The sequence below is a fragment of the Myotis yumanensis genome, unplaced genomic scaffold, assembly GCF_028538775.1.
Source record: "Myotis yumanensis isolate MYYU_CA2020_CCGP unplaced genomic scaffold, mMyoYum1.0.hap1 SCAF_5, whole genome shotgun sequence".
Taxonomy (NCBI): Eukaryota; Metazoa; Chordata; class Mammalia; order Chiroptera; family Vespertilionidae; genus Myotis; species Myotis yumanensis.
In genome coordinates, this window is record NW_027223756.1 from 84,078,242 (window position 1) to 84,150,040 (window position 71,799).

A 71,799-nucleotide genomic window follows, 5' to 3' on the forward strand; every position below is an offset into this window, starting at 1 on the left:
AGACCCCCTACTGGGGATCGAGCCCACAAGCCAGGCACATGCCCTTGACATGAATCAAATCTGGGACCCCTCAGTCTGCAGGCCGACATCCTATCCACTGAGCCAAACCAGTTTGGGCTCAGGTCTTACATTTAAGTCTTTAATCCATTTTTAAAATATTTTATTTAAAAAATGTATTTGTATTGATTTCAGAGAGGAAGGAAGAGGGAGAAATAGAAACATCAGTGATGAGAAACATTGATTGGTTGCCTCTGGTATGCCCCCAACTGGGAATTGAAGCATGACCTCCTGGTTCATAGGTTGATGCTGAACCATTGAGCAACACTGGCTGGGCTAACCTATTTTTTTTAAAAGAATATGAGAAAGTTTTTTTTTTAAATGTGTTTTTATTGATTTATAGAGAGAGAGGTAGGGAAAGGGATGGAGAGATAGAAACATCAATGAGAGAAACATCATTGATCACTGCCTCCTGCATGCCCCTACTGGGCATAGAGCCTGCAACCTTGGGCATGTACCCTGACTGGGACTGGGGATTGAGCCTGCAACCCAGGTACATGCCCTTGACTGGGAACCCAACTGGTGACCCTTTGGTGCATGGCCTGACACTCTAACTACTGCACACTCCAGCCAGGGCAGGAAGGGTTTCTGAAATCAGGAAACTTCGCTCTTCTTTCTCAGGATTGATTTGGCTACTCAGGGTCTTTGTGATTCCATATAAATTTTAGGATTACTTTTACTTCTGTAAAAAAAATGTCATTTTTGGAATTTTAATAGGGATCGCACTGAATCTTTAGATGGTTTTGGGTTGTATGAATATCTTAATATTCTTCCAGTACATGAACATGGGATACTCTTTCATTTACTTGTGTCTTTCAGTTTCTTTCATGAATGTCTTGTGGTTTTCAATATACATCTCTTTCTCCTCCTTGGTTAAATTTGTTCCTAAGTATTTTGTTATATTTTTTAAAGTTTAATGTATTTTAAAAATATATTTCTTTATTGATTTCAGAGAGGAAGGGAGAAGGAGAGATAGAAACATCAATGATGAGAGAGAATCATTGATCGGCTGTCTCCTGCACACCCCCTATTCGGGATGGAGCCCGCAACCGAGGCATATGCCCTTGGCCGGAATCGAACCTGGGACCCCTCAGTCCACAGGCTGACACTCTATCCACTGAGCCAAGCCAGCTAGGGCAGTTTAATGTATTTTAATAGCAAACTTAGGAACAGCACAGAAGATAACATTAAAAACATGTTCTGGCCTGGCTGGTGTGGCTCAATGGTTGAGTGTAGTCTCCTGCACCAAATAGTCACCAGTTCTATTTCTGGGCAGGGCACATGCCTGGGTTGCAGGCTTAATCCTCAGTAGGAGGCAGCTGATAGATCGATGATGTTTTTATCTCTCTATCCCTCTCCCTTCCTCTCTAAAAAAAGTCAATAAAAACATGTTTAAAAAAGAACAGAACAGTTGGAGGTGGCTAACGGCCCTTTCCCCAGGTCAGATAAGGCTTTGGCAAATTAATTTTCTTTGAGGGAGGACATAGGGTACAGAGAACAGAATGTTTCAAGATGTTTTTCTCCTTTGACTATATAAAGCATGAGGCTTTGGGTCACTGAGTTAAACTTTGAGTTATTGGGGGTACCCTGTGACTGGGCCCCAGAATATTCTCAAGCTAGTCCATACTGTGCCTCCAGCAGTTCATCTATTCCTGTTACCACAGTTTTACCGGCTCCAGTAGCTTTTGCTCCCAGTCAGTGGCCATTCTCTATATTCTCTTGTCCCTCCAGTTTTCAGGGCAGTGGTTTAGCCTATAAATTCAAATCTCTGATGAATTTTTAGTTCATTCAGCTTTTTTCTTGTAAGAGCAGAAGTGGCTCATTTACTTCCGTTGCTGTGTTTCTCCCAGCTGCCCTAATAGCTCACATTATTTTTTAAAATATATATTTTTTATTGATTTCAGAGAGGGAGGGAGAGATAGAAACATCAATGATGAGAATCATTGATCAGCTGCCTCCTGCACACCCTACACTGGGGATCGAGCCCACAACCTGGGCATGTTCCCTGACTGGGAATCAAACCGTAACCTCCTGGTTCATAGGTCGATGTTCAACCACTAAGCCTTGCCAGCCGGGCTCACATTATTTTTTATATCCTACCCAAGCCCTTATTTTCATCTTCTAAACCAAAATGTTACCATTTGTTAACCATCTCCCTTCTCTCACAAAGATATGAGCACCAGGACTGCAAGACATTTGTTTCCTGCCTCTATATCCAAGACCCACAGTGCCTTGATGATCAGTGCTAAACTAGGTATGTTTTGAACTTAGATGAGGCATGTTAAAAAGTTAGCATCAAGAGTAAGATCTCTAAGTAGCAAAGGCTTGATTGGAACAGTGGTCATGTCTTTCTCCCTTGCTAGGTTTGTGTTCTTTCACTAGTTATCTTAACATATAGGACTCATTTGAGTTATAAAGGAGACAAAAACGTTTATGTACTTCACTAAGGGAATTTATATATTTTCACTGATGTACTTTAAAATAAACAGTGTCTGTCCAATACACTGTAGGAAATATGTCAGTATTTAGATCATGAGTAGGGAAGGTGTTCCAGTGGACTGGGAGCTGACCTTGCAGTCTCTTATTGTGTTGAGATTAAAATGTCAATCACTTCCATCATCAGACAAAGCTATTCAGTGACCATGATGAATCAAAACAAAAATAAGGGTCTTTTGTAACCATCTCTCTAAAATTGGTAAGAGAACAATTTCAAATCATATTGATCCCATGTCGTCACTTGACTCCTCCGATTCCTCCTTCTCCTCAGCTGCAGCTTACATGGAACCATAAACGACACAGATTCTAGAAATTGTCACATTACCCAGTGCCAAACACAATTTAGGAGAGTCATATCCAATTCTATATTTTATTGTCCAACAACAGATCTGTCTTAATGCAAAGCCTATTATTTAAGTCCTGGCCTGAAGTAATGACAAACAGCAATGTACAGTTGACCTTTGAACAACATGGGTTTGAACTCTGTAGATCCACTTATTCATGGATTTTTTTTCAATTGACCTACACAGTCCAAACATCAGCTCCGAGGCTGTAGAGGGCTGACTGTAGTTACACTCAGATTTTCAACTATGTGGGAGGTCAGCACCTGTAACACCTGCATTGTTCAAGGATCAACTGTCACTCACATGAGACTATACTCTATGATAAACTTTGCAATATTTATAAATTTATGCCACCTTTTATTAGCAAGGAAAATGGAATAAGGGTCTTCTGGCCAAAACAAAGAGAGGAGTTTTCTCACAAGAAAGATGGAATATGTAAGGGGCAAGGAATATCCAGTACTTGGCACAGGAGGCCAGTAGGTAAATCCCAACAAATACCAAAATTTCATTTAATTGTTCATTTACAAAACAGTGGAAACATAAAAATTAAGCTTACCTGCATATTAAAAATACACTTCAATTTACCCATAGATCAAATAGTCTTCAAAATGATAAGAGAAAAATGTTAACTGATTTAAGGAGGAAATACCTAGGTAGTATTGCTTGAAGAGTATTGCCGCCTCAACGTTCATTTTTGGAAGCAGTAAATATCCACACTTCAGAGGTCCACTTTAAAAACGAGGCCCTGATAAAGACAATACATTTATAACTTTTATAATAATTCTTTCATATTACAGTGTTCCGGAACATTATGTATGGATTAATTTATATCAGGCTTTCTCACATTACTAATATTTACAGGGTTTCATTCCAGTGGGAGTTTTCACATGTAAGGATGAAGGCCAACTGATGTCTTTGTCCACATTGCTACATCCAAGAAGTTTCTATTTAGTATGAGATCTTTCATGCCTTCGAAAGGAACTGGGACGACTAAAGGCTTTCCCACAAGTTTTACATTGGTATGGTTTCTCACCAGTGTGCATTCTCACGTGTCCTCGAAAGGTAGTGCGGTAAATGAAGGCTTTTCCACATTCTTTACATTCATAGGGTTTTTCTCCAGTATGAGTATTTTCATGTGTTCGAAATGATGTGTAACAACTGAAGGCTCTACCACATTCTTTACATTCATAGGGCTTCTCTCCAGTGTGAGTTCTTTCATGTACCCTAAATGAACTAGGAAAATTGAAGGCTTTCCCACATACCTTACATTTGTAAGGCCCATCTCCAGTGTGCATTATCATGTGTGTTCGAACACTTGAGGAAGAAATGAAGGCTTTCCCACATTCTTTACATTTGTAGGGTTTCTCTCCCGTATGCTTTCTCATGTGTCCTTGAAAGGTTGTGCGGTAAATGAAGGTTTTTCCACATTCTGTACATTCATAGGGTTTCTCTCCAGTGTGTGTTCTTTCATGTATTCGGAAGGAACTGGGCCAACTGAAGGTTTTACCACACTGTTTACATTCATATGGTTTTGCTCCAGTGTGAGTCCTTTCATGTGATCGAAAAGAACTGGGACAAACAAATGCCTTCCCACATTCTTTACATTTATAAGGTTCTTCTCCTGTGTGTGTTATCATGTGTGTTCGAATGCTTGAGAGAGAAATGAAAGCTTTACCACATTCTTTACATTCATAGGGCTTCTTTCCAGCGTGAATTCTTTCATGTATTCGTAAGCCTAGAGGAGTACTGAAGGCATTGTCACAATGTTCACATTCATATTTTTTCTCTGCAGTGTGAGTCCTTTCATGTCTTCGAAAAGAACTGGGGCAACTGAGGGCTTTACCACATTGCTTACATTCATAGGGTTTTTCTCCAGTGTGATTTCGCTCATGTATTCGCAAACCTAGAAGAGATCTCAGGGATTTACCACACAGTGTACATTCATAGGGTTTCTCTCCAGTGTGCATTCTTTCATGTGCTCGAAATGAAGCGGAAGAACTAAAGGCTTTCCCACAAGCCTTACATTTAAAAGGAGCATCTCCAGTGTGTGTTATCATGTGTGTTTGAAAGGTTGGGAGCCACATGAAGGCTTTCCCGCATTCCTTACATTCATAGGGTTTCTCTCCAGTGTGAGTCCTTTCATGTCTGTGAACAGATTTGTGGTAACTGAAGGCTTTCCCACATTCCTTACATTTATATGGCTTATCTTCATATTTGTGATACTCATAAGGTTTATGTCCAGTGTGAGATCTGATGTGTATATTCAGGGATGAATGGCGCACAAAGTCTTTTCCACACACCCTACATTTAAGTGATTGTCCTCCAGAAGTAGTTCTCTTGCTCAGATCAGGATTTGGAATTTGGCTGATGGTTTCTCCACACTGACTACCTCCTTTGCTTTCATGGAGTTTTTCTACCATATCACTTCTGTAAAAAATGAGAAGCATTATTAGTGATTTCTTTGTTAATTTCCTATTTATTAGTAGGGTATTGGATTACATTTTTATAATTTATAACAAAAGTGAAGGTTTTTTTGTCTTTTCTGAATTGTATAGTGAATGCTCTGTAAAAGGACTTGGTTATTATGAAAACAGTGATATTAATATATGAGGTTAAGGGTAAATAAATTGAAGTAGAAATTGTTTTATTTGCTTGTTTTTAAAAATCCATGACAGCCCTAGTTGGTTTGGCTCAGTGGATAGAGTGTCGGCCTGTGGACTGAAGGGTCCCAGGTTCGATTTCAGTCAAGGGCACATGCCTGGGTTATGGGCTCAATCCCCAGTAGGGGGCATGCAGGAGGCAGCCGATGCAAGATTCTCTCTCATCATTGATGTTTCTACCTCTCTCTCCCTCTCCCTTCCTCTCTGAAATCAATACAAATGTATAATAAAAAATAAACAAAAAAATTAAAATAAATAAATATAAATCCATGACATAGTAGAATTCTTTTTAAAAAAATATATTTTATTGATTTTTTACAGAGAGGAAGGGAGAAAGAGAGGGATAGGGAGGTAGAAACATCGATGAGAGAAACATCGATCAGCTGCCTCCTGCACACTCCCTACTGGGGATGTGCTCGCAACCAAGGTACATGCCCTTGATGGGAACTGAACCCGGGACCCTTCAGTCTGCAGGCTGACGCTCTATCCACTGAGCCAAACCGATCAGGGCCATATTGGAATTCTTATGTGGAACAATGCTGTTTATTGAGTGACTCACCGTAGTTTTCTCCCCTGGGTTTTGTACTGATATTCAATGTTATGATCTTCCCATTTTTTCTCTAAATGCATACCTAGAAAAAACAATTCCAAATTATTAGAAGTTAGAGAAAAATGATTAGATTCTAAGTCCATGATGAGTTGTTACCATGCTTAGTTTATTTACTAATATACTCATTTTTCCACATCTTGAAACAACACTGATATGCAAGAAATACTTGTTCTTGGTCAGAAGAATGGCAGCGTGAGAGGTCCCCTTGGTTTCTCCCCTTAAAGTTTCCACAATTTGAACAGCTATCATTCAACAAAGGACTCCCTGCTCAATGCATAAACATGTCTGAGAGATCAAACAATGAAACATATGAAGGTGGGAAGTGGGAGCAAACTGGAAAGGTGGGAAGAAACAAGAGCTGAGATGGTGCCAGAGACAGAGCCTGGAGCTCACAGCCTGAAGCCCACTGCAGGTCTCAGCCCAGAGAGGGGAGGAATCAAGTGGCCACAGACATTCCCTTCAGCAGAGAGGAGCAGAGAGATACAATGAGCATTCCTGCAGGAGTGGTCAGTACGTGCTGTGACTGAAGCTAGTGACCTGTGCAAGGACATAGCACAGAGGTATGGCCACAGTTGTCTGGTAATCAGCAATTTCTCAAAAGAGAGAAATTACCAGCCAAGAATAATATATCCAGCAAAGTTATCCTTTAGATATGAAGGAGAAATAAAGACTTTTCCAGACACATACAGAAGCTGAGGGAATAAACCACAAGAAGACCCGTGTTATAGGAAATACTCAAGGGGTTATAATACCTGAAACAAAGAACAAAAGGTCACAAAACTATGAGTAAGATCACCAACAGGCACACAGAAGCAGGATATTACAACCCTTTTTTAGAATAGGGTATTATACACTTAAATGTCACATAAAGGTTAAAGGAAGTAATAACATTAAAATAGAGAAAGAAGGCAATATCTACTGCAATTCAGAAATGAACTCACAGAGAAAATAGGGATAATTTGTGACAAAGGGGTATAGTAAGGTCTGAATTTGCTAAGAGGGTGGGGATTAGATGCATTCAGAAGAGAAAGGGCTACTATATATATTAAACTTTCTTTTACATAAACCTAATTGTGACCACACCAGAAAGCAAAAAACAAAACTGAGACACATAACTTAAAAAAAGAGGAAACAGAGAAAAAAAATATAAAATACCACCGAACAAAAACAATGGAGAGAAACACAAAGGAAAAGAACCAATGGAAAAAGAGGACACATGAAATACTTTCAACAATAAAGATTAAAAAAAGTAAAAAGAACCCATGGAGGCACACAGCTACCAGAAAACAAAGGATAAAATGGCTATAGGAAAACCACAGACAATAAATAATTACCCTACATGTCAATGGACTGGACTCACCAATAAAGAGGCACAGAGTAGCAGAGGATCAAAAAACAAATCCCAACCTTATGCTACCTTTAGGAGACACATCTAAGCTACAAGGCAAACACAGACTCATAGTAAAAGGGTGTAAAATGATTCTCCAAGCAAACGGCATCCGCAGAAAAGCAGATGTAGCCATACTTATATCTGACGAAATAGATTTCAAGATAAAAAAGGCAATGAGTGACAAAGATGGACATTTTATAATGATACTAGCGGCCCCGTGCATAGAATCGTGCACATTGAAAGGAAATTAATTAGAAGAACCGCAGCTCGGCAGTAAACCAGATTCAGTAATCCATGGCCGAAGGTGGAATCATGCGGCCCCGTGAGGAATCAGGCTCCCTTCTCTCTGGTTCCAGGGTGCGTCACCTGAGAACCGCCACTGCCAAGTCACCACAGGTTGGCAGCTCCTGCGTTGAGCGTCTGCCCCCTGGTGGTCAGTACACATCATATGTACTGGCCAGTAGCTCAGTCACTTAGCCTTTTATATATACAGAAAGGGGAAACTACCTCAAGAATATATAACACTTCTTGCTCTGGCTGGTTTTGCTAAGTGTTTAGAGCACCAGCCTGTGGGCCCAAGGGTTGTGGGTTCAATTCCTGGTCAAGGGCACCTACCTTGGATGCATGTTCCCCAACCCCAGTAAGGGTGCATGCAGGAGGCAACCAACTGATGTCTCTCTCTCATGTCGATGTTTTTCTCCCCATCTCCTCCTTCCCTTCCACTCTCTCTAGAAATCAATGAAAAAAATATCCTTGGGTGAGGATTAAAAAAAATAAAAATAAGTAAATAAATGAAATTTTAAAAGAGAAGATACAATACTTTTCAATATATATGCACCCAATTAGGGAAGCATCAAAATATAAAGGAACTACTAAGAGAACTAAAAGGAGAAACTGTAAGAAACACAATTATAGCCTGACCAGTGTGGCTCAGTGGTTGAGTGTTGACTTATGAACCAGAAAGCCAGGGCACATGCCTGGGTTGTGGGCTCAATCCCCAGTAGGGGGCGTGCAGGAGGCACTCAATCAACGATTCTCTCTCATCATTGATGTTTCTCCTTGAAATCAATAAAAATTATAGGTAGATCATCCAAACAGAAAATCAATAAAGAAATATCAGCCTTAAATGACACATTAGATGAAATGGACATTTTTGACATTTCCAGAGCCTTTCATCCGAGGACATCAGCTTATACATTCTTCTCCAGTGCACATGGAAGAATCTCAAGGATAGACCATATGTTGGGTCACAAAACTAGCCTCAACAAATTTAAGATTAAACTCGCCCTAGCCAATGTGGCTCAATTGGTTGGGCGTTGTCCCATGCACGGAAAGGATGCTGGCTCAGTTGCTGGCTCAATTCCTGGTTGGGGGAAATGCCCAGGTTTTGGCTCGATCCCCAGTCGGGGGTGGGGGGGTGGGGTGTGTGTGTGTGTGTGTGTGTGTGTGCAGGAGGCAGCCAATTGATATTTCGCTTTCACATCAATGTTTGTCTCTTTCTCCCTTTCTTCTCTCTAAAAATCAATACAAAATCTTAAAAAAAAAAATAAAAGAGACTGAACTCATATCAACATATTCCTCAACCACAATGCTTTAAAATTAGTGATCAACTGCAAAAAGAAAGCAAAAAACCTACCCCACAAATATGTGGAGATTAAACAACATGCTGCTAAAAAATTGACAAGGTCAAAGAATAAAAGGTGAGATCAAAAGATAGAGACAAATGAGAATGACAATATGACATGTCAAAACTTCTGGTATGCAGTAAAAGCAATAAAAAAAAAAACTTGATCTCTAACTGACAAATTAAGTAACAAAGTCATCATTCTTACCTATGGAGGCCAAGTTCCTGAAGGTTTCCCTCATCACATCTCTGTAGAGTTTCTTCTGTGAAGGATCCAGTAAAGACCACTCCTCCAGGGTGAAGTTCACAGCCACATCCTCAAAGGTCACTGAGTCCTAAAACATTGCAAATATCTATATAGTAGGATGCATCAATCTGACAGCACTGGGCATTTACACTCAATTTATAGAAGGGTTACATAGGATTCTGTGGTTTCTCAACATTTATTTTATGTCTTGGTCATCAGAAACACTCTGTCCATGCTTATTTCCTCATAAATTTAACAGCATTATGCAGTACTTGCATCCTCACACAAAATTACAACTGAACTACAGAACAACCATCATTTAGAACCACCTGATATCTAGCTGTACAGAAGTCCTACAACTAAGGATATTCAGAAGCCACATCAAGATTGGTAGGAGGAGTGGAGATGTGGAATGGGCTAGTCCCACTTGCACATTGTGGTTAAAAATCAGGAGGAATATCTCGGCTGCAGAGTTCCCCCCCTGATGAGCGAAGGGTTCTAGTGCCACACGAGACCCCCCAGCCCAGGATTCCAGTGCCGGAAAGAGGAGTCCCTAAAATTTCTGGCCATGAAAACCAGCTGGTACTGTGGCTGAGATGGAGTGTGGCTGCAGTCCCAGGTATTCCTCTTAAAGACCTTGTGCATGGACTTACACAGACTTACTCTCTCTGAGCTCCAGCACTGGGGCAACAGCTCGAAAGATGACAGGGACATACTGGCATGAAATGAATTGTCTGGCATCAGGGTGAGGGCTGGGGAAGGGCAGCTTTCTCCCAGACAGAAGTACTGGCAGAGATTATTTGTTCCTTTGATGAGACTTCCCCACCACAGCGCTACAGGCAGGGGCCATATCTGAGTCTCCATCAACCTGGCCTACACTTTTTGCCCAGCCCCGGTGATTCCCTGAGACCCCACCCATCCAATTTGCAGCCCCACCCAAGCTGTTTGCAGTGGCTTTTCTATATGAATGGCCTGTCCTGGCTCAGGCTTCCAAATATCTCTCAAACAAGCAGCAGCTGGCCTCAGCATGGCCCATACCTCTCGATAAGTGGCCCCAGGCCCGGCTCTAGCAGCAGCCCACCTTGGTTCACAGCTTGGCCTTCCTGAATACCTCCAAGATCAACACAAGTAGCAGCCATCTGCAAATCGCTCTGTAGCTCCTGCTGGGTGGCCCCAGACAGAGCACAGGCAGTGGCTGACTTTGCACCTCTCAGGAGGCTCCAGAGCCAATGCACCTGGTGGTCAGCTTCAGACCATGCAGATTACAACCTTACTACATCCACGAGTGATGTACTCAAGGGGCAGACTCAGCGAGCACCAAAGCACCAAAGCCCCACTGAAGCAAGTCTGGGGCTGACGCTCTAACCTCTGAGCCACTGGAAAGGAGAGCCTTTTATTAATTTATTTTTAATAATTCTTTATTGTTGAAAGTATTACATATGTCTCCCTTTCCCCCCCATTGACCCCTCCAGGCTTCCCCTGCCCCCAACCCCAGGCCCTCACTGTCCCATTGTCTGTGTCCATGGGCCATGCATATATGCATACAAGGTCCTTGGCTGATTACCTCCCACCCACCCACCTTCCCTCTGAGATTCCGCACTCTGTTCCATGCTTCCATGCTTCTGGATCCACTCCGTTCATCAGTTTATTTTGCTACTTAGATTGCACATTTGAGTAAGATCATGGGATATTTGTCTTCCTCTGACTGACTTATTTTACTTAGCATGATACAAGTAATTGAAGCACAAGTAACTGAAAAGGTTCCCTCACCTACGCAGCACCCTCCCCCTCTGCCCTGTACCTGCTTTCTTAAAAATTGTTTGTCAAGGACAAATGCAAGTATTAAAGTTCTTCTCTAAAAATAGTAAGAGCCTTAGCCACCTGAACAAATAAACTTAACTTATTCCAATTGTAACAAATTCGTGAGCTTTTTGCCTTATTGTACCTGTCTCATGGCTGAAATTTTAAAAATGAAACTACCAGGTCTCTGGTTACATCTGATTATATATGTGGATATGTGTCTGCCTTCAGAGCATATTAACAAAATTGGTTTTTAAAAAGCTCTGTTTAATTAACTTAAAAATTAGGCACTTATATAAATGAAGAAATAAAACAGAAACTAACCAAAATGTTTTTCAGGCTCTGGAATAATACTTGGTGTTAAAGTTAATTAAAATAGGCAAGTCTAGAGTTATCAGAATTAAATGTAATACTTTTACCTACCTAGGATTACAAATGTATCAACAAAAATAACTTAGAATGATGGATGACTTGGCTTAACATCTCATAAAATTTTTGTGGGTAATCCAAATATATTATTGAGAACAAGTAAAATACATAGGTATGGACAAATAGTTGTTGTTTTTTAAAATATTTTTTATTGATTTTTTTACTGAGAGGAAGGGAGAGAGATAGTTAGAAACATCGATGAGAGAGAAACATCGCTCAGCTGCCTCCTGCACACCCCCTACTGGGGATGTGCCCGCAACCAAGGTACATGCCCTTGACCAGAATCGAACCTGAGACCCTTCAGTCCACAGGCTGACGCTCTATCCACTGAACCAAACCGGTTAGGGCTGGACAAATAGTTTTTAGGTGAAACTTTTTAGCAGCAATTATATGTACTTAAAAATAGTTTCTAAAATCTTTTGCTAACTTGAAAGTTTAAAGTTTTGCTAGCTAAATTAACTAATGGAAGTAATTGAATATTCAGATCATTTTCAAATAAGATAAAATATTGGAAATTAATTGTTAAATAAGTATCTATTTTTGGCTTATTACAGAGAAACTAAAAGATATATTTGGGTTTGTTAGTAAACGTATCACACTGATTGTACTATTATAAGTACATGTATTTCTTGAAATTATGAAATATATTAATAAATTTGCCAATCTAAAAATAAAAACTGATGTATCAGTTCACAATAGCTTACTTAGTATTCATTAGAAATTGAGGTGAGGTTTTGAAGGGTAGAAATTCCAATATATGTAATTAAAACTACTAGGAATAATAAGGGAAACAACTTTGAATGCAAGAAAAAAATATGTTTTTAGTAAAAGAAGGTATAAGGTATGAAAATGGATTTTTGAGGGAATGACAAAGGAAAGTTGTATAAGAAAAGAAATCCTAAGGGGAAAAATTTTGTGTATGATCAAGCTGGATAGGACTGAATAAATTTATTATACTGAATAAATTTATTATAAGCTTTAGAATCAACAGTATACTTATGTAAAAATAAAACATGTTCTTTATCTGCTAAAAGGATAAAGTTTTCCTTTACAACTGGTAAGTTCTTTTTTAAAAAATACTTCTTTATTGATTTTAGAGAGGAAAAGGAAGAGATAGGAACATCGATGATGATGAGAGAAAATCATTTATCTGCTGCCTTCTGCACGCCTCACATTGGGGACTGATCCCACAACCTGGTAATGTGCCCTTACGGGGAATCGAACCATGACCTCCTGGTTCATAGGCCAATGCTCAACCACTGAACCATGCTGGCCAGGCGCAACTGGCATGCTATTAATAAGAGATGATAGCCAAAACCGGTTTGGCTCAGTGGATAGAGCGTCGGCCTGCGGACTGAAGGGTCCCGGGTTCGATTCCGGTCAAGGGCATGTACCTGGGTTGCGGGCACATCCCCAGTGGGGGATGTGCAGGAGGCAGCTGATCGATGTTTCTCTCTCATCGATGTTTCTGACTCTCTGTCTCTCTCCCTTCCTCTCTGTAAAGAATCAATAAAATATATTTTTTTAAAAAAATAAGAGATGATAAAGAGAAAGCAAAGATTTTGTGTTTTATTAAAATGATTGCCTGTGCTCTGTATCATCAGGTATTTGATTGCTTAGGTAAACCAATATTAAAAGAGCTAAATTCTGCTTACAAACTATTTAACTTTCTGTATTTGACTGTGAAGTCACCCTGATTAATGGATAACTAAGTATTGTTTCACAGAGACCTATGATTATATTTGACCAAGTGTTTTAAAACTTTTGACAGTCTGACAAACTTCCCCAAATTTAAAAATTAAAGTATTTTCTTTTACCTGAAAATAACTTTGAGATTTTTAAGATGAAACATTTAAATGATCTTTCTCTTTCTAAATGGGGGAAATGAAAATAATTAGGCCTGTTTGACATGCTAATATACAAGGGAAGCTTTGTCAAATAAGGAATAATAATTATGTTGTATTTGTAAGCATTTATTACTCCCAAAATAGTATGCCCTAGAAATTACATAAAATTTCTAAAGATCTAAAATGTTCTATGTTATCATTTATAATTCTAGCTGTCACCTTAAAATGTTCAGACATGCACAGACAAGCACATTTCTTTATCAACTGTATTGTAATTAGATCTCTAATCATGTTATTGATAATCAGAAAATTCACTGAAATCAGAAAAATATTAAAAATTTAAAAATCAGGAAGGGCATACAGTCATGCGTCAATAGGTGATTTTGTTGCTGTGTGGCCATCAGAGTGCACTTATAAACCTAGATGGTGCAGCCTACTGAACATCCAGGCTATGAAGTATATAGTCCATTGTTCCTATGCTAAAGCCTGTGCTACTTTACTAGATACTGAGTCTAGCCCGTGGTCGGCAAACTGCGGCTCGAGAGCCACATGCGGCTCTTTGGCCCCTTGAGTGTGGCTCTTCCACAAAATACCACGTGTGGGCACGCACGAACAGTGCGATTGAAACTTCGTGGCCCATGTGCAGAAGTCGGTATTTTGTGGAAGAGCCACACTCAAGGGGCCAAAGAGCTGCATGTGGCTCGCGAGCCACAGTTTGCCGACCACTGCTAGGCAATCGTAACTGTAACATGTTGTGCTATGACATCATGACAGCTATGACGCCACGAAGCAATAGGGGTTTTTCGGCTCCATTATAACCTTATGGGGACCACTGTCATACGTGATCTCCATTGCTGACCAAAACGTCATCATGTGGTGCATGACTGTAGATGAAGCAAACAGCACCACCAAACAACTGATTTAAATGAAATCCATAGAGCACTTCGTCCACGAACAGCAGAATATATACTCTCAAGTTCACATGAAACATTCATCAAGACAGTCCACCTTCTGGAACATAAAGTACACCTTAACCAATGTGAAAGAACAGAAATCATACAAAATAATGCTTTTAGATCCCAGTGGCAATAATATAGAAGTAACAGGAAAAGAGTTGGTAAACCCCCAAACACGTGGAAATGAAACAACACTTTTACTTTTTATTTTGAGAGTAAGTTTATTAAAGCTGGGAACAGTGAAATAAGGGAGGGCCTAGGGTAGAAGCAGCTTAGGCAAGGCTGCTTTGGCTCCCTAGAAAGGTTACAGGAAAGAAATGAGCCTGGGCAGGATTGCTTTGGCTCACAGAGAAGTAAAGGTCACAGCGACAGAAGGGAGCCAAGGTGGGGCTGCTGTCAGCTCACTGAAAATCAGAGAAAAGGGGGCCCTGGAGACAGGTTCAGGGGGTTAGCCCAGAACAAGCTGCTGCCGCCCATTGCTCCCCTGGTGGCAAGTCTCCTGGGGACTTAGGGTTTAGAAGATGCACGCCTGAGAGGGAAGAATGGTGTGGGCGTGCTCCCCGGAGGAAGAATGCTACCTAAACAACACTTCTAAAAATAACACACAGGATCGAACAGGTCTCTAGAGAAATAATAGTTTCTTTTGATTTACAGATGCTCCTTGATTTATGAAGGGGTGACGTCCCAATAAACCCATCGGCAATTAAAAATGCATTTAATACATCTAACCTACCAAACATTATAGCTTAGCCTGGCCTACCTTAAATGTGCTCAGAACACTGACAGTAGCCTACACTACGGCAAAAATAACCTAATACAAAGCCTATTTTATAATAAAGTATTGAATAGCTCATGTAATTTATTGAATAATGTACTGAAAGTGAAAAACAAAATTGTTGTATGGGTATCACTTTCACACCAGTGTAAAGTTGAAAATATTAAGTCAGAGACCATCTCTAAATGAAATGAAAGTAGAACATATCAGAGGTTGTCTGCATGCAGTAGAAGTAGTGCCTAGAAAAAAATTTATAGCACTGAACAAATACACTAGAGAAAAACAATGATCTACAATCAATGAAGTAAGCATCTCCCTGAGGAAACAATAAAAAAGAGCAAATTAAACCCAAAGTAAGCAGAATAAAATAGTCCAGTTCAAAGTGTGATGTAAGAGAAATCTTGAACTCATTTCCTCCCACAGATACAACCAAATCTACAGGTACACACAGAACAATTTGCTTGAAATAAAACACACATCAAAGTAGGTAGGAGAGGCTGAGATACAAACTTGCCATGAACCCTACTCCTGCTGTAGAAGCCCATAATTGGGATGGAACTGAAAACCCTAAACTTCTCCTTCAGGAGCAAAGGTCTTGAACCCTACATCTGGTACCTCAACTTTTAACGCCTGCACCTGAAGATGCGCCCCTTTGAAAGCGAATGGGGCTGAATCTAGGAGATCAACAAAGCTACAGCAAACTGAGAAACAGTTCTTAAAGAGCTCATGTGCGGGGACTCACCAGCATTTTCCAGCAGCCAATTGAAAACTGCCCAGACTTTCTGTAAAAAGGCTTACTTGCTTATTTTAAACTAGTGTCACAGTGCACAGATTCGTGCACATTAGAAGAAATATTTTAATATTGCTATTCGAGTCTTGCTAATGAAAAAAAAATAGGATTCCACATCTACCTACCTACTCCAGGACTTCTGTGAGGATCAAATGAGATGAGGCACGGGAAAACAATTCACAAACATTTGGTTAAATTGTGAAATGTTTGCACCTGGCTATAAAGCAAACTCCAAAGATGCTAGTTGCTAGGGAGAGGAAGCCGGGCGTTGCTATGTGATGTCATTACCCGGTGCCCACAGCCACTGTTTCCTGGCTGGGCTAGGTTGTGGGTCACATTTTGCGCCATGGGTGTGGGCAGCGTTGGCTGAGACTTGGTGGGGTGTCGCTCCAGGGTGGTGGCAGGGCCTGTGTCCCACTTGGGGGAAGCCAAGTGTTGGTTTGTTGGGGCCAGGTCCCTGGTGCTGTTTATTTTTAAATGGCCTGTGTGCGTCATGGCAGCTTATGCGTTGAGCATCTGCCCCCTGGTGGTCAGTGTGCGTCATAGCCACCAGTCGGACAGACACTTAACCTTTTATTTTTTATACTAGAGGCCCGGTGCACAAAAATTTGTGCACTGGGGGGGGGGGGGGGGGGGAGTCCCTCAGCCCGGCCTGTGCCCTCTCGCAGTCTGGGACCCCTCAGGAGATAATGACCTGCTGGCTTAGGCCTGCTCCCGGGTGGCAGAGGGCAGGCCAAATCCCTAGGTGCAGCCCCTGGTCGGGCTCAGAGCAGGGCTGATTGGGGAGTTGGGGCGCCGCCCCCTGTAATGCACAGAGCAGGGCGGATTGGGAAGTTGTGATGCCACCCTCAGTCACGCTCAGGGTAGGGCCGATTGGGGGGTTGGGGCACCGCCCCCTGTCACACTCAAGGCAGGGTCGATAGGGAGGTTGCGGCGCCACCCCGTCACACACAGAGCAGGGCCGGTCAGGGGGTTGGGGCGCTGCCCCCTGTCACTCACAGAGCAGGGCCCATCAGGGGGGTTGGGGCTCCGTACCCTGTCACGCACAGAACAGGGCCCATCAGGGGGGTTGGGGCTCCGTACCCTGTCACGCACAGAGCAGGGTCGATCAGGGGGTTGAGGAGCTTCCCCCGTGTCACTCACAGAGTAGGGCCGATAGGGGAGTTGGGGCACCGCCCCCTGTCACACAGAGCAGGACGGATCAGGGGGTTGGGGCGCAGCACCTTGTCACACTCAGGGCAGGGCCGATGGGGAGGTTATGGCTCTACCCCGTCACACACAGAGCAGGGCCCGTGGGGGGGAGGGGGGGAGGGGCGCCGCACCCTGTCACACACAGAGCAGGGCCGATCAGGGGGTTGGGGCGCCGCACCCTGTCACACACAGAGCCGCAGGGCGATCAGGGGGTTGGGGAGCTCCCCCCTATCAGGCACAGAGCAGGGCTGATCAGGGGGTTGGGGCACCTTTCCCTGTCATAAACAGAGCAGGGCGGATAGGGAGGTTGTGGCCCCACCCCCTGTCAAACACAGAGCCACAGGGCGATCAGGGGGTTTGGGCACTGCCCCCTGTCACGCTGATCCTGGTGCCGGGAGGCCTTGCGGCTCTGCTGATCCCGGTGCTGGGAGGCATATTACCCTTTTACTATAGAGGATAGAGGCCTGGTGCACGGGTGGGGGCTGGCTGGTTTGCCCTGAAGGGTGTCCTGGATCAGGGTGGGGGTCCCCACTGGGGTGCCTGGCCAGCCTGGATGAGGGGATGATGGCTGTTTGCAGCTGGTCACACCCCCTTCAGGGTGGGGTTCCCCACTGGGGTGCCTGGCCAGTCTGGGTGAGGGGCTGAGGGCTGTTTTCAGGCTGGCGGGTGACTGAAGCTCCCAACTGCTCCTTTTTTTCTTTTTTTTTTTTTTTAATTCTGGGCCAGCTTTAGCTCTGAGGCTTGGCTCCAGCTCTTAGGCCTCGGCTGCTGAAAGCAGGTATCTGGTTTGTTTGGGTTCTATAATCGAAACACTGTTTCAACTCCAGCTCTGAGATCCCGGCTGGCTGAAAGCAGGTTTCTAGGGTTTTGTTTAGCTTCTATATTTGTAACAATGTTTCAAACTGCAAGCTCAGAGGCCGGCAGTGGCAGGCGGGGAACGTTGGAGTCCTCCGTCACTGAAGCAAGCAAGCCTCATGTTCACTTCAAGCTGCCTGGCTGCCGGCTGCCATCTTGGCTGGCAGTTAATTTGCATATCACCCTGATTAGCCAATGGGAAGGGTAGCGGAGTGACGCCAATTTGCATGTTTCTCCTTTATTAGTGTAGATTTTTATTTTTTAAATATATTTTATTGATTTTTTACAGAGAGGAAGGGAGAGGGATAGAGAGTTAGAAACATCGATGAGAGAGAAACATCGATCAGCTGCCTCCTGCACACATCCTACTGGGGATGTGCCCGCAACCAAGGTACATGCCCTTGGCCGGAATCGAACCTGGGACCCTTCAGTCCGCAGGCCAACGCTCTATCCACTGAGCCAAACCAGTTAGGGCTACACTTAGCCATATATATATCTCCTTGGCCTGAGGGGCAGGTGTATACTTTAATACAAATCTAGGGACCTACTGAAATAGTCCCCAAAGACAGAAGTCTGTGGGTGCAATGTCTGCACTCTTCCTCTGCCTCTCTCCTGCAATCCAACATCCTGCAGGACTTGTGCCCTTGGACATGTGCCCTTGGACATGTGCCCTAATTTTGCAGCTATCACCCTGGAAACAACTCTAGATCACCTGGCTCTGGTGGACAGATTACCTGGCTCTGGGGCTTATGCTTGAGGATCCCAAAAGAATGTAACAAATCAAGAAAGAGTTCTTAACTGGCTACCACAATGAGGGTACAGCAGCGGCAACAGACTGACATACCCAGTCTCTCTGTGAAAGAGGCCTATTAGCTTATCTTCATAGCTGCAGCCTGAAAGGCAGGCATCTAATTTAACATACATGTGGGGGCCTACTGAAATACTCTACAAAGACTGAGCCCAGCAGGTGCAATACTTACATTTTACCTCTGCCTTGCTCTAGCTTACCAGTATCTCCTCAGAGCTTTATACTTGGTGCCCTGGTTTTTCTGGCTGTTGCCCAGGAGACACACCAGTTGTCTAGCTCTGGTTAACTCGTGGGGCTTTCGTTCCTGCGTCCCATGAACCACAAAGGAGAAACTAGTCTTGGCACAGCCCTGCGACAGCAGGCTGAAACACTCCAGTCTTTCTGGGAAGGAGGCTTATTTGCTTGTCCAGGAGCTTTGGCCAGAAGGGCAGGCTTCTGTTTTGGCACACATCTAGAGGCCTACTGAGATACTCTCTAGGACAAAGGCTGGAGGTAACCATCTTTGTGCCCTCCATCGGCCTTCCTCTAGGCCAGTGGTTCTCAACCTTCCTAATGGCGTGACTCTTTAATACAGTTCTTCATGTTGTGATGACGCCCAATTTCATTGTTACAAATTGAACATAATTAAAGCATAGTGATTAATCACAAAAACAATATGTAATTATATATGTGTTTTCCGATGGTCTTAGGCGACCCTTATGAAAGGGTCGTTCAACCCCCAAAGGGGTCGCGACCTACAGGTTGAGAACCTCTACTCTAGGCTCTCAGTATCTGTGAAAGAAGATGATTAGTTTACCTTCACAACTATGGCTTGAGGGGTAGCTTCTAATTAAACACACATTTAGGGCCCAAATACCTCCTCTCCAGAGACTGGGGAGGATGGAGGGTGCCATCTTCACACTCTCCCAGATCCTACACTAGCTCATTGGTGAATCCAAGAAAGGAGCCTGTATACATGTCTGGTGCCCTGGTGTTTGTGTTTGCTGCCCAAAGAACAAATTCCTTGACAGCCTGGCTCTGGTGGCCAGCAGGGCTTGTGTCATGGGTTCAACAGGATGGTGGCTAAGAAACAGTTCTTAACTGGCTATCACCCCAGAGCTCAGCACAGAAGGAGCAGACAGAAATGCCCATCTACCAGTCTTCCCCTGAAAGAGGTATATTGCATAATTTAAAAGCTGCTGCCTGTTCCAGCCGCTGTTGGCTTAGTTGGTTAAGTGTTTCCCATGCACCAAGAGGTCACTGGTTTAATTACTGGTTAGGGCACATGCCCGGGTTACGGGATCGATCCCTAGTGGGGGGCATGGAGGAAGCAGCCAATCGATGTTTCTATCTCTCTTTCCCTCTCCTTTCCTCTCTAAAGAAAACATAAAAACAAAACAAAACACCCTGCCTCCTGAGTGTCTGGCTTCCAATATGTCTGAGTCTTAGTACTGACTGAGATTCTCTCCTTTGGGATACTGACAGGTCTTGGCACATCTTCATCTAGTAGGAGGCACTAAAAATGAAACGGGCTTATTGGACAATGATAAAGGTTTAAGAGACAACCAAGAGCTAAGGCAGGATTGAATGATAAGATACACCTTTTATTTTTTAAAAAAAATATATTTTATTGATTTTTTATAGAGAGGAAGGGAAAGGGATAGAGAGTTAGAAACATGGATGAGAGAGAAACATCCATCAGCTGCCTCCTGCACAACCCCTACTGGGGATGTGCCCGCAACCAAGGTACATGCCCCTGACCGGAATCGAACCTGGGACCTTTCAGTCCGCAGGCCAATGCTCTATCCACTGAGCCAAACCAGTTACGGCAAGATACACCTTTTATACAAAGTCACTCCTTCAAAACTGGAAGAGGTGGCTGTTTTATCTAATGCATAGAACTCAACACAAAGGGTCAAGAAAAACTAAAAAATATATCAATATATAAGATAACAATATATAAGATAAATCTCAGAAAAACACTTTAATAAAAAGGAAATGATGTACCCAATAAAGAACTCAAAATAAGTCATAAAGATGCTCATTTAGTTCAGAAGAATGGATAAACAAAGTGAGAATGTCAACAAAGAAAAAATATGGAAGTACAAATTATAAATCACAGCTGAAGAATAACTAAATGGAAAAACACAATAGAGGGGCTCAACAGCAGACTAGATGAAACAGAATGAAGGATCAGTGAACTCAAAGAAAATAGATCATAGATCTAAATGTAAAATGCAAAAGTAAAAAACTAGAAAATCACATAGAAGAAAATTCAAGTTGATCTTAGGTTAAAAGATCTAAGCACACATCATAAAGAAGATATACAAATGGCAAATAAGCATATGAAAATAAACTCAACATCAAATGTTAGGGAATTGCATATAAAACAACAATGGATGCCACTTATTACAATGGATAAAATTCAAGACCCAGAACACCAAACATGGTGAAGATGTTAAGCTACAGGAATCCTTATTCACTGCTGGTGGAAATGGAAAATGGTATGTCTACTTGGAAGACAGGCAATTTCAACCTGTATTCACACAGAAACATTCAAACGGATATTTATAGCTGTTTTCATAACTGCCAAGGCTTAAAGCAAGATATCCTTCAATAGAATAACCAACCAACCTGTGGTATAACCATACCACAAAATATTGTACAGCGATGAAAAAAATAAGTTTTCAAGCCATGAGAAGACAAGGAGAAAACTTAAAAGCATATTGCTAAGTGAAAGGAGATACCCTGATAAGACTACATACTGTATGATTCCAAGTACATGACACCCTGGAAGAACCAGTAAAAAGATTTTTGCTTGCCGAAGCCTGTTTGGCTCAGTGGATAGAGCGTCGGCCTGCGGACTGAAAGGTCCCAGGTTCGATTCCGGTCAAGGGCATGTACCTGGGTTGCAGGCACATCCCCAGTGGGAGATGTGCAGGAGGCGGCTGATCGATGTTTCTCTCTCATCGATGTTTCTAACTCTTTATCTCTCTCCCTTCCTCTCTGTAAAAAATCAATAAAAAATATTTTTTTAAAAAAAGAAAAAAGATTTTTGCTTGTGAAGGATTTAGGGGTTGGAGGGAGGGATGAATAGATAGGTGGAACACAGGGTACTTTGAAGTATGTAAATTGACTCTAGAGGATATAGAAATAATGGCCATATGTCATTACACTTTTACCAAAACCCATCTATACTAATTAAAGGGTAATATGCTAATTAGACAGGGAAATGGAACATCTTCCGACTGTCCGACTTCCTTCCAGACAAAGCCATGGTGGTGGGGGCCAAGGCAGAGGCGGTTAGGGGCGACCAGGCTGGCAAGGGAGGGAAGTTGGGGGCCATGAGGCCGGCTGGAGAGGGCAGTTGGGGGCCATGAAGCCAGCCAGGGAGGGCAGTTGGGGACCATCAGGCCGGCAGGGGAGCAGTTAGACAGCAATCAAGTCGGTAGGCAGGCAAGCAGTTAGGAGCCAGTGGTCCTGGACTGGAGAGGGTGCATGCCAGGCTGAGGGACCCCCTGCACAAATTTCATGCACCGGGCCTCTAGTCTATAATAATAAAAGCATAATATGCTAATTAAACCTGACATCCTTCTGGATGACCTTCCAGATGAAGCTGGGCTGCGGCCACGGGATTGAGGAAGCCGCCGTGGCTGTGAGGTATCCAGGCATCTGTCATGGCTGTGAGGGAAAGATCCAGGCAGCCGCTGTGGCTGCAAAGGCCTACTCTAGCACAAATTTTGTGCATCGGGCCTCTAATAGATTTATAATACAGAGTCAATGCTAATATAAACAATGAGCTTTAATGCATCAACATTGGTCTCTCAATTAAAACAAATACATATAACACAGTAACAGGAGATATGACAAACAGTGTAAACTGTGTGGCTGTAGAGGGAAAAATGAAAACTATTTTCTGATTAATTTTTCTGTAAACCTAAAATGCTCTGAAAAAAACTGAAGTCTCATCATTTCATATCTTAAAAACTATTAGACTTCAAAAAAATTAGTAACGATGCCCTAGCCAGTGTGGCTCAGTTGGTTGAGTATTGTCCCCTGCACCAGAAGATGGCCAATTGGATTTCTGGTCAGGGCACATAACTGGATTGTGGGTTAAATCCCTAGTAGGGGAGCATGCTGCAGGGGGGCGAGGGGGGTCGGTATTCGGGTGAGGGTAGTCAATGGATGTTACATTCTCATATTGATGTTTCTCTCTCTAAAATCAATAAAAACATTTTTAATAAAAAAATTAGTGCCGCCGAAACTGGTTTGGCTCAGTGGATAGAGCATTGGCCTGCGGACTGAAAGGTCCCGGGTTCGATTCTGGTCAAGGGCATGTACCTGGGTTGCAGGCACATCCCCAGTAGGAGATGTGCAGGAGGCGGCTGATCGATGTTTCTCCCCCATCAATGTTTCTAACTCTCTATCTCTCTCCCTTCCTCTCTGTAAAAAATCAATAAAATATATTAAAAAAAAAATTAGTGCCAGCTGGTATGCTCAGTGGTTAGCATCAACCTATGAACCAGGAAGTCATTATGTGATTCCTGATCAGGGCACATGCCCAGGCTGCCAGCTCGTTCCCCAGTGTGGGGCATGCAGGAGGCAGCAATTAATGATTCTCTCTCATCATTGATGTTTCTAGCTCTCTCTCCCTCTCCCTTCCTCTCTGAAATCAATAAAAATATATTTAAAGAAAAAAAGAAAGTAAAACACGTTCTCAAACTTGGAGTCTAGATACTCCTAGTTGAGCTAGAACCTCTAAACTGGGTCAGCCCCTGGGGAAGGACATAGGTGACAGCTGAGCAGCCCCAGCGATGAATTCTGGGAGATCCACACACCCTTCCCTCTCTTGTAAGCATGGAAGCGCTCCCTCCCCTAGGCTCCCATTCTCAAAAGTGAGGGACCCCTCAGCCTGATTCAGTTTAAGGGTCTGACCCAAATGTACTCCCAACTTCATAAACCTTTTGTCCAGGAGACAGAACCCCTGACCTTCACATGCTTTCTCCAGTGGCACAGCTGGTTAGAGTATGGTATTTATACACAGACTTTGTCAATACACAAATTACACTGCGTGCACCTATATCATGGATGCAAAACTCAACATGTAGAAACGTCTAGGCCTAAGAAAGCCCCCTTTTCCCTTAAAGGAGGATGGGGGGGGGGGCGCGCGGTTAGTTTGGAGTCACTGGCCTCAGGCCCCTACTCCCAGTCACAATGTTTTGGACCACCATTTATAATCGAAATGACATAAACCCAGTGTTGCAAGAATCTAAAAGTCACCCACTGTTTACGTGCAAGGAGGAAAGTAAATTGTAGGGAACTTTTATTAATTCAACAAGGAAACCCACAAATACCTATTTCTATCAGAAATGAGTATGTCAGCCCTAACCGGTTTGGCTCAGTGGATAGAGCGTAGGCCTGCGGACTGAAGGGTCCCAGGTTCGATTCCGGTCAGGGCATGTACTTTGGTTGCGGGCACATCCCCAGCAGGGGGCTGCAGGAGGCAGCTGATCGATGTTTCTCTCTCATAGATGTTTCTAACTCTCTATCCCTCTCCCTTCCTCTCTGTAAAAAAATCAATAAAATATATTTTTTTAAAAAAGAAATTAATATGTCAGTTAATTATGTCAAAGAAAAGAAACGGATTTGGGACACTTCTAGATGCTGTAAGTCTAGGGCCTAAAGTCTAGGCCCTCACGTGCCACTTGAAATCACTCAAAAGATAACAACAGCCCCGGCCGGTTTGGATCAGCGGATAGAGCACCGGCCCTCTGACTGAAGGGTTCTGGGTTCAATTCCCGCCAAGGGGACACTTGATCCCCCCCAGCCCTGGGGAGGGGCACATGCGGAGGCAACCAATCTGTGTCTCTCTCTCTCGCATCAATGTTTCTCTCTCCGTCTCTCCCTCTCCCTTCCACTCTAGAAATCAAAGGAAAAATATCCTAGGGCAGTGGTTCTCAACCTTCCTAATGCCGAGACCCTTTAATACAGTTCCTCATATTGTGCTGACCCCCAATTTCATTGTTACAAATTGAACATAATTAAAGCATAGTGATTAATCACAAAAACAATATGTAATTATATATGTGTTTTCCGATGGTCTTAGGCGACCCCTGTGAAAGGGTCGTTCGATCGCCAAAGGGGTCGCGACCCACAGGTTGAGAACCGCTGTCCTAACAAAAAAGATAACAGACATCAGGATATTACTACACCCATTTGGCAGGAGGGGGGAGGGGAAGGGAAACAAAAGTTTTGACTCATATGTAACAATGAAATATTTTACTTTTTCCCTGATATTCACCTCTCTATTGCCTCTTTGTAAATTTACTGTATCCCAAGCTCGAGTGATTTGAAAAATGTTTAATTTATTGAAAAACTGTTTCAAGTGAATAAACATTTTTCTAAGCGACAAACCTAGGGAGGGCAGGGCGCCGACAGCACCGTCACAGGCGTCTCCGTCTCCGGGACGGTCACCGAGGGCTCCCACAGCCGTCGCTCCCTCAGGAACGGGCCTTCCCTCCAACCCATCCCGGGGGCCATTCCCACCCTCCTCTCCGGTAAAACACACTCACAGATAAGTTCCCGAAGAGCCCGCGGCCCGGTGGGTGAAGACCACACACTGCGTCCGTGCGAAATGCACCCGGAGGCAACTAGTTAATGACAGGCCGCGACTTGGGGGTGAGCCGGCCTCTGGGACGGGGGGCGGGAGGGGGGGGGTCGGAAATGCCGGGATTTCCCGCCCGCCCTCGGAGGCGGCGGCTGAGGGGACAGGGGTGCCTCTGCGGCTCTGCCTCCCCAACATTTGGAAAGTGAGAGGAAGACAAGGCCCCGGGGAGAGAGAGGAAGGGGACACACACCACGGCTCCGCCACGCAGAGCCCTGGGACTGAGTCACATCGGCCCTGACGGCCCTTCCCGTGGTCACCGCGCAATGGGGGGGAGGGCAGTGAGGGGAAGGCTCGCCGGGTCGGGCTGCTGCCCGGCCCCGCACTGCGCCGGAGCGGACCGATGTCCCGGCGACTCGGGTCCGGTCCGCACACTCCGAAGGGACCTCGGGGAGGCGCTGTCCACCTCGGCGGGTGCCGACCAGCTCCTCATCCCCAGCTCCCCATCCGGGTCCCCCGCCACCCGCCCCGCCCACTCACCATTTCTCGGCTCCCGGAGCCCCCTGCCTGCCTTGCACCTTCCGACTCCCTCCCGCGGCGAGCGGCGAGCGCTGGCCACCACCACAGAGGACGCGTCCACCCCCTCAGGCCCTCGGCGGAGCGGGAGGACCCACGACGTGGCCGGGGCTGGAAGCTACCGGCGAGCAGGCCGCTCCAAGCGCGCAGTCCACCCCGGAGCAAAGCGCCACGCCCACAATTGTTACCAAGGACTCTCCTGATTGGACAGTTGCAAGGCCCCGCCCTACCACGACTGAGTGACAGCAGGCCGAGGTCTATGAGCCCAGGTTGTCTTGGCAGCGGGCCACAATCTGCCCTTTGTAGCCTAAGGCCGTTCAGGAATTATGACTCTTCTTCACATTCTCTTAAAAATGATAAAAATGACCTCGCGTCCTGAACGGTTTGGCTCAGTGGATAAGGCTCCGGCCTCCGGACTGAAGGGTCCCAGGTTTGATTCCGGTCAAGGGCATGTACCTTGGTTGTGGGCCCATTCCCAGTGGGGGGGGGTGCAGGAGGCAGCTGATTCCATGTTTCTCTCTCATTGATGTTTCTAACACTCTATCCCTCTTCCTTCCTCTCTGTAAAAAATCAATAATATATATATATTTTTATTTTTATTTTTTTTATCTTTATTGTTCAGATTACATTTGTTCCTCTTTTTTTCCCCCCCATAACTCCCCTCCTCCCAGTTCCCGCCCCACCCTCCGCCCTCACTCCCCACCCACTGTCCTCATCCATAGGTGCACGATTTTTGTCCAGTCTCTCCCGGCATCTCCCATTCCCCTTTCCCCCCCAAGAATAGTCTGTCCATTCCCTTTCTATGTCCCTGATTCATTATAATCACCAGTTCATTCTGTACATCAGATTATTTATTCACTTGATTCTTAGATTCACTTGTTGATAGATGCATGTTTGTTGTTCACTATTTGTATCTTTACCTTTTTCTTCTTCCTCTTCTTAAAGGATACCTTTCAGCATTTCGTATAATACTGGTTTAGTGGTGATGAACTTCTTTAGCTTTTCCTTATCTGTGAAGCTCTTTATCTGACCTTCAATTCTGAACGATAGCTTTGCTGGATAAAGTAATCTTGGTTGTAGGTTCTTGCTATTCATCACTTTGAATATTTCTTGCCACTCCCTTCTGGCCTGCAAAGTTTCTGTTGAGAAATCAGCTGACAGTCGTATGGGTATTCCCTTGTAGGTAACTGAGTTTCTTTCCCTTGCTGCTTTTAAGATTCTCTCTTTGTCTTTTGCTCTTGGCATTTTAATGATGATGTGTCTTGGTGTGGTCCTCTTTGGATTCCTTTTGTTTGGGGTTCTCTGCGCTTCCTGGACCTGTAAGTCTCTTTCTTTCACCAGGTGGGGGAAGTTTTCTGTCATTATTTCTTCAAATAGGTTTTCAATATCTTGCTCTCTCTCATCTTCTGGTACCCCTATAATTCTGATGTTGGTACGTTTGAAGCTGTCCCAGAGGCTCCTTACACTATCTTCGTATTTTTGGGTTCTTTTTTCATTTTGCTTTTCTGGTTGGGTGTTTCTCGCTTCTTCGCATTTCAAAACTTTGACTTGATTCTTGCCCTCCTCTGGTCTGCTGTTGGGAGTCTGTATAATATTCTTTATTTCAGTCAGTGTATGCTTACTTTCTAGATGGTCCTTTATCACACCATCGAGGGTCTCATTAGATTTCCTGTACATCTCATCAAGTTTATCGACAGACTCTAGAAGCCTCTTGAGAGACCTCAAAAGTGTGGTTCTGAACTCAATATCCTCCCTTGATAGTTTTGTCCTGTTTCTTTGTCTCCGCATTTTTTACGCTTTCTTGGTACACCCCCTAGTAGTCTTTGTGCGTAGTCTTGTTGTAGTTAAGCCCTGATTGTTGTAGTTAATACTAGAGGGATTTGACCACCAGGCTGACCGGCTGTGAGAATCAGCTGTGTGGAAAACTTCTGTCCTCTGGGGAGGTGCTAATCTAGCCTTTGCCTGAGGCGATCCAGCAAATGGCTCTGCACAGGGCTTGGACTGGGCGGGATCAACAGGGTGGGTGGAGGGAGCAGTTATGGCTACTCTCAGTCCCGGTCCTAGAGGCTCTGCTTCTCAGAACCCCGGCCGCCACTGCAAACCTCAGAGAGAAGGCTGCCCTCAGATTCCAACTGATGCCGGACAATCCCGCTTCTCCTGTCTGAGTGTGAGTCCCTAGAGACTCGCCAGGATCTGGAGCCCAGAGTCTGAGACTCCCTCCTGATTGAAAACGACAACCGCGCCCTCAGCCACCAGCCCGCTTTGCGCGCACACCTCGGTACCTTTATATTTTCCACACTGCGCCTCTTCTGAGCTTCGGTATGCTATTCTCTTTCTTTCTAGTTGAAGAGTCTCTCCTCAGCCAGCTTTTCTGTGGTTCTGGGTGATGTCTGTTCCGTCTTTTAGTTGTATTTTTGAAGTGGTTGTTTGCGGCAGCAGTCTCCGGTGTTTACCTATGCCGCCATCTTGGTTATCAATAATATATATATATTTTTTTAAAAATGACCTCGCCATAGATAAAGATCAGTCTGGGTCCATTTTGATATCTGGCCATTTCCGGAGGGGAAAGGTCGGCCCTTGGGTCCCCCACCCCCCACCCCCACCCCCACTCATCTGGCACTTTACAGAATCCTGTGGTGTTAGGGGCACTTGGCTCTGGAGGGAAGTTTGAAGCTAGACCAGGCCCGAAGCCCCAGATGCCAGCATGTGTGAAACATATGAGGCAAAGTAACCACCAGAAACCTGTTCTAGGAACCCCATTCATACCCATTTGGTGAAAGGTCACAGGAGGCAAAACTGAAAGAACACTGCTTAGTGAAAAGTAATAGATGGCAAAGAATAAAGAATCAGGACAGTGGCCATCTGTGGGGCATAACAGAGCTAAATCAGGACAGAAACATCAGGAGACCCTCCCCACTGCCACAGGCCATTTGTGAATCTTTTTTTTTTTTAAATATATTTTATTGATTTTTTACAGAGAGGAAGAGGGAGAGATAGAGAGTTAGAAACATCGATCAGCCACCTTCTGCACATCTCCTACTGGGGATATGCCCGCAACCCAGGTACATGCCCTTGACCGGAATCAAACCTGGGACCTTTCAGTCCGCAGGCTGACGCTCTATCCACTGAGCCAAACCGGTTTCGGCCCATTTGTGAATCTTGATCCCAAGGGTGTTAATATTGTTATGACTAAATTGTACCGTAACGCATTTTGTATGTTCTTATCCGAATATATATATATGTTTTTAATGTGTATTTATTTATTTTTAATTTAGAAGTCGTTTTATCTCTTCCAATGAAGAAAAATGTGTCTTCATTGGGTCAAGTCTGCGGAAGGGGACAAGGACATGAAGTATCTGAGGAAGTGGGTTGGGTGACTGACTATCTCCTGTCTGAGCTTTGTCAGCACTTTGGTGAAGTCAGAGCAGGAGCACCTGCTGGAGGAGCCAGCACAGAGTCGTGGGCAGGCGTGGGCTTTAAGTTTCTCCATTCCCACTTTTTGCCTCTGTCCTCATCTATGACCAGCAGGGCGTGCATGTCAGCCTGTGCTCCTCAATGTACAGGTCCCCAGGTTCTGTCCCGGGGGTCAGGTGGTGATCTGCCTCCCAGATGTCTCTCTGCCTACTTGGCTTAGTTTTCCAGCATCTGCTCACAGGTTCGGGCCACATCGCTGAGCTTGAGGCGAACATAGTCCACTCGCTGTAGTGCCATCTGACAGTCCTTGCTTGAAGAGTAGCTGGAGCCCTCGTGGGGCTGCCCTGTGACCACCTGGGTTAGGTAGCGGATCTGAGCCGACAGCTCCGCTTCTACGTGTTGCACCAACGCCCTGAAGGCCGCTGCGTGTCGGTGTAGCAGCCGCTCATTGGGTTTTTCCTTGGAAAGTTCCAGGATCACGGTGCCTGCATTCTGCAGGATGGCGCCGATTTCCCGTTCGATGTCTTCCAAGGCGCGTAGTCGTGGCTGGGTTGCCAGGCTGTAGGTAGCCATTGTCTGTCGCTAGGGGAACCCACAGGATTTTCCCTCTCTCCAGGTGTTTGAGCTGATTGCTGACCAACTAATTGTTGGGCTGCTGATATTTAGGGCAGTGTCCCCAATTATAAATCCAGTCCAGCCAAAGTTAAAAAAAACAGAGTTGGTCCTTCTCTGTAACCACAGGATTAGCCCTGCCTAAACGAGGCCTCAAAAAATTGAGTATAGACTCACTGGCTTGGCTCAGTGGAGAAAGCGTTGGCCCCACTGTTCAATTCCTGCCACTTACCAAGGTCTCTGATTCCACTCCTCTCCAAAAAAAATAGTCAATAAGATATATTTCAAAAGAAAGAAAAAAAAAACTTCCTTGCCGCCGATAACCCCCAGTAAAAGGCAAAAGGTTAATCCTATCTGAGGATAAACGAGAACGGGCTCTGTGGGGCCCAAGTTCCCTTCCCCAAGATCTACAACTCCTAGTTCAATTATGGTAGCGTTTTAGCGCTAGAGGTATTTTCTGCCCAAAGTTTGCACAAGACGTTTTTCAAGTAAGCTTCTTGTATTTAGAAATGACAAGTTAAAAAAAAGTCTTTTAAACTTGAAAAGGATTGTACTCTGCGCAGGGTATTATGGGTATGCAAATGAGGCTCAGTCATCACCCTTGATATTGTACAGATACCTTAGTAGTCACTGGGTGCCTCTGGAGCCACCATTAGAGGGCGAAGCAGAGGTCAGGCTGACTGGGCTCTAAACCTCATTCTGGTTCAACCATTGAAACTGGTTTTATTCCTTTTTTTTTTTTTAATTAAATCTTTATTGTTCAGATTATTACAGTTGTTCCTCTTTTTCCCTCCATAGCTCCCCTCCACCCGGTTCCCACCCCAGCCTCAGCCCCCCCCTCCCCCCGCCACTGTCCTCATCCATAGGTGCACAATTTTTGTCCAGTCTCTTCCCACACCCCCCACACCCCTCCCCCCCCCAAAAATAGTCACTCTACTCCCTTTCTATGCCCCTGATTCTATTATAATCACCAGTTTATTCTGTTCATCACATTATTTATTCACTTGATATTTAGATTCACTTGTTGATAGATGTGTATTTGTTGTTGATAATTTGTATCTTTCCCTTTTTCTTCTTCTTCCTCTTCTTAAAGGATACCTTTCAGCAGTTCATATAATACTGGTTTGGTGGTGATGAACTCCTTTAGCTTTTCCTTGTCTGTGAAGTTCTTTATCTGACCTTCACTTCTGAATGATAGCTTTGCTGGATAAAGTACTCTTGGTTGTAGGTTCTTGGCATTCATCACTTTGAACATTTCTTGCCACTCCCTTCTGGCCTGCATGGTTTCTGTTGAGAAATCAGCTGACAGTCGTATGGGTACTCCCTTGTAGGTAACTGACTGTCTTTCTCTTGCTGCTTTTAGGATACTCTCTTTGTCTTTTGCTCTTGGCATTTTAATTATGATGTGTCTTGGTGTGGTCCTCTTTGAGTTCCTTTTGTTTGGGGTTCTCTGCACTTTCTGGACTTGTAAGTGTATTTCTTTCACCAGGTAGGGGAAGTTTTCTGTCATTATTTCTTCAAATAGGTTTTCAATATCTTGCCCTCTCTCTTCTTCTGTCACCCCTATAATTCGGATGTTGGTACGCTTGAAGTTGTCCCAGAGGCTCCTTACACTATCTTCATATTTTGGGGTTCTTTTTTCTTTTTGCTTTTCCAGTTGGGTATTTTTTGTTTCTTCGTATTTCAAATCTTTGAGTTGATTCTTGGGATCCTCTTGTCTGCTGTTGGATCTCTGTCTATTATTCTTTATTTCAGTCAGTGTATGCTTTGTCGAGTAACACTCCCTCCACGTTCTGCGTAGAGTAGGGTTCGGTATTTGAAAGAGGAGCTGCACAACAAATGAGAGAGAAATGACACGAGATAATTTTGCAATATCGGGGAACCAGGCGGGCAAGTCCCAAAGGACTTCCACCTAAGCTCAGGCCACTCCGATCTTTTATTGAAGTTGGGGTAGCCATAGGTAAGGAAATTTTAATGACACATGGATTAGCTCATTGGTAGACAATTTCCAGAAATAGGCAGGGTATCTGATTAGCTCATCAGTAGATGATTTCCAGGAATAGGCAGAGTATCTGATCAAGAATAATCAACAAGGATCTACACAAGCATCTAAGGAATTAAGTGAATTAAGGTGGGGATGATGCTTTAGCTGGATTAACTGGCTGGTGTCTTAATTAACTGGGTGGTGCACAGCCCTGACCTTTGCTAGGACTTTCAAGGGCTACTAGCTTTTGGGGGGTCTCTGTCTAAACTCAGCTAGTGAAGACAATGAATGGACTCCGGCAATGCTTAATTTCTAGTTGTTCTTTTTTCATATCCTCCAGGGTCTCACTAAATTTATCGGCGGTTTTCATAAAATTCTTGAAAAACTTTATAACCGTAGTTTTGAACTCTATATCCAGTCGTTTGCTTTCCTCCATTTCTGTCATTTCTGACCTGTTTCTTTGTCTCCGCATTTTTTATACTTCCCTGTGTTGGTAGAGTGGCTTTGTGTGCTAGGTGTCCTATAGGGCCCAGTGGCTCAGCCTCCCCAATTACCTGAGGTGGACACTCTTGGTGCACCCCTTTGTGGACTGTGTGCACAGTCTTGTTGTAGTCTTCTTGTAGTTAAGCCTTGATTGTTGTAGTTATCACTGGGACGAATTGACCTCCAGGCCAATTGGCTGTGAGAATCAGCTGTGTCTGCAGTGGGAGAACTTCTGTGCTGAAGACACCCTTCTGGGGCAAGACTTGCTTCAGTGGGGCTTTGGTGCTCACTGAGTCTTCCCCCTGAGTGTGTCCCTTATGGATCTGAGGAGTTGTAATCTGGATGGTCCCACTCTGACCACTGGCTCTTGGATCAAACGAGGTGCTAATTGAGCCTCTGCCTGAGGCTACCCAGCAGGAGCTATGAAGAGATCTTCGGATTCCCCTTCCTTTTTTGGGGTTTGGAGGTGCCCAGATGAAGCCCAACTGTGAAGCAATGGAAGCTGCTGTGGGGCCTTGGGACTTCTCTTGGAAGTTCTGGGTCTGTCTAGCCCAGCTTCAATTTGTTAGGTAATTTTCAGATTGCAAAGGGCTAGGGAATTCATATGCAAAAGCCTCTGCCGCAGCCTGAGTGGGGCAGGGTCTCAGGGAATCAACAGGGCGGAGCAAGCAGCTATGGCTGATCCTCAGCCCTGCCCTAAGGGGCCCTCGTCTCAGTGTCCCGGTAATGGCTGCAAGCACCTCTGAGGGAAAGCCGCCCTCAAGTTCTGAGTTCTGCCCGCTGCCAAACAGTCCAGTTTCTCCCCGTATGAGTCCTGGGTCCCCAGAGACTTCCCGGAACTGGAGTTCAGAGCAGTCGGGAGCTTGTGACTCCCTCCTGATTAAAAAAGCTGAGTCCTCAGGTGCCAGCCCTTTCCGCGCGCTCGAGCCTCCGTACCTCTGCACTTTACTTCCGCAGCTCCTCTGAGTCTCAGTGTGCTTTTCTCTTTCCTTATAGTTGTAGAATTTCTACTCAGCCAGCCTTCCTGTAGTTCTGGATGATGTCCGTTTTGTCTTTTCGTTGTATTTTTGAAGTTGTTGTGGGAGGCAGCAATTTCTGGTGTTTACCTATGCCGCCATCTTGGTTCTCCTCCGAATATATTTGATGATAAAAATTTTAAGAAGAAATTGAGGCCCTATCCTAGCCTGTTTGGCTCAGTGGTTGAAACGTCACCTGCCAGACTGAAGGCTTCTATTTGGATTCTAGTCAAGGGCACATGCCTAGGTTGCAAGCTCAATCTGGGTTGTGGGCAGGGCGGGGGTGAGAGTGGGGGCAACCAAAGAATGTGTCTCTCTCACATCAATATTTTCTCTCTCTGTCTCTCCCTCTCCCTTCCAATCAGTCTAAAAATCAGTGGGGAAAAAAAATCCTCTGCTGAGAATTAACAACAAAAAAGAAATTCAGTTTTTCAAATAATATAATTTGCATAGGTTTGCCCTGTAAATTGGCAATCTGAGTTTTCATTCATGGTTTTGGCAGCTGACATAAGCCATGTGTCTATTTAGAAAAATGGGTTACATAAATGTATCATCATATGTACCTTTTAAGAACAGATTATATGTATTGATATGTAAAGATTTGGGGTACTTGTCAAGAGAATATATAGCATGTTACCTCTTCTAAAACTGTTATGCTCACCTGCAGGGTCAGGTGAGCCCCCACTCTAGGTTGCACTGACAACATATTGCGGCCAGAAATATATAAAAGGGTTTATGACATAATGGAAGTGTCTGGGGACAGCAAGTCAAAGATAAAATCTAAAAGAAGGGTGGGAGAGTGAATCTTTTAAAAACAAAGATAATATTGAAATTGAACTTCATCTTAGAAACAATGAAAGCAGGAAGAGAGTTTTGTGAAATTAAGTGTTGAAAGAGAAACCACCCAACTAGAATTTTGTGTCAAGCCAAGTTATCTTTCAAAAGTGAGGGAGAAATAAAGACTTTCTGAAACTAAATTTGAGGGAATTTGTCACCAATACCCCTGCTATGTATGAAATTCATCAAGAAGAAGGTGGATGATGAAGAAAGGTAGAGTGTTAGAGGAGGAATAAATAAAGGTAAAATAAGATAATTTGTTTTGTTATTCTTAACTAACTTAACAAAAAACATTTTGTTGAAATGATAATAGCAGCAATTATAGATTTGGAATACGTGAAATGAATGACAGCAATGTTACAAATGACAGGGAGAGAGAAATTGGGAACACTCTAAGAAATTTGCACATCCAGTGAGGTGCTATGGTGTTATTTCAGAGAGGACTTGGATTAGTTATAAATGTATACTGCAAACTCTAGGGCAATGGCTAAGAAAGTAAAAGAAGATAAAAATATATTCTTGTAAAATGCTCAAAAAACACACACAAAAAACACCAACCACACACAAAAAACAAAAGGACAGAAAAGGTAGAAGTGGAAGATAGGAAAGAACAAGAGCAACAAATAAAAATGATAAAAATATGGTAGGTATTAATCCAGCTATTTCAATAGTCACTTTAAACATCAGTGGTGTCAATACAAGTGAAAGACATGTCAGCAGATGGTGGAATATGAGTTTTCTACCGAAATCTCCCCCAGTGCACTGATTCTGACAACCACACAAGGATGAAAGTATCTTTCTGAGAGTCCAGTGGAGAAGTTGCAGCACACACTGAGCAAATTAACTGAAGACAGACACACTGTAGGCAGTAAGAATTAACAGCTTTATTTTACCCACATCACCCCTTCTCCACAGCAGCAGCCTCACTGCCAAAAGAGACTCCTTGCTGGGCCTGGGATTCCTCCCCCTTGGGAAAGAGCAGAGTGACCCAGCATTTGGCTTCTCCAGTGGTGTGAGCCAGTGACCATGAAGCTTGCTGCTTTGTCTTTAAAGGGCGAGGGCTACGCCCTCCATCTTGCCCTGGATCCCCCATTTTTGGGCAGCAGCCATTAGCCATGTGCTCAGCAAGGAGCGTCTTCCCAGAAGCCCAAGCCTCTGCTAGCCACACCTAGGATTTCTTTAAACTAACCAATGATAATCAAGGGAAGTGCGTGCCATAGACACAACCACATCCTGTGTAACAAGACACCAACTTGCGCCTGGCCAATCGGCAGGGCCCACAGTCCTCTCTCCTCTCTTATTTCAACCCCCCTATAAAACCCCTCTCCCCACAAAGCTCTCTCTCTCTCTGCCTCCTGCTGCTGCGTCGGCGAGTTTGGTGGACCGGGAGCTTGAGCTAGCTTGAATAAAGACTCTTTTGCTTTTGCATTGGACTTGACTGGCTTCCTAGTGGTCTTTTGGGGATCCTGAAATCTGGGTATAACAGTCTCACTTTTCCCCTCATCAACTTTATAGCAAAATGACCTTGAAGGAAACCACATTATTTGAAGATCTGCTCTACTTCAGGAAAGGGTGTGCCCTCTCTTTTTCAGACCATCACACTGAAAGTGAGTATAGCAATAAAGTGAGTTGTAATCTTTTTGCTGGTGGAAGGTCCTGTCTTCAGTTTGTAAAAAATGCAACATTTGCAAAGTGCAATAAAGCAAAGCCCAATAAAGCAGTACAAATAAACAAGGCATGCTAGCATTGATCATGTTTTTCCTTCCAGAGAGCCTCTAACCAGCACTGTCAGGTTTAGAAGCCTTTCCACCATAATTGGTTACATTATAGAGTTCAAGGATCTAAGCTGAAATCAGGTTTGAACTAATCTCTTGGCTGTGCCACAGGGTGCCATGGGTGTTGTCCCCTTAACCCCAAGGGCAGGTTCTGTGTTGCAGTAGAGGCAGGAGCAGCCGCAGCGGAGGTACTGAAGGGTGGTGGTGGGGGCGGGGCAGGTGTGGACTCAGTTGGCCACCTACTGACTACCTTTTTCCCTCTCTTCCTCTTTATAAATAACTGATGTTTCAGGAGTGACCATGAGATGGACCCACCTCTCATACAGGGTGTAGTCTTTCCCTTGACCCCTGACCCCAGGGCATGTTGGGGCCCACCCAGCCTCTGTCACAGCTTCTGTCTAACACACAGATAAATCCCAGCAAAAGCAACAACCCAAGGACCACTTTAAGGAGGGTCTCAACCCCACACTCCTGCTCCCCAATATCTAGAATTTCTCAAAACTGCCCACTCTGCACATAGAACCGAGGCTTGGTAGGCTCAGCAATGCCACACGGGGCAGCACAGTTCACAGCACAGCTCCCCAGCACCCAGTGGCCACAGTGCAGGCAGCAGGCAGCAGAGCAGGGGAGCAAGTTAGAGCAAGAGACAAATGCACAATGGTGGTCATGTGGGGACATGTTGCTTACATACCCAGTGGTACCTTTACCTGCAGAGGTGTGGTCCTCAGGTTGAGACCAATTCTAGTGTGGCCCAGAGGGTAGGCAGGAAAAGGCTTACAACGGACATAATAGAGGTCTTTGGAGAGGGCAGGGTGCCTCTCTGGCAGCTCTGAAATGGCTTCAGGAAGCAAGGAAAGGAGGTTGGTGTGGGTGTCTGCTGTGGGTTTGGTGGGGCCTGAGCAAGATTCTGCACATAGGCCGGGGCTTGTGTGGTTGGAATCTGAAGCCAGTGCCAGAGGAGGAAGCCCCAGTTTTTCTCATTGGCCCGAGAGAGGGAGCATTTCCATTATTCCCTTATGTGGACACAAGAGAAGAGGGAGGGGGAGGCTTAAGCTGTCAGCAAACAACAAAAAATGTGGAGTCTAATAGCTTATTACAAGGAAAAACATACATAAGAAAATATGTACTCGAAATGGCTTGTTTTTATATAGAGGAACAGGAACAGGAGGCTCAAGAAATGATCAAAACTGCCAAAACCGGTTTGGCTCAGTGGATAGAGCGTCGGCCTGCGGACTCAAGGGTCCTGGGTTCGATTCCGGTCAAGGACATGTACCTGGGTTGCGGGCACATCCCCAGTGGGAGATGTGCAGGAGGCAGCTGATCGATGTTTCTAACTCTTTATCTCTCTCCCTTCCTCTCTGTAAAAAATCAATAAAATATATTTAAAAAAAAAAAAAAAGAAATTATCAAAACTGTTTTTTGGGGGTGGCTGGAGTAAGAGTGCTGGAGGGGCCAGAAGATATTTGCAGGGAGTCGTCTCACCTTAGACTTTTCTATCTTACAGATTTATTATTGGGCATGGCTCAGTGGTTGAGCTTCGACCTATGAACCAGGAGATCATGGTTCGATTCCCGGTTCAGGGCACATGCCCACGTTGCAGGCTCAATCCCCAGTGTGGGGCGTGCAGGAGGCAGCAATCAACGATTCCCTCTCATCATTGATGTTTCTAGCTCGCTCTCCCTCACCCTTCCTCTCTGAAATCAATAAAAAAATGTATTAAAAAATAAACACAAAAATTTATACATACCATAATTTACCATTTACTAACCATTCTAAGATTTAAATTCTTTAAACACTAATAGTTATAAAAGTACAAACCATACAAAGAAAAATTTCAAATCTCTTGCTGACTAAAAGGACATGGGGCAACTCAACGCATTTCTTCAGGTTCTCTTATAAAGGAATAAAAATTCTACTTGGTTCCACAGTTTTCTTGATTTTCTCACCTATTGTCTCTGTCATCTTACAGTTTCAGAGTCCAAGTTCTCAGGGAAACTAGAGCCAAAGGCCTGCACTATTCAGTGGATAAAGGATCCAAAGGAAAGAAACACAGTATTGGAATCAGCTCAGATGAGCAGCCTGCTTCCCACAGGACAGGAGAGCCACTTTCAGAAGGTCCACATCCTAGACTCTCCAGGTTGAGACAGAAAGAACCTCTGGAGTGGACCTGTCCCTGGGAAAGGTGAGGAGGGACACCTGAGCAGCCCAAGGAATAAAGTCTGGGAGCTCCAACACCCTCCTCTCCCCGGGGAATAATGGAAACGCTCCCTCTCTCAGGCTTCAGCTTACAGCAAGGAAGTGCTCAGCTGGATTTAGTTGAAGGTTCTGACCTACATGAACTCCGAAATTCACAATCCCTAACCCAGGACACACTCCTGACTTTCACAGACTTTCTCAACGTGCACAAATGACACTCTGAGTGCACCCACACTGGGGATGCAAAACTCCAACCAATATGCCTAGAAACAGGCGCAGGGGAAGCACAACTAAAACCTCAGAAGGGGCTTCGCTGCCGGAAGCCAATTCAAGGATGTCAGCAGGGCTGAATCTGGAGGTGGCTGAGGGCATTTCCCCAAACCTGAAAAGGATGCATAAAATGATTGCTTGCTGCCAGACAGCTAAGGGCATTTCAATCTACACGTTATTGCCTCCTACTGGCCAAACACCTGAACAGCCGAAGGCAATTCCCCAATCTGACAATGCTTCTCTATACAAACCCTGGCCTTTGATGACCTTGCATTAGGACAAATTGTGTTAATAAATAGCAAGGGGTCCTGAGACAAGGAGAACTTAGTCCCTTTAACTAAGTCTTCTCTGACTCCCTATAATGCCTTTCAAAATTATGTTTTGTCTCTGGACTCTTATTTAATTTACGCACAGTGCCTTCTCCAGGTTCCTGAACCCTTCTAGATGCTGGATTAAGACCGCCGGCATTACTTCACCCCTTCGTCCAGGTGCACCTGTACCCCCAGCTTTCCCTGACTGGGAATCAAACTGGTGACCTTTAGGTGTACGGGACAACGCTCCAACCGAGCCACACTGGTCAGGACATGATTTCCCCCCTTTAAGGTAAGGACAGTCATTTTTTTTTTTAAAATATATTTTATTGATTTTTTACAGAGAGGAAGGGAGAGAGATAGTCAGAAACATTGATGAGAGAGAAACATCAATCAGCTGCCTCCTGCACACCTCCCACTGGGGGTGTGCCCGCAACCCAGGTACATGCCCTTGACCAGAATCGAACCTGGGACCCTTCAGTCTGCAGGCCGACGCTCTATCCACTGAGCCAAACCGGCCTCGGCGACAGTCATTTTTAATACCTCAAAAATTGGGTTGAGCCCTAGCTGGTTGGGCTCAGTGGATAGAGCATCAACCCATGGACTGAAGGGTACCGGGTTTGATTCTGATCAAGGGCAGGTACCTAGGTTGCTATCCTTGAGTGAGGATTCACACACACACACACACACACACACACAAATGAGTTGGCACTTAAACAGCATCATAGGTTGGTCCATTTATCTAAATGGAAGCTGAGGCCAATTTAATGTTTTCCATTCATTCTGCCTAGTTTTATAGCAGCTTTTTCTAATTGTGCATGCAAAAATAAATTTATAAGCATGAAGGATCCTCAGCTTGGCCATCTTAGTATTAATGGGTTGTAGACTTGAAAGACTTAGCTTCCCACACTGGAAAAACTCAAGAGAAAATGTGTCCCCTAGGGAGAAAGGAGGGACTGGGAACACCACAGGCCACAGTCCCTCCCAGGCATAACCCCCTCCCCCCCATGAGTCGCGATTGTCCTCCCCATCCCCAAGACCCTTTTTACCCAAACTGGTCTGTGGCCTTAGAGGGGCAGTGGTATCTTCCTGTATTGGTAGCTCTTCCTGAAGCGGGACCATGTGTGCGCTGGAAATTCCAGACACAGTTTCCAGAAAGAGGGACTCCCTTGTCCTGAACAAGAGGGGCGCCCAGGCCAGATTGGGATGAGAGGGCCTGAGGTCCTTTCTGGATGAGGGGTTGGCATGGGCTGCAAAGCCACTTATGGAACTGTGATCCTGGTTGACAAGCGCATTTAAACATGACCTCATTATATGTAATACCGAGTCTAGCTCTATTGTGATCTTTGCTTAGAGCGTTGAGGCTTCCACTCATTACTTGACTTGTACTTGGTTACTGTGAAGCAAGATATTCCGAGTTTGCTATGCCAAAGGGTGACATTGGATAAGGAGTTACTGCTATTGGTAAGATGAGACAGCTAGATATTGGCTAGTGCCAAAAAATGTGTAAATGAGTTCGATTCTGGCCATGATGTTCTCTAATGCTAACATGACTGACTGGCATTTAACAGATCTGCTGCTGGTGTCCCGTCTTTAATCAGGACTGTTCAATCTAAGGACAAAATGCAGCATTTCTGCAGGGGACTCCACCAGGTGTGGTGCAGGCATACTGTCTATAAAGCATATGAATCTCATGTGCTCCCAAGAGATTCCCAAAGTGGCCAGTATGTCTAGAAAAGTTACCTTCTTCAAAACAGACTGAATTAATGCTAAGGAAACACACTTCCTCTTATAGGTGGGATATACCAGGGGCACCATTTTCAGCTCTGTGCTGTAAGTACTAGTATCTCTTCAATGAGAACTATAGCTAGAAAGCCCGAGGGTTCCCCATTCATGATCTAAGGCAAAAGGAGAAGCAGACTGCAGAACAAGATTAACTCAAGGCCTGGGAGGGCCTCCGTTACAAAAGGATTTTGTCATTGCCAGCAATGGCTGCTCTACTGTATACAGCAAAGTCTCTTGAATGAGAATGCCCTGGGGAATTTATGTCCACCATGGGTTTGGAGACTCTTGGATGCCTCTATAGTAAAGGGGTGTGGGGAGAAAGACACTAATGGAGTGACTTATTTCAACAAATTCTAGAGTCATGTGTTTTCTCATTTAAAGTAAATCAAGTTTTAAGTATTGTAGAAATAATTAAGAAAGCAGGTCTGATAAAATGTGACAACTGTGACTAAGGGGAATCAGTTCATCATATATCTTCTGCCACTGATTCTGACATCCGTTGAGCTCACAACACCCTGGTGTTGCCAAGGAGAAATCCACATGAAAGCAATAATTCACATGAAATTATCATATACTTAACATAAAATGTATTCTAATGGTTTATTGATGTAGAACATGAAAAAAGACTCCTATACCCCAAAAGGAGCTTTCTCATTAAGAAAGGTAGAATATATTTAATAGACTAAGGACATCCAGGAACTGTCACAAAACCAATAGGAAAATCCCCAAAACCAAACTTTCATTTTCCAATATTCCCTTAATACACAACAAATACATTATGAAAAAATTAAACCCAACTCCATATTAAAAATACACTTCATCTATGAATCCATCAAGTTTCAAAATGGAAATATTAACTGATTTAAGGGGGGGGGGGGAGCACTACCTATAATCTTATATATTATTGCTGAATGATATGCTACAGAGTTATCTGAATATTCAGCTTGGAAAATAATTAGTAGAAATCCATAGTCCAACAATGCACTTTAAGGAGGCTTGATAAACACAATATACTTACATCTATATATACAAAAACCTAAGTGACTGGCTGACCTTTCGACCAGCAGCTAAGACACACACTGACCACCAGGGGGCAGATGCTCAACATAGGAGCTGCCAAGCTGTGGTGACTTGGCAGCTGAGGTTTTTCGGGTAACGCACCTGGAACCAGAGAGAAGGGAGCCTGATTCTGGGGTGTGTCACCCAAGAACTGCCTTCTCACAATCTGGAACTCCTCAAGGGATTTCAGAGAGCTAATTTTGGCCCGATCCCCACAGGTGCATGACTCTGTGCACCAAGCCTCTAGTTTATAATAACTTTCATGTTGAACATTTTCTAGAACATTACACATGGATTACTTTCCATCGAGCTTTCTCATGTTACTCATATATTTATATCTACCCCCACCCCACATGTAAGGATGTGTATCGACTGAAGTCTTTCCTATGCTATTTACATTCAGCAGGACTTTTACTGTGAGTCTTTTTATGCCTTCGGAAGGAACTGGGATAACCGAAGGATTTCCCACATTCTTCACATTCATACGGTTTCTCTCCAGTGTGACTTCTTTCATGTACTTGGAAACCTAGCTGAGAAATAAAAGCTTTACCACAATGCTTACATTTATAGGGTTTCTCTCCAGTATGACTTCTTTCGTGTATTTTTAAATAACTGTGATCTCTGAAGGTTTTACCACATTGTTTACATTCACAGGGTTTCTCTCCAGTGTGAGTCATTTGATGCCTGCGTAATGAACTGGGAAAATAAAATGCTAACCCACATTCCTTACATTGATAAGGCCTATTTCCAACATGTACTTGCATCATGTGTGCTCTAACACCTGATGGGTAAATGAAAGCCTTCCCACATTCCTTACATTGATAAGGTCTATTTCCCGCATGCATTTTCATGTGTGTCCGAAATCCTGACAGATGCATGAAAGCTTTCCCACATTGCTTACATTTATAGGATTTCTCTCCTGTGTGCAATTTCTCGTGTCTCTTTAAGCATTTGTGGTTACTGAGGACTTTCCCACATTCCTTGCATTCATAGGATTTCTCTGCAGTATGAGTTGATTTGTGTAACTGTAAGGCATAGTAATAAACAAAAGCTTTACCACATTCACATTTATAGGGTTTCTCTCCATTGTGATTTCTTTCATGTAATTGGAAACCTCGATAACAACTAAAACTTTTACCACATTCCTTACACGCATAGGGTTTCTCTCCCTTGTGATTTCTTACATGCATTTCAAAACCTTGGTGAGAACTGAAAGCTTTACCACATTTCTTACATTCATAGGGTTTCTCTCCTTTGTGATATCTTTCATGTACTTGGAAACCTCGGTGAGAATTGAAAACTTTACCACACTGCTTACATTTATAGAGTTTCTCTCCTGTGTGAATCTTTTCATGTGCTTGAAGAGTATGATGATATCTAAAGACTTTTCCACATTGTTTACATACATAGGGGTGCTTTCCTTTGTGATAGCTTTGATGTATTTGGAAACCTCGTTGAGAATTGAAAGCTTTATCACACTGCTTACATTCATAGGCTTTATCTCCTGTGTGAGTCCTTTCGTGTGTTTGAAAAGCCTGATGATATCTAAAGACCATTCCACATTGTTTACATTTATAAGGTCCATATCCAGTGTGCATGGCCATGTGTCTTCGAAAGCTTGTGAGCCACATGAAGGGTTTTCCACATTCCTCACATTCGTATTGTTTTTCTCCTGTGTGAACCCTTTCATGTATTTGAAAGGAGGTGAGAAAACGGAAGGCTTTCCCACATTCCTTACAAGTATAGGTTTTCTCTTCAGTGTGCTTCCTTTGATGTATTTGAAATAAACTTGAAGAAATATAAGCTTTCCCACACACCTTACATTTATATGGCCTCTCTCTATATTTTAGATATTCATATGGTTTGTGTCCAGTGTGACCTCGGATATGCATATTAAGGGAAAAATAATGCATGAAGACTTTTCCACATATACTGCATTTAGGTGGCTTCACTCCAGTAGTTTTCTTGTTCAGACTGAGATTTGGGGTAAGGCTGAAATTTTCTCCATGTTGATTACCCTCTTTACTTTCATAGTGTCTTTCTACCATTTGACTTCTGTAAAAAATGAGAAGCACATTACTAATGATTTTTTAAAACGGTACTTTTCAAACTACTTATTAGGATTTATATGAAATGTGTAAATTTCCTGCCTTGTCTGAATTCTCTGAAGTTAGATATAGTGAATGTTCTTCAGGAGGACTTCACCAAAACAGTAATATATAGGACTTATTAATACAGTTTCCAAGTAAACTATTTTGCAAACACTGAATATTTATGTCACATATAAAGAAAGTATCTCTTGCCCTAACCGGTTTGGCTCAGTGGATAGAGCGTCAGCCTGTGGACTCAAGGGTCCCAGGTTCAATTCCGGTCAAGGGCATGTGCCTTGGTTGCGGGCACATCCCCAGTAGGGAGTGTGCAGGAGGCAGCTGATCGATGTTTCTAACTCTCTAACCCTCTCCCTTCCTCTCTGTAAAAAATAAATAAAATATATTTAAAAAAAAAAAAAAAAAAAAAAAAGAAAGTATCTCTGGTTAAAAAAATTAAGAATAACTAAATTTGAAGCAGGAATTGTTTATTGTTTCCTTCTTTTAAAAATTCATAACACCAGGATTCTCACATGAGACACTATTTTCTATTGTGAGTGTGACTCACCTTAGTTTTCTCCCCTGGCTTTTGTACAGATCTTCAATGTAATGATCTTCCCAGTTTTGGCCTAAAATGTAAACCCAGAAAAATGATTCCAAAATATTAATAAGTTATAAAAAATTGTTAGATTCTATGTTCATTATTAGCTGTAACTATGCCTAGTTTATTAACCAATGTCCTCCTTCCACAATCTGCACCTTGGGAAAAAGATGGTGATCAAAAAGTATTTGTTCTCTAGTGACAACTGATGAATGTCCTCATCCTTACCTATTGAGTCCAGGTTCCTGAAAGTTTCCTTCATCACATCTCTATACAGTTTCTTCTGTGGAGTATCCAGTAAAGCCCACTCTTCCAGGGTGAAGTTCACAGCCACATCTTCAATGGCCACAGAATCCTAAAACATCCCAAGTATGTTTACAGTAGGATGCATGAGACTGCACATGACATCTATATTCCATTTATAGGAAGCTTATGTATAATTTTATCATCTCCGAACATTCATGCCATGATTTGATCATCAGAAACTTACACTCTATCCATACCCACTTCCTTATACATTTTTATTAAATTTATTGGGATGACTTTGGTTAACATGAATATACTTCCTTGTAAATTTAACAGCATGATGAGCACATGGAAATGATTTACACATTTTTACTGTGATCACATTACATCTTCTTTTTCTCTAATGGCAGATTTCAGAGAATGTTGAGCAGTGACAGAAATTCTATACAAATAAAACAAAATTATCATTTTAAGACCATCAATACCTTGTGAGAAAAACTCTTTATCTCCTTTATTATTACAATCACTTACAGCCCTCCATGAGGCAGAAGGTCAAATCTGCACACAATTTTAATGGGGTGGGGTGGGGATCCCTTTCTCATCTCCAAACATGAGAAGTCTAAGAGACCAGTGGAAATCCAACTTTTAATAAGGTACAGCTGGCCATTATCATCCCTAAAGTATCCCAGGACTTTAGAAGTAGTCAGGCACAGCTCGCAAAATCGAAGTATTTTTGTGAAGAAGTACTGCTTTTGCCTCTGCCTTTCTCTCTCCATCCAATTTGATGGGCTATAAAATTAATTGGAAGCCAGAGTTCAGACACTAGGTAAAGGACCTAACTCAGACCACGAAATCCCTATATTCATGTGCCTCAGGGCTGCATGGAGACAATTTTTGGCAGACATGGGAACATACAGTAACAAATGTGCCAGAAGAGCTCTTTACGGCAGAAACAGAACACTGCCCTGCACCTTCTTGACCCTGAGGAACAGACTGAGAGTTGCCAACTGCAACTGCGTTCAGTGAAATACACAAAGGTTTGATTGCAAATTTGCCCATGAGTATAACATACATCGAAGGATTCAGCAGTGCTTTCCTTCAAAAGAACATGTAATCTCCATTTTAAAAAAATATATGTAATATGTTTTTATTGATTAGAGAGAGACAGAAAGAGAGAGAGAGAGATGTGAGAGGAACATAGATCAGCTGCCTCCTGCATACCCCCTACTGGGGATCCAGCCTGCAACCCAGTCATGAGCCGGGAATTGAACTGTGACCTCTTGGCTCATGGGTTAACGCTAAACCACTGAGCAACACTTGCTGGGTCATATAACCTCCATTTTTAAATTGCAGAAGAGAGTGTTTCCTAACCAGCCACCCTAGAGGGTACACTCCCAAGTTCTCTAATTCCCAAGCTCCCACCCAGGTGGAGTAAGGCAGCATGATGTCTCGAACCCTGAGCACATCTCAAATCCCATAGCTGATGACACCACATACTGCAAAGAATGTACAATGAGTTTATTACTCCCATACTTAAGGCCTGTGGAAAAAGCAAGGCAGGCCTCTCTAGTAGTCATGAGATGGCGTAAGAAAGCAAACAGAGATGCCTGGACTGTTTGTAAAATTGAGGTTAGCGGATGAGTTAGAGTTATGGTTCACACACGAGAGCAGGACCTTAGAGGACCAAATCTCCTGCCACCTTTAAAGAAAGGAGCACCAAGGAACTCTTATCACTTTGTGTAGATGTGAGTCAAAGGGGAATGAGGAGGGATGAGACTGGAAAGCTGTCATCTGTCAATCATCAACTGGAGTCAGAGAATTCCAGGTTCTGGTCGGACATTTAAGGAACTTGGAAGCCATCATTACTGACCTCGTAGAAAAAGCAAAACAAAACAAAAACTTGTAATGAACAACTTTTCGTAGATCTATCAGAGGACTGAGGTAAAAGTCAAGCCACTCTCTTCAACATTGCAAAAGAGAAAATAAAACAGCATTTTAAAATATAGCCCCAATATTCTGTCAAGGCCTGTAATGCAAAGACAAGAAGAACAAACATCACAAAACACAACATCCATGAACTGTTGGAGCAATTACAGAAGATTGAAATGCACATAATGGGGATACCTGAAGGAAAAGACAAACAGAAAAAATAGGTAAGTAGTAATCGCTGAGATTTTCCTACTAAGATTAATCATAGTCAGCAAATTGCACAATTAAGAAGCCCAGTGAACTGCCCTGGCTGGGTAGCTCAGTTTGTTAGTGTCGTCCTGATACGCCAAGGTTGCAGGTTCAATCTTCAGTGAGGGGACATACAAGAATCAACCAATGAATGCATAAGTAAGTGAAATAATAAATCGATGTTTCTCTCTCACTCTCAAATCAAGAAATAATTTAAAAAATTTTAAAAGCTCGGTAAATGCTATGCATGAAAAATACCAGAAATGCAAACCAAGAATATCATGTCCAAACTAGAGAAAAATCAAAGATGAAAATACACTGAAAAAAGCCAGAAGGGGAAACATCCTTTAGGTATAGAGAAAAAAAAAGATTAGAATGAAATCAGACCTCTTCTCAGAAACCATGCAAAAAGAAGAAAGTGGAGTAAAATGTTTCAAGTATGAAAGAAAAAAACACCAAAAGTTGGTCCATTGAAAAAAATTTATAAACATCTAGTCAAGATAATTGAAAAGAGGGAAGAGAGAAATTACTATTAGAAGTGAAAGGAAGGGCAAATGAACAAGAAAAGGTATTTTATTCCATCCAACATCCGTTTATGAAAATAATCCAGTAATAGAGGAAATTCTCTCTTGAGAAAACATCACGATACCTATTGTTAACATCATATTTAATACTAGAGGCCCGATGCATGAAAATTGTGCAAGAGTAGGCCTTCCTTCCCCCAGCTGCTGGCACCGGCTTCCCTCCGGCACCTAGGACCTGGGCTTCCTTCCTCCAGCCTCCAGCAGGCATCTGGAATCTGGCCTGGCTTCCCTCAGGCCTAGGCTTCATCAGGAAGGATGTCTGGAAGATGTTCAGTCTAATTAGCATATTACCCTTTTATTATTATAGATAATTAAAACTAGATGCTTTTCTGGTAAGATGAGAAGAGAAAGGTATCCTCTCACGGTCCCATTCAACATGGTACTGGAAGCCCTAGCCATGTAATAAGAAAAGAATATACCTGGCCAGAGTAGCTCAGTGATTGAGCATCGACCTATGAACCAGGAGGTCATGGTTCAATTTCTGGTCAGGGCACATGCCTCTGTTGCGGGCTCAATTCCTAGTAGGGGGTGTGCAGGAGGCAGCCAATCGAAGATTCTCTCTAATCACTGATGTTTCTATCTCTCACTCCTTCTAGAATCAATAAAAATATTTTTTAAAAGCAAAGAATATAGCCGAAACCGGTTTGGCTCAGTGGATGGAGCGTCGGCCTGCGGACTGAAAGGTCCCAGGTTCGATTCCGGTCAAGGGCATGTACCTGGGTTGTGGGCACATCCCCGGTGGGGGATGTGCAGGAGGCAGCTGGTCGATGTTTCTCTCTCATCGATGTTTCTAACTCTCTATCTCTCTCCCTTCCTCTCTGTAAAAAATCAATAAAATATATTTTTTAAAAAAAAAGCAAAGAATATAGAAGGTACACAGATTGGGGAGCAAGAATCAAAAATGTCTTTATTCCATTTGACATGACTGTCTATGTAAAACATCTGGGGAAAAACACAGTAACAGAGATAATGCCTGGAATAGCCAGACTGAAGAATATACAAGTCAACTGGTTCCCTATAGACACATAGTAAACTGATCTTTGACAAATGAGTAAAGATAATTATAAGAAAAAAGAAAGTATTTTAAATAAACCATAATTGATATCCACATACAACACACACATACATGAAAAATGAATGTACATAATTTAAACTATGCACAAAAATTAACTTAAAATAGATCATACATCTAAATGTAAAATGCAAAAGTAAAACCAATTCCTAGAATTTAACATATAAGAAAATCTAGGTGACTTTGTGTTTGTGATACATTTTCAGATAAGACACCAAAAAAAAAATTTCACTTTATTAAAATCAAAAACTCCTGCTCTAGCGGGTGGATCAATTGGTTTGGAGCATATTCCTGAACACTAAAAGGTTCCGGGTTTGATTCCCAGTCAGGGCACATACCTAGGTTGTGGGAGACAGGAACTTTCTGTCAAAACTAAATATGGAGCTCTCCCTCCTGGGAGCATGCCTGCCCTTTGCCCTTCCCTCTCTTCCCCACAGGCATGCATCTCCCACCAGATTTACAACCAGGGGAACAATGGGCAGCAGCAGTTCGTCCTGGGCTAACCCCCTGACCCTGTCTCCAAAGTCTCCTTTCTTTGACTTCTCAATGAGTCAAAGCAGCCTTGCCAAGGCTCTCTATTGATTCTTCTATGTGAAGCCCTTCCTTATTTTACTGTCCCCAGCTTTAATTACTACATATAGTAAAATCCAGCAATCACATACCTTGGTATTGACCTAATGCGCTGAAACATTATGTTTACACAAAAACCTACACGTCAATGTTTGTAGGCCTTTTATTCATAACTAGTGGCCCAGTGCACAAAATTCATGCATGGAGGGGGGGTTCCCTCAGCTCAGCCTACACCCTCTCCAATTGGGGACCCCTTGGGGTATGTCCGACTGCCGGCAATCTGGGACTGCTGGCTCCTAACTGCTCACCTGTCTGCCTGCCTGATTGCCCCTAACTGCCTCTGCCTGCCTGCCTGATCGCCCCTAATTGCCTCTGCTTGCCAGCCTGATCACCCCTAACTGCCCTCTCTGCCAGCCTGATCTCGCCCCCAACTGTCCTCCCCTGCAGGCGCAGTTGCTTCCAACTGCCCTGCCCTGCTGGCCTGGTTGCCCCCAACTGCCCTCCCCTGCCAGCCTGATTCCGCTCCCAACTGCCCTCCCCTACAGGCCTGATCTCACCCCCAACTGCCCTCCTTTGCTGGCCAATTTGGTTCTGATTGGTCGGTTTCTATGCCAGTCAGCGTCAAAAGCTTTGCCTCCTAGACAGCCATTGTTTCTTCACAGCACCCATATTTGGTTCTGATTGGTTGGTTCCTATGCCAATCAATGTCATAAGCTCTGCCTCCTAGGCAACCATTGTTTCTTCACAGCACCCATATTTGGTTCTGATTGGTCAGTTCCTATGTCAATCAACGTTAAAAGCTCCGTCTCCTAGGCTGCCATTCGCTCATCATAGCACCCAGATTCTGTTCTGATTGGTTGGTTCCTATGCCAGTCAGCGTTTCTGAGCCTATCAACGGGGCCTGATCAGAAAGGCAGGGCTGATCAGCAGCTCCTGTGGAGGCCTGGAGAGAAATGGAGGTGTGGCTGCTGGCCAGACTGAGAGAGAGAGAGAGAGAGAGAGAGAGGCGTAAGTGCTGATCAAAAGCTGCCACAGAGGCAAAGGATCAATCCCTGCTTCTCTGTTCAGGCCTCTCTCTGGCCCTGATTCAGAGCCCCCTCAGCAGCCAGAGCTGGGCACCGTGCCTGCAATGGAAGCAGTCAGCACTGACTGTAGGACTGACTTCCAGTTGAGCCTTTGTTGTGACAGGTCGTTAAGACCCAGGGTTTTTATATATTAGGATTAGCAAGAATTAGAGTTGTGAGATACCCTTCAAAACACAAACATCCAGCCCTAACCGGTTTGGCTCAGTGGATAGAGCATCAGCCTGCGGACTGAAAGGTCCCAGGTTCGATTCCGGTCAAGGGCATGTACCTTGGTTGCAGGCACATCCCCAGTAGGAGGTGTGCAGGAGGCAGCTGATTGATGTTTCTCTCTCATCGATGTTTCTAACTCTCTATCTCTCTCCCTTCCTCTCTGCAAAAAATCAATAAAATATATATTTTAAAAACACACACAAAAAAACAAAAAAAACCCCGCAAACATCCAGTAGTAAATCCATGCAATGAAATACTGTTCAGTGATAAGAAATGAGGTATTAAGCCATGAAAACACATGAAGGAACCTTAAAAGTACTAAGGTAATTAGTACTGTATGTGGATATCTATTATTGCTAAGAGAAAGAAAGCAATCTGACAAGGCTATGCATTTTTTGCTTCTAAATATAGGGCATTCTGGGAAAGATAAAACTATGAGGCAATATAAAGATCTCTGGTCGTAAAGGACTTGAGGTCAGGGGGAGGGATGAAACAATAGGTAGGGCTTAAGACATTTTTTGGGAAGTGAAAGAATATGATACAGAAATACAGGATACATGTCATTAAACATCTGCCAAGTGGCATGGAGGGGACACAGGGGGAGAGGGTCAGGGAGCGCATGGGGCTGCCTACCCCCCATCCCCTGCCCCCAGCACTCTCGGGTATAAAAACAAATATAAACAAACAAAAAACCATCTGCCAAAACCCACATATTGATAAAACAAATCAATGCCATTATAAATAGTGTACTTTATCAATACTGGTTGAGCAATTGTTACAAATGTACCACAGTCATACAAGATACAAAAAAAATTGCCTGGCCAGTTTTGCTCAGTGATTAGAGCATCGGCCGCAGACCAAAGGGTCTTGGATTTGATTCCCAGGCAAGGGCATGCATCTTGGTTGCAGGTTCGATCCCTGGCCCCAGTCTGTAGCAACCAGTCAATGTGTCTCTCTCACATTGATGTTTCTCTCTTCTCCCCACCCCTGTCACTCTAAAAATCAATGGAAAAAATATCCTCAGGTAAAGATTTTTTAAAAAAGTGTGCAAACTGTGTGGATACTCAAGTTGCTCTAAAAAAAAAAAAAAAACCCACAAAAGCCTGTGGTAGAAAAAAAATGAAGATAGAATTATTACAATTCACCTTGATACTATGACTGAAATAGGGCATTTTTCATTCAACTCATTTGAACTTATTTCAATAAGTCAGTATGGTACTATATGAATCTAGACCAGTAAGGGAGGTGAAAATTCCATTGACAGCCCTGTTAAAGAGCGGAGCACGGTATATTCTGGAACTCCAATGTGAATGAGGAGTGTCCTTTTGAGTCCTTGTATTGTGGACCTAGTACATGTAGAGATAAGTGTTACCCTGATTTATAATTTGGGCATCTGTGAGTCAAAAGATTGCTGCAGTTCTTTTATCACAAAGGGGCCCCTCTAAAAGACAATCATCAAATTATCTATGAATACATGTAGATGGGGCAATTTTTGGCCACTAGTAAGATGACTGCCTGATGTTTGGTGACATTGGGATTGGTCCTTTATCAGGAATGTCCAAATTAATGGATATAAAGCATCCATCTTATGTAAAAACTGCTGTTTGAAATTTTAACCCTGCATTTTGGCTTCTGTAAATACTTGCTTGCTTAAATAAAAAGGAAAATAAGACTACTCCCATTTCAGAGAGGCCATTAAACCTTCCCCAGACGAAGTTATCAGTGCTGGCACCAGGCCAAGCCTTTGGTTGAGGTCTCAAAGCCCCAGCACATAGGGGCTCTCTTTAAGAACTTGCAAAGTGGACCAGAAAACCCCAAATTTGGGAGACGAAGAGGGTAAAAAGGTATAAATACAGGGAACTTCCTGTGTGACTTCGCCCAGAATTCTAGAGACATTTTTCTCTGGGCCCACGCGTAATAATCAATGTAACTCCATCAAGTGTTGCTTGGTTCTTCTCCGTTCTTCTGTAACAGATGAAGAGCAGCAACTCTCCACTGAGCACTATCATGTAGAAATGTGCAACTTTGTCCTTAAAGTCTGTGCACTCCCCAGGGCTGTATACTCAGTTAACCCCAAGGAATTCATGAGGGAACTGTTGGGGGGAATGGTGACCTCACCCAACACCACAGCAACTTTCAATGGACTGAAGAGAGAAGAGATTAACTTCCTACAGGTGGCTTAAGCCAGAGGGTCAAGGTTTGGCTCCATCTCGTCACATGAAGGTATTGGTAAGTGTGTTGACCTGATGGGGTGCTGCTTCCAGGAGCAAAAGCATAATGGGCAGCTGGGCAGATAATCACATGCTCAGTACTCACAAGAGTCTATTTTCAAGAGAGCTCAGTAGGTAATCATAGCTACAGCTCTGATGGTATATAGTGTGTAGAGCTTCTTGCATCAAGCCTATGAATCTTGGAGGGAGGGTGGGGGAGGGTGGGTGGGTGGGAAGTAACCAACCAAGGACGTTGTATGCATATATGCATGGCCCATGGACACAGACAATGATAAGGGCCTCGGGTGGGGATGGGGGAGGAGGCAGGCTGGAGGGGGTTAATGGGGGGGGAAAATGGGGACATACATAATACTTTTAACAATAAAAAATAAAAATAAAAATTATTAAAGCCTGGCTGGTGTGGCTCAGTGGTTGAGCATCGACCTATGAAGCAGGAGGTCACAGTTTCATTCTTGGCCAAGGCCATGCCCGGATTGCGGGCTCCATCTCCACTGCAGGGCATGCAGGCAGCTGAATAATGATTCTAATCATTGATGTTTCTATCTCTCTCTCCCTCTCCCTTCTTCTCTCAAATCAATAAAAATGTATTTTTAAAAATATTTTTTTTAAAAGCCTATGTTATGGGGTGGGGCTACAACATTAGTAACAAAGAAACAGAATGTCTGGAGGATGAGGCCCAGAAATCAGGATTTTAAAAAGATTCCCAGGTGATTCTAATGTGCAGCCAAGGTTGAGAACCACTGGGTTAGAGTGCAAGCCCGAGCACCGAAGGGTCTCGGGCTCCATTCCCAGTAAAGGGCCCACACCTGGGTTGCAGGTTTGATCCCTGGCCCCAGTGGCGGCAGGAGTGGGAGGCAACCAATCAATGCATCTCTCTCACATCAATGTTTCTCTCTCTCTTCCTCTCCTTCTCCCCCTTCCACTCTCTCTCTAAGAAGAAAAAAAATGGGAAAAAATATTCTCAGGTGAGGATTAACAACAACAAAAAGAGAAGACAGAGGGGGGAAAAATCATAGAATACCACCAAACTAAAATAAGCATAGAAGAGCTCCCCTCCCCCAGGCTTCCATTCACATCAGGCAACTCTCAGCCTGATATTGTTCAATGTTTTGACCCAGATGAGCTCCCCAACTCATAAACCCTTTGTCCACCTGATCTTCACAGACTCTCTATGTGCAAAAATTATACTTTGAGTGCACTTATACTGTGGCTGCAAAATTAAAACATAGGATCTAAAAATGTCTAGACTTAAGAAACCACAGCCTCAGAAAGAGCCTCATCCCCACTCCCCCTCCTTGTGCACCTGCACCCGCAGCTTTCCAGGGCTGCAGCTTCTCAGTGTAACCGCTCTGTCCATGGTAGGTGTGAGCAGGTAGGAAGGACACTTGCAGGGGAGGCTCCCCAGGAAGAACAACTGGGCCTTCAATTACTAGTAAGTCCTTGTGCAGGCTGAACGAGGCCTTAGATTGTGTTACTGACTACAGGTCTCTGCTCCCCACCGGAGACGCCTGGTACCACCACTGATATTTAAATTACATAAACCTGAGAAACCAAGATGGCAGCATAGGTAAACACCGGAGTTTGCTGCCTCGCACAACCACTTCAAAAATACAACTAAAAGATGGAACGGACATCACCCAGAACCACAGGAAGGCTGGCTGAGTGAAAATTCTACAACTAGAAGGAAAGAGAAAAGCATACCGAGACTCAAGAGGAGGTGCGGTGCGGAAGTAAAATACTAAGATACAGAGGCGCACGTGGAGCGGGCTGGTGGCTAAGGGCGCGGTTGTCTTTTTCAATCGGGAGGGAGTCTCAGGCTCTGAGCTTCAGTTCCGGGCGAGTCTCTGGGGACCTAGACTCATACGGGAGAAGTGGGACTGTCTGGCATCGGTCGGAACTCGAGGGCAGCTTTCTCTCAGAGGTACTTGCAGCAATTGCTGGGACACTGAGAAGCGGGGCCTCTGAAGGTAGGACTGAGAGCAGCCATAACTGCTCGCTCCTCCTGCCCTGTTGATCCCTTGGGACCCGCCCCGCCCAAGCCTTGCACGGAGGCGTTTGCTGGATTAGCACCTCCCTAGAGCTCCAGGACTGAAGTTCTCCCACTGCAGACACAGCTGATTCTCACAGCCAATTGGCCTGGAGACCAATCCCTCCCAGTGTTACAGCTGATTCTCACAGCCAATTGGCCTGGAGACCAATCCCTCCCAGTGTTACTTACAACAATCAAGGCTTAACTACAACAAGACTGTGCACAAAGACCACAAGGGGGAGCACCAAGAGTGTCCTCCTCAGGTAATTGGGGAGGCTGAACCACTGGGCCCCAGAGGACACTTAGCACAGAAAGCCACTTTATCAACACAAGGAAGCATAAAAAATGCGGAGACAAAGAAACAGGACACAAATGACAGAAATGGAGGAAAGCAAACTGCTGGATATAGATACTATAAGGTTTTTTTTGTTTTGTTTTTTTTTTTTAAATATTTTATTGATTTTTTACAGAGAGGAAGGGAGAGAGATAGAGAGTTAGAAACATCGATGAGAGAGAAACATCGATCAGCTGCCTCTTGCACATCTCCCACTGGGGATGTGCCCGCAACCCAGGTACATGCCCTTGACCGGAATCGAACCTGGGACCTTTCAGTCCGCAAGCCGACGCTCTATCCACTGAGCCAAACCGGTTTCGGCAAGATACTATAAGGTTTTTCAAGAATTTTCTAGAAACCGCCGATAAATGTAGTGAGATCCTCAAGAAATCTAGTGAGACCCTCGATGTTGTGATAAAGGACCAACTAGATATTAAGCATACACTGACTGAAATAAAGAGTATTAAACAGACTCCCAACAGCGGACAAGAGGATCGCAAGAATCAAGTCAAAGATTTGAAATACGAAGAAGCAAAAAACACCCAACCGGAAAAACAAAATGAAAAAAGAATCCAAAAATACGAAGATAGTGTAAGGAGCCTCTGGGACAGCTTCAAGTGTACCAACATCCGAATTATAGGGGTGCCAGAAGATGAGAGAGAGCAAGATATTGAAAACCTATTTGAAGAAATAATGACAGAAAACTTCCCCTACCTGGTGAAAGAAATACACTTACAAGTCCAGGAAGCACAGAGAACCCCAAACAAAAGGAATCCAAAGAGGACCACACCAAGACACATCATAATTAAAATGCCAAGAGCAAAAGACAAAGAGAGACTCTTAAAAGCAGCAAGAGAAAGAAACTCAATTACCTACAAAGGAACACCCATACGACTGTCAGCTGATTTCTCAACAGAAACTTTGCAGGCCAGAAGGGAGTGGCAAGAAATGTTCAAAGTGATGAATGCCAAGAACCTACAACCAAGATGACTTTATCCAGCAAAGCTATCATTCAGAATTGAAGGTCAGAGAAAGAGCTTCACAGATAAGGAAAAGCTAAGGAGTTCATCACCACCAAACCAGTATTATATGAACTGCTGAAAGGTATCCTTTAAGAAGAGGAAGAAGAAGAAAAAGGGAAAGATACAAATTATGAACAACAAATACACATCTATCAACAAGTGAATCTAAAAATCAAGTGAATAAATAATCTGATGAACTGGTGATTATAATAGAATCAGGGGCATAGAAAGGGAATGGACTGACTATTCTTGGTGGGGAAAGGGGTGTGGAGGTGCGGGAAGAGACTGGACAAAAATCGAGCACCTATGAATGAGGACAGTGGGTAGGGATTGAGGGTGGAGGGTGGGGTGGGAACTGGGTGGAGGGGAGTTATGGGGGGGAAAAAGAGGAACAAATTTAATAATCTGAACAATAAAGATTTTTTAAAAATCAATAAACACATATTTAAAAAAAAAATTACATAAACCAATGTTTGAACAATACAGCAAAATCACTCAAACCCAGTGATAATGTGGAAAGGGGAAAGAAAACTGTAACTCACTTTTATCAGTTAAACCAGAAAAGCCCAAGTATCTGTTCCCTTCAGAAAAAAAGCTGTCAGTTGATTATGATTTCCATGGCAACACATTGTTTTGTAATAATAAATCACACTTGAACACGTCTGCTCTCCAAGTCTAAGCTCTGGAATTTCATTTGAAAACATGCAAAAGTAAGGAAGAGTCCTCGGGACTTACTACACATGCTGAAGGGAAGAAAATAAGTGAAATCAGAATTCTTTACAAATTAATTGGGAATATTGGATTTTTTTTTTTTCCTGAAAGTCACCACTCTCTTGCCACTTTAGAACTATTTTACACTCTTTCTTGCTCTATTGACTAAATACATTCTATCCCCACTGAAAAACGAAAGCAAATAAATCAATAAACCTCATCAGGGTGACAAACCTGGGGAAAAGCAGGTCATCCAGAAAGGATTAAAAAAAAAAAAAGGAACCTCCAGCCTTGGCCGGCTTGGCTCAGTGGATAGAGCGTCAGCCTGCGGATTGAAGGGTCCCAGGTTCCATTCTGGCCAAGGGCACATGCCTGGGTTGTGGCTGGATCCCCAGTAGGGGTGCACAGGAGGCAGCCAATCAATGATTCTCATCATTGATGTTTCTATCTCTCTCTCCTCCCTTCCTCTCTGAAATCAATAAAGAAATATATTTAAAAAAAAAAAAAAAGAACATCCAACTCTAACCGGTTTGGCTCAGTGCACAGAGTGTTGGCCTGCGGACCGGACCGAAGGGTCCGGAGTTCGATTCCAGTCAAAAGCACATGCCTGGGTTGCGGGCTCGCTCCCCAGTAGGGGGCGTGCAGGAGGCAGCCACTCAATGATTCTCATCATTGATGTTTCTCTCTCTCCCTCTCTAAAGTCAATAAAAATATATTGAAAAAAAACAAAGAAGAAGAGCCTCCAGCTCTAAGCGGTTTGTCTCAGCAGACAGAGCGTCCGCCCTCGGGCTGCAGGGTCGCCAGCACGATCCCTGGCCCCAGGTGGGGCAGGTGCGGGAGGCCGCCGACCAACGTGTCTCTCTCAGGTGCCTGTTTCGCTTTCTTTCCTCCTCCCCTCCGCTCTCTCTAAAAATCAATGGAAAAAATAGCCTCACCAGAGGATCAACAACAACAACAGAACCGCCACCCGAAGGATTCCCAGGAGGTGCCTGTGCCCGGCCAAGCTCCCGGAGGAGCAACGGGCATTTCATACAACGTATTCCGGGTGGGTATTCTCCGACCTCCTCTCACGTAAAATATTCAGACCAAACAACAACAACACATCTTCATGACTATGTGAAAAACGGGTAAAAAAGTAAAATACTGGGGCTGTCTCCGCTGCACCACCGATGACAAACAGTGGAGGATGACGCAGGGAATCCGAGAGGGGAAGCGCATTTGGGAAGGAGGGGAAGGACCTGGAAATTTGGGGATTTTTTTTGTTTGTTTTTTGTTTTTATTTTTGCCAGCCCCAGGAAGAGCTTGGCTGGGGGCCCGGGACGTGGATCTGACAGCCTGCTCCCCCAACATCTGGAAAACTCAGGAAAAAAACAAGTGCCGGTGGGGAGAAATGAGGGACTCGGGTGGCACACACCGCAGCTCCTCCCACAGACAAACTCGGGAGCGGGAGTCGGACGGTCTCCCCGCGACCCTCCCCGCTGCGGCGCCGTCTGGGGAGACGCCGGGCAGCGAGCGCAGAGCTGCCAACGGAGGTTTCAGGCCCGGCCCAAGTGGTCCCGCGGAGACCTGACGGGACGCCCGGGGTCCCGGCGGCCGGTCCGGCCCCCACGCTGCGAGCCAGAGAAGACGGGTCCGAGCGGTGGGCCGGGGCACCCAGGTAGGCGGACTCGGACCTGATCCCGGGGAGGCCGGCCGGCCAGGCAGGTTCCGGCGGTTCCGGCGGTTCCGGCGGTACCGACCGGCACCATATCTCCTCCTCCGTACCCGGCCCGCACACTCACCATGGCTAGGCTTCCTGGGTCTCCCCGAGTCCGGCCTACGACTCTCACCACCGACATAGACCACAGCGCGACACCCGCCGTGGCCAAGCCACCAGGGTCGGCGTGAGGCAGCCGAGGAGCGACCTAGAGCGTTGCCAGGGGAGAAACGACCTCCACGCCGGGGCCGGCCGTCGCCCCACCCATCCGTTCCAGGGAGGCCTCTGATTGGTCGGTTTAGAAGGCCGCGCCCCCGCGTGCCTGAGTGACAACCGCCGGGAGGACCTGGGGTTCTGCAGACCTAGCTTCTGTCTGAGGCCCGGAGTCTACGCCCGCCTCCACCCCCACCCCACCCCCATCCTACCCCACTAACATTGGCTTCAAACAGAACTTTTTTCCTGGCCTGGGGCTGACTCCTTTGTCTTTTCCACAGCGCCTTTGGGAAGGCGTGGTCGGAGGTGTGCCTCGAGAATTCGTGATTCAGTTTCAAGATGGAGCAAGTACAGACAAGAGAGTAGGTTAAGCCAGACCGCCCTGGCGCAAGATGGTTTGATGTCTTGTAGGGGGTCAAGGATTTGGGGTAAGGCTGCGACCTCACTCGTAGAACTGTGTGACCCTGGTTTAGAAACACAGACAATCCGACCTTCTGTAATAGAGTCTGGCTCCATTTGGGTCTTTGGTTCTTGCAAGCCTGAACCTTCCACCTATGTATGCCTTTCTCACCGCCTCTCATTTGGTCCCTAAGAGAAAGAACCCAGAGCACTTGGCGCGGTGGGAAATGGAACCCCGCTGGACACAAGGACTTTCTCAATCTAACCACAAGGTGTGAGGTGCGTTCATTACATTTTCAGGTGTATTGATTTCAGAGAGGAAGGGAGAGGAATGATTTCCTTTGGCACTAAAGGAAATATATTTTAGGTCAGTTTCTCCATGTGACCCTAGAAAACTCCAACACGTCAACGGGTTTAATATCCCGAAGGTTTAATTACTGATATAAGCAACACTTTTAGAAATTGTCATGTAACTTTGGGATGCGCTTGAAAACTTCTTTCTCGGTTTACAAAGATTCCAATAAGATGATTTGATATACATATACTGCATTGTACAATTTATCCACCACCCTCAGTCTTCCCATCTTCCTTCTCCAATCCCCACCCCTGGGCAATCACTAATCAACCTTAGAGTTACTACTGGGGTCTTTCATATGCATGGTATTAGATAATATACGGTCTTCGTGACTGACTTCACTCACTGAGCATCATTTTTCTCAGGGCACATTCCTGTTGTGGCATGTATCAATACTTCATTTATTTTTATGGTTGAAGAATATTCCATTACGTCCACTGAAAATCAGTATTGACCAGGTGTTTCTGTTATCGGCACCCTGGGTTCTTGTGATCTCCCAGGATAGAGGGCAAAAGAGATCACCAAAACCAATATAGAGTTTTGGCTGGAAATTAAAACAGGGGCTCTTGTATGTCAGGTGAGAATTCTACCGCTAAACCATCCTGGCTTCTTTTAAATTTTTTATCCTCACCCAAGGGCTTCTTTCTTTCTTTCTTTCTTTCTTTCTTTCTTTCTTTCTTTCTTTCTTTCTTTCTTTCTTCTTTCTTTCATACATTTTTTATTTATTTCAGAGAGGAAGAGGGAGGGGGAAAGAGATGGAAAAACATCAATAAGAGTTATTGATCAGCTGCCTTCTGCACACCCCCTATTGGGGATCGGGCATGTGCCCTTGACCGAATCAAACCTGGGATCCTTCAGTCTGCAGGCCAATGCTCTATCCACTGAGTCAACTAGAGCAGCAGTTTTCAAGCTGTGGGTTGCGACCCCTTTGGCGGTCGAACGACCCTTTCACAGGGGTCGCCTAAGACCATCCTGCATATCAGATATTTACATTACGATTCATAACAGTAGCAAAATTACAGTTATGAAGTAGCAACGAAAATAATTTTATGGTTGGGGTCACAACATGAGGAACTGTATTTAAAGGGCCAGAAGGTTGAGAATCACTGGGCTAGAGTGAGGATATTTTCCCATTGATTTTCAGAATCGGTTGCCTTCTGCAAGTGCCCTGACCAGGACCTGGGCTGGGGAGGAGCCTACAACTGCGGTACGTGCCCTTGACCAGAATTGAACCCTTTGGTCCACAGGCTGACACTCTATCCACTGAGCCAAATGAGTTAGGGCCCATCCTAGCTTTTTAGGAAATCCCAAGATAGAAATGAACAAAGTGCACCACAAGAATTAAGGCTCAGGTGGAGGTTTATTAAATAGCTTGTACACCAAGGGAGACAACATTTCAAGGGAAAAAGAGAAATGTTGCTCTCTGATCAAAAGCCAGGGGACAGTTTTAAGGAATTTGAGGCGGAAAAGATGACGTCTAAGTGTGACATTTCAGTATAGAGTGGTGGAGAATTTGCAGGCCTGCAGTGGAACTACAAGCTTCTTCCAGGAGGGCATGTCTAATCAGCATGCTAAATCTCCACCCTGGGGTGTGGCTTTTAGCATTTAAATGAGGGAGGGTCATGAGGGAGGGAAGGGGGGAAGACAGCCTTTTTTGCTAGTGCACATGCATGACTGGAAGGCACAAAATGTAAGCCCATCAAAGTAAAACTTGCAGACAGCAATGTCCTTCAGTCTAGCTCTAGCTGCAGCTAATTGGCTGTAAAAAGAAGGGACGATATAAGGATATAAGGATCGATTAATGAGTTTTTGGCTCCTGACAGCTGGACTTGTGGAGTGCTTGCCTATCTCATTTTGTCACCAAAAACGATTTATTTGGGAAAAAGAAAGAAATGCAATCCAGTGTATGCAGGCATGGCAAGCCATGTGCACATACTGCCCAGCATCCCTTAACTTCTCTTTTCCTTTCTATTGGAAAGGGGTAGTTACAAACATAGAACTTTGTTGTAAGCATAGAGTTCTTCCTGTAGGGTTCTCAGGATGAGAGTGCAATAACTCCTCCCATAAACCCTAACTCCTTCCACAGACCCTCCAGACTGATCATGTTCCCTTAAACTTTAAAGTTCAAAAGTTTAAAGTCTCATCATAATCTTTATCATTTCTCCCTTCTGATCAAAATCTTTTCCTGGGAGGGTGGGGGAGCTCTTTCTCTGAAAGCATCACTGATCAATAGGCAGGTCTTAGTTATAAGAAATAAAATAAGAAAAATTAATCATGCTCTGTTAACTGTAATTGTTTTGTTTTGATTTTTAAAAAGCACTTTCTAGCCCTAGCTGGTTTGGTTCAGTGGCTAGAGCATCGGTGTGCGGACTGAAGGGTCCCAGGTTCGATCCCAGTCAAGGGCACGTGCCCGGGTTTCGGGCTTGGTCCCCAGCGCGGGGCGTGCAGAAGGCAGACGATTAATGACTCTCTCTCATCATTGATGTTTCTATCTCTCTATTCCTCTCCCTTCCTCTCTGAAATCAATTATACACACACACACATATATATATTTTAAAAGCACTTTCTAATCTGGCTGGGAGTTGCACGTGAGACCTGGGAGCTCACCTGGAAATTCAGCCCATCCTCCCCATCTCTGAGCTGCCCGTTATCATGAAAAGACTAACAACCATGTTGCAGAAAGGAAGTAATTTAGTCCCAGATGCCCCCTGCCCTTTGCAAATCCCCAGGCCACATTGCCTGTGTGGACGAAAGGGGCCACATGCTAACCTGAGAAGCTCAGGGGAGGCCTGCATGGCAATCTTGCAAACTCAGAGACCCAAAGGTACCACAAAGGATGGTCTGAAATTAAACTTCAACTAAAAGCAGTTATGGTGGGCAGTTATGTCCTAGGCCGGTATCTTCACTGACAAGATCAACCTTTACCTTCACGGAACCTATGTGCCTTTTTGCATCTATGATAACATACCCTTTGAAATGTCTGGGTAACTTGTAACTTCCCTTTTTCTGGACCCTTTGGGGCACAACCTAATTTGTTGGGCGCCAGGACAGCTACCACAAATTCCTTCATTATCATGTTAATTGTTCCTGCAGCCACCCTAGTATGTGTCCATCATTTTACTTTTCATCCAATCCCAGGGTTTCCCTCCCTCTCCCTCCCCCCCGCAACCCCCCCCCCCCTTTGCTATCTCCTGCCTCTCTAATCTATCACCAATGGATTTCATGTAACCCACCTACATCCCTCCTCTGATTGCAGTGTATAAATACAGATGTAACCGCCATTCTCCGGAGCATTATCTCAATCCATTGAGGTTCTGCTTCCCGGCATATGTTGACAGTTTGGCTCAAATAAACTCACAAAAATTCTTTACAGGTTTCAATGGTTTTTTACGTTATACGTCCTATAACTGTAACAATTATACCCATTCCTATTTCTTTTGCCCACTTCCCCATGCCTGTAATACCCATTTTTATTTTTGCATACCCATTTTTTATTCCTTTTGCTCACTTCCCCATGTAATATTTGTCCTTATATCCCATACTAGTATACACAGCTGACGGGGGGGGGGGGGGGGGGGGGGCAGGTAGGGGGGAGTGCAGAACAGATTTTTGTGGATGACCATACTGCCAGCATTATTAAAATAAATGCTCATATATGATTCAACCCTGCCTCTGCTTAATTGGCTCAAGTAGTGATAGGCAACCCAGACCCATTGGTTGTCCAGTTTCAAAAATACATCATTATAATGAGATATTTGATATATCCTCTTAGGAAATAAACAAACAGTAATATTTCTTAGCTTACAAGTGCTTGGAAAATAGATAATATAATATTTCTTTTTAAAAAAACCTACTGCCCTGACCGGTTTGGCTCAGTGGATAGAGCGTCGGCCTGGGGACTGAAGGGTCCCAGGTTCGATCCCGTCAAGGGCATGTACCTTGGTTGTGGGCACATCCCCAGTAGGGGGCATGCAGGAGGCAGCTGATCAATGTTTCTCTTTCATCGATGTTTCTGACTCTCTATCCCTCTCCCTTCCTCTCTGTAAAAAAATCAATAAAATATATTTTTAAAAAAATAAAAAATAAATAAAAAAACCTACAGTCTGGCCAGTGTGGTTCTGTGGTTGAGCATCGACCTATGAACTAGGAGGTCACCATCTGATTCCTGGTCAGCGCAGATGCCCAGGTTGCGGGCTTGATCCCCAGTGGGTGGCCTGCAGGAAGCAGTGGGTGAATGATTCTCTCTCATCATTGATGTTTCTATCTCTCTTCCTCTCTGAAATCAATTTTTAAAAAGTGGGCAAAGAATGCCGAAACCGGTTTGGCTCAGTGGATAGAGCGTCGGCCTGCGGACTGAAAGGTCCCAGGTTCGATTCGGGTCAGGGGGATGTACTTGGGTTGCGGGCACATCCCCAGTAGGAAATGTGCAGGAGGCAGCTGATCGATGTTTCTCTCTAATCGATGTTTCTAACTCTCTATCTCTCTCCCTTTTTCTCTGTAAAAAATCAATAAAATATATTGGAAAAAAAAATGGGCAAAGAAGCCCTAGCTGGTTTGGCTCAGTGGATAAAGCATTGGCCTGCGGACTAAAGGGTCCCAGGTTCAATTCTGGTCAAGGGCACATGCTCAGCTGGTGGGCTTGATTGCCAGTAGGGAGCATGCTTCTCCACCTCCCCCTGCTCCTGAAGGGTGATCAGGGCAGCAGTGGCAGCGGGAGCGGGGCTCCTGGCAGACAGGGGACTGGGGGCCTCGGTGGGAGGGGCTGAGACCTGCCCCTGTGCCCACTGCAGCTTGGTGGCCCACAGTTCCTTTCGAGGTGCACAAATTCATGCACTGGGCCCCTACTATAGTCAATAATATTGTAGTAACTATGTATAGCTACGTATGGTGCCAGGTCCGTACTAGAAACATTAGGGGGAAAACTTTGTAAAATGTATGGTTATCTAACTATTATGCTGTACACCTGGAACTAATACAAAATAACATTGAAAGCAAAGAAAAAAATATGGCATATACAAATTGCCATATTGTTAATCTTGTGCTTTGGGGCCGTTGATTAAGTAAAATAAGCGTTACTTGAACATAAGCACTGCAGTATATAAAAAGTTGATCCCATAACTAAGACATTTCATTGCCAAGGTGATGAACATTTTTTTTCATATGTGATCTTTTATTTTCTGTTAAATATGTTTTGCTTATTTGCCCATTTTTTAAATATATTTTTATTGATTTCAGATAGGAAGGGAGAGAGAGATAGAAACATCAATGATGAGAGAGAATCATTGATTCGCTGCCTCCTACACGCTCCCGAGCCTGCAACCCGGGCATGTGCCCTTGACCAGAATCGAACCTGGGACCCTTTAGTCCGAAGGTCGACACTCTATCCACCGAGCCAAACCAGCTAGGGCCAATTTGTACATCTTATTCCCCATCTCTTTCACCCAGTTCCCCAAGCCCCTCCCTTCAGGTAACCACCAGTCTGCTCTCTGTGTTTGAGTCTGCTTAAACTTTGTCTGTTTATTTTGTGTTTTATTTATTTATTTATTTAATACATAAATTTTATTGACTTCAGAGAGGAACGGAGAGATAGAAACACCAATGATGAGAGAGAATCATTGATTGGCTGCTTCCTGCACGCCCCCTCCTGGGGATCTAGCTTATAACCAGGGCATGTGACCTGACTGGAATGGAACCCTGGACCTCTTGGTCCCTGGGACCATGCTCAATCCACTGAGCCACTCCAGCTGGGCTATTTTGTACTTTAGATTCCACATATCTTTCACAGTCTGGCTCATTTATCTTTCACAGTCTGGCTTATTTCACTTCCATAATACCCTCTAGATCCATTCATGCTGTCACAAATGGTAAGATTCATTTTTTCATTATGGTTGAGTAATATTCCACTATATATATGATACCAGACACTGTCTCAGTCCAAGGTTGCCTGTCACTCCTTGAGCCCAAATAAGCAGACAGGGTTGAATGATATATGAGTGCTTATTCCAATAATGCCGGCAGGATGGGGAGAGCAGAGGTCATCCTGGAAATTCTCCTCTGACCTCCCCCTTGCCAATTGGCTGATTATCGATGAAGGATAAGATAACTACATGCAGCTGCGAGCTCAAAGTCTGATAACACCATGGCTAATTTTCTCTGATATTACAACAGCTCAGCCCTCCTGGGACCAGAGAATGGTCAGCATTCCTGAATCAAACTGCTGGAGGGGATCAGGGTCCAGGCACAGCAACCAAATCAAAGCATGTCCTGTCCTCGGTCTGCTTTTAAAAGTATTTTCTTTTCTGAGTCATGGACTCATCTGGGCTCTGAGGGGTCTTATCTCTTTACAGCCCTGTTTTCTACATATAGCACATCCTCCAGGTTCCCAGGGTCTATAAGAAAACCTCGGATCTATAGTTAGTAAGGTGAATTATCATTAAACAACTTAGGTTCTAGTCTTATTACATGCTTTCCCCCCATCATATATGTACCACAACTTCTTTATCCAGTCATTTATTTTTATTATTTTTATTTTTTAAAATATATTTTATTGATTTTTTACAGAGAGGAAGGGAGAGGGATAGAGAGTTAGAAACATCGATGAGAGAGAAACATCGACCAGCTGCCTCCTGCACACTCCCACTGGGGATGTGCCCGCAACCAAGGTACATGCCCTTGATCGGAATCGAACCCGGGACCCCTCAGTCTGCAGGCCGATGCTCTATCCACTGAGCCAAACCGGTTTGGCAATCCAGTCATTTATTAACAGACACTTAGGTTACTTCCATATGTTGGCTATTGTTAATTATGCTGCAATGAACATAGGGGTACAAATATTCTCTCGAATTACTGTTTTGGGTTTCTTTTTTTTTTTTTTTTTTTTTTAAATTAAATCTTTATTGTTCAGATTATTACATTTGTTCCTCTTTTTTCCCCCCATAACTCCCCTCCTTCCAGCTCCCACCCCACCCTCCACCCTCACTCCCCACCCACTGTGTTCATCCATAGGTGCATGATTTTTGTCCAGTCACTTCCCGCATCTCCCACACCCCTTTTTCCCCCAAGAATAGTCAGTCTATTCCCTTTCTATGTCCCTGATTCTATTATAATCACCAGTTCATTCTGTACATCAGGTTATTTATTCACTTGATTCTTAGATTCATTTGTTGATAGATGCATGTTTGTTGTTCATAATTTGTATCTTTACCTTTTTCTTCTTCTTCCTCTTCTTAAAGGATACCTTTCAGCATTTCATATAATACTGGTTTGGCGGTGATGAACTCCTTTAGCTTTTCCTTATCTGTGAAGCTCTTTATCTGACCTTCAATTCTGAATGATAGCTTTGCTGGATAAAGTAATCTTGGTTGTAGGTTCTTGGTATTCAGCACTTTGAATATTTCTTGCCATTCCCTTCTGGCCTGCAAAGTTTCTGTTGAGAAATCAGCTGACAGTCGTATGGGTATTCCCTTGTAGGTAATTGAGCCTCTTTCTCTTGCTGCTTTTAAGATTTTGTCTTTTGCTCTTGGCATTTTAATGATGATGTGTCTTGGTGTGGTCCTCTTTGGATTCCTTTTGTTTGGGGTTCTCTGCGCTTCTTGGACCTGTAAGTCCATTTCTTTCACCAGGTGGGGGAAGTTTTCTGCCATTATTTCTTGAAATACGTTTTCAATATCTTGCTGTCTCTCATCTTCTGGCACTCCAATGACTCTGATATTAGACCGCTTAAAGCTGTCCCAGAGGCTCCTTACACTATCTTCACACTTTCGGATTCTTTTTTCATTTTGCTTTTCCAATTGGGTGTTTTTTGTCGAATCTTTGGTTTGATTATTGTACTCCTCTGGTCTGCTATTGGGTATAATATTCTTTATTTCAGTCCGTGTATGCTTACTTTCTAATTTCTTTATCGTAGCATCGAGGGTCTCATTAGTTTTCGTGAGGCTCTGCACAAATTTATGGCAAGCCCTCAAAATTGCGATTCTTAGCTCCATATCCTCCATTTCTGTCATGTTTTTTTGTCTCCGCATCTTTTATGCTTTCTTGGTGCACCCCCTTGTGGTCTCTGTGCGCAGTCTTGTTCTAGCCAAGCCTTAATTGTTGTAGTTAACACTAGAGGGGTTTGACCACCAGGCCGGCTGGCTGTGGAAATCAGCTGTGTGGAAAACGTCTGCCTTCTGGGGAGGCGCTAATCCAGCCTTTGCCTGAGGCAATCGGCAAATGGCTGTGCGCAGGCTTTGGGCGGGGCGGGATCAACAGGGCGGGCGGAGGGAGCAGTTATGGCCACGCTCAGACCCGTTCCCAGAGGCTCTGCTTCTCAGAACCCCGGCAGCCGCTGCAAACCTCGGAGAGAAAGCTGCCCTCAGGTCCCAACTGATGCCGGATAATCCCGCTTCTCCCGTTTGAGTCTGGGTCCCTAGAGACTCGCCCGGATCTGGAGCCCAGAGTCTGAGACTCACTCCCGACCGAAAACGACAACCGCGCCCTCAGCCACCAGCCCGCTTTGCGCGCGCACCTCGGTACCTTTGTATTTTCCACACTGCGCCGCCTCTGAGCCTCGATTTGCTGTTCTCTTTCCTTCTAGTTGTAGAGTCTCTCTTCAGCCAGCCTTCCTGTGGTTCTGGGTGATGTCCGTTCAGTCTTTTAGTTGTATTTTTGAAATGGTTGTTTGCGGCAGCGGTCTCCGGTGTTTACCTACGCCGCCATCTTGGTCTCTCCCTGTTTTGGGTTTCTTTGGATGAATTCTCAGAAGTGGAATTGCTGCATCATAAGGCAGTTCCATTTTTAATTTATTGAGATAACTCAATGCTGTTTTTCATAGAGGCTGCATGAATCTGATTTCCCGCCAACAGTGCACAACATCCTGGCCAACACTTGTTTATTGATTTATGGGTGATAGCCATTCTGACAGGTATGAGGTGATATCTCATTGTGGTTTTAATTTGCATCTCTCTGATGATTAGTGACTTTGAGCATCTTTTTCTATGTCTATTGCCATCTGTATATGCCATCTGTATTTCCATTTTGGAGAAATGTTGATTCAGGTTCTCTATCCATTATTTAATTGGATTGTTTGTTTTTTGGTATTGAGTGGTATGAGTTCATTATAAATTTTGAATATTAACCCCTTATCAGTTGTATTATTGGCGAATATGTTCTCTCATTCAGTAGGTTGTCTTTTTTATTTTGTTAATGGTTTCTTTTGCTGTGCAAAACCTTTTTGGTTTGATGTAGTTTCATTTGTTTATTTTTTCTTTTTGATTCCCTACTAAGAGACATAGCAAAGAGTTACTGCATAAAGAGCTTTTTTAAAAGAGGAAAGGTGAAAATTCTCAACGTAATAAAGAAAAAAAATCATACAGTACCAAGTTTCGTGCTATCTGTGGTTTTAATTAATTAATTAATGCATTTATTTATTTATTTTTGGTTAATCCTCACCTGAGGATATTTTTCCCATTGCTTTTCAGAGAGAGTGGCAGGGAGGGAGGGAAGAAGGGAGAGAGAGAGGAAGAGAAAAACATTGATGTGAGAGAGACACATTGATTGGTTGCCCCCTGCAGTGCCCTGACCTTGGCAGGGATGAATCTGCAACCCAGGTGTGTGCCCTTGACCGGGAACCGAACACATGTTCAACCCTTCAGTACGCAGGCCAACGTTCTAACCATCGAGCCACACCGGCCAGGTCCTATCTGTGGTTTAACCATCCACTTTGAAAAGTATCCCACACTAATGAGGGGAGTGCTGTATTTACTATTGTTGGTTTACTATAAAGCAGCCGTGGGCAAATTACGGCCCGCGGGCCGGATCCGGCACATTTGAAATGAATAAAACTAAAAAAAAAAAAAAGACCGTACCCTTTTATGTAATGATGTTTACTTTGAATTTATATTAGTTCACACAAACACTCCATCTATGCTTTTGTTCCGGCCCTCCGGTCCAGTTTAAGAACCCATTGTGGCCCTCAAGTAAAAAAGTTTGCCCACCCCTGCTATAAAGGATACAACTCAGGAGCAGATGAAATGTGGCAATGCATAGGGCAGTGGAGGGTGGAGGTGGAGGTGGAGGTAGCCTGCAGAGCTTCCACATCCTCCAAGGACAGGGCACTCCTAGCACCACCTTGTGGTCACCAACCCAGAAACACTCTGAGTCTTGTCTTTAAGGGTTTGATGGAGATTTCATTACATTGGCACCATTTATTCAAGCATTGGTCATGGGTGAGTAACTCACCCTCCAGACACCCTCTCCCCCCCAGAGCTGAGGGCTGGGGCTGAAAGTTCCAAGCCTTTCATCAAGGCTTGGTGTTCCTCTTTCCAGTCCCCATCCTGAAGCTATCTAGAAGCTGGCCCAGAGCTGCCTCATGAAAACAGAAGACACTGTCACCCTTATCACTCAAGTAATCCCAAGGGCTTCAAGCAGACAAAGACCACACCTCTTTCTTATTATCTCACAGAAGGTCAAGCCCAGGAACACAGGCTCATAAAAGATTGACACCAAGTCATTGGACTAGAAAATGCTTTCCCTCTACCCACACCTACCTCTGCACCTGGTAGGCTCTTGTCCATACAAGTGGACTCCTCTGAAAGAATTAGATGCTTTCTGGTAACATTGGGAAGAAGACAAGGATGTCTCCTCCCACCATTCCTAGTATAAAATGTTGTGGGTTTTTTTCACCCGAGGATATTTTTCCATTGATTTTTAGAGAGAGTGGAAGGGAGGGGGAGAGACAGAGAGAAACATCAATGTGAGAGAGACACATTGACTGGTTACCTCCCGTATGCTCTCTGACTGGACCCGGGAATCAAGCCCGCGACTGAGATATGTGCCCTTGACAGTAATTGAACCCGAAACCTTTCGGTCCGCAGGCCGACACTCTAAACACTGAGCCCAACAAGCTAGGGTTAAAATACATGTCTTTACTTCCTTTTCTTGTCTAATTACATAAGGAATTCCCAGCTAATGTAATTAGGCAAGAAAAGGAAATAAGAGGTATACAGAATAGGAAGCAAGAAATAAAATTTTTGTGGCATATGACAATACTGTCTACGGAGAAAGCCTCAAAGAATCCACAATAACAAAGAAATCTGAGCAAATAAGAGAGTAGAGGAAAGTTGAAGGATAAATGTTAATATACAAAAGGAAATTGCTTTTTACAGATCTCTAAAAAAATAAACTACACAGATGCTTTTCACAAACATTAACTCAAAATGGATCATAGATCTTACAACCTTAGTATAAAATGTAAAACTATAATACTCTATAGGAGAAAAAGATATAAGAGAAAATCTAGGTGACTGGGTTGGTGATTAATTTTTAGATACAATAACAAAAGCAATATCTAAGAAAGAAAAAATAAGTGATTAAAAAACGCAAGCCACAGATTGACAAAAAAGTTTTAGAAATCATACCTGATAAAGGATTCCATCCAAAACATTAAAAAAACATTTAAAACTCAACAAAAAGAGGACAAACAACTCAATTAAAAAAAGACAAAAAAATATAAACATTAAAAACATTGAGAACACCAAAAATGGAGAACCCTCATTTATTGCTGGTAGGAATGGGAAATGGTATGCCCACATAGGAAGAAAGGTAGTTTCTTAAAACTAAGCCTACTTTTATTATACAATGCAGCAATCATGCTTCCTTAAATTTACCCAAATGAGTTAAAAAACTTACGTTCACAAAAAACCCTGCACATGTATGTTTATAGGAACTTTATTCATAACTAGATGCCCAGTGCCAGCTACCAGCCAGGGCCTCCCCCCCTTCCCCTGGCCGGTCCTGCCCCCTGGTCGAACTCCCTGACAACCTCCCAGTCCAGGGGACAATTTGCATAATACGCTTTTATTATACTGGATTTTCAAGACTTAGATGTAACAAGGATAATTTCAATAGGCAAATGAATAAACAACCACTGGTACATTCTTAGGATAAAATGTTCTTCTGTGCCTTGGCTGGTTAGCTTAGTTGGTTAGAATGTTGTCCCAATACTCCAAGGTTGTGGGTTCGCTCTCCCATCAGGGCACATACCAAGAAGCAACCAAGCCCTAGCCGGTTTGGCTCAATGGATAGAGCGTCAGCCTGTGGACCAAAGGGTCCCAGGTTCAATTCCAGTCAAGGGCAGTACCTTGGTTGCAGGCTCCTCCCTGGCCTGGAGGCAACCAATCAATGTCTTTCTCTCACATCGATTTTTCTCTCCATCTTTCCCTCTCTCTCCCACTTTCTCTAAAAGATCAATGGAAAAATATCCTCAGGTGAGGATTAACAACACAAACAAACAAACAAACAAACAAACAAAGATGTGGTTCCCAGGCCAGGTGGCTCAGTTAGTCCATGCTCTTAGCAGAGGTGGCATTCAGGAGGAGGTGGCTTCAGGATGAGGCCTCTTCTCATTATTACCCCCAC

General features: G+C 44.0%; 2 protein-coding genes and 1 pseudogene across 3 annotated transcripts; all 3 read right to left on the reverse strand.

The window, feature by feature from the left end:
* Positions 1-2,924: 2,924 nt before the first annotated feature.
* LOC139009833 (zinc finger protein 709-like) lies at positions 2,925-26,133 on the reverse strand. Its single transcript, XM_070413954.1, has 4 exons — positions 26,003-26,133; positions 9,390-9,516; positions 6,117-6,189; positions 2,925-5,324 (listed from the first exon to the last, which is right to left on the reverse strand). Exons 1-4 carry the CDS (start codon positions 26,003-26,005, stop codon positions 3,842-3,844), a joined length of 1,686 nt encoding a protein of 561 aa, XP_070270055.1. The 5' UTR covers positions 26,006-26,133; the 3' UTR covers positions 2,925-3,841.
* Positions 26,134-29,668: 3,535 nt separating this feature from the next.
* On the reverse strand, positions 29,669-30,025 carry LOC139009834 (mediator of RNA polymerase II transcription subunit 11 pseudogene; annotated as a pseudogene).
* A 1,386-nt stretch (positions 30,026-31,411) lies between these two features.
* On the reverse strand, positions 31,412-58,665 carry LOC139010972 (zinc finger protein 709-like). Of its 2 annotated transcripts, none has more exons than XM_070416108.1 (4): positions 58,522-58,665; positions 44,697-44,823; positions 44,436-44,496; positions 31,412-31,892 (listed from the first exon to the last, which is right to left on the reverse strand). In XM_070416108.1, exons 1-4 carry the CDS (start codon positions 58,576-58,578, stop codon positions 31,820-31,822), a joined length of 318 nt encoding a protein of 105 aa, XP_070272209.1. In that variant the 5' UTR covers positions 58,579-58,665; the 3' UTR covers positions 31,412-31,819. The 2 variants fall into 2 exon arrangements, with proteins under 2 accessions (XP_070272209.1, XP_070272208.1); XM_070416107.1 differs by lacking the exon at positions 31,412-31,892 and adding an exon at positions 40,952-43,835.
* Between the last annotated feature and the right edge of the window lie 13,134 nt (positions 58,666-71,799).

Bases quoted from the DNA above. Each gene is read 5' to 3' on its own strand.
- LOC139009833 (XM_070413954.1), bottom strand. The intron at 6,190-9,389 runs GTAAGAATGATG...TGTTTTTTCTAG, and splicing joins CAGGAACTTGGCCTCCATAG to GTATGCATTTAGAGAAAAAA. The intron at 5,325-6,116 runs GTGAGTCACTCA...CATTTTTTACAG, and splicing joins ACCCAGGGGAGAAAACTACG to AAGTGATATGGTAGAAAAAC.
- LOC139010972 (XM_070416107.1), bottom strand. From the start codon at position 58,578: ATGTCGGTGGTGAGAGTCGTAGGCCGGACTCGGGGAGACCCAGGAAGC. The intron at 44,824-58,521 runs GTGAGTGTGCGG...GGGATGTTTTAG, and splicing joins ACCCAGGAAGCCTAGCCATG to GATTCTGTGGCCATTGAAGA. The intron at 44,497-44,696 runs GTAAGGATGAGG...TTTACATTTTAG, and splicing joins CAGGAACCTGGACTCAATAG to GCCAAAACTGGGAAGATCAT.